At 41.9% G+C, this 72,089-nt stretch overlaps 3 protein-coding genes across 3 annotated transcripts in view; 2 read left to right on the top strand and 1 right to left on the bottom strand.

Annotated features, from left to right (window-relative positions):
• Positions 1 to 5,427, top strand: part of LOC142131531 (olfactory receptor 5P55-like) — an 8,270-nt gene extending 2,843 nt beyond the window's left edge. The window contains exon 2 of the mRNA XM_075194403.1: positions 4,450 to 5,427. Within this exon, the coding sequence (XP_075050504.1) occupies positions 4,450 to 5,427 (978 nt within the window). The remainder of the gene's footprint in view (positions 1 to 4,449) is intronic.
• A 30,240-nt stretch (positions 5,428 to 35,667) lies between these two features.
• On the top strand, positions 35,668 to 39,876 carry LOC142131533 (proteasome subunit alpha type-1-like). Its single transcript, XM_075194404.1, has 8 exons — positions 35,668 to 35,682; positions 36,514 to 36,603; positions 37,543 to 37,644; positions 38,432 to 38,535; positions 38,790 to 38,878; positions 39,007 to 39,077; positions 39,453 to 39,582; positions 39,675 to 39,876. The coding sequence occupies exons 1-8, from the start codon at positions 35,668 to 35,670 to the stop codon at positions 39,776 to 39,778; spliced, it is 705 nt and encodes a 234-aa protein (XP_075050505.1). The 3' UTR covers positions 39,779 to 39,876.
• A 20,429-nt stretch (positions 39,877 to 60,305) lies between these two features.
• Positions 60,306 to 62,051, bottom strand: LOC142131522 (Golgi phosphoprotein 3). Its single transcript, XM_075194395.1, has 2 exons — positions 61,914 to 62,051; positions 60,306 to 61,495 (listed from the first exon to the last, which is right to left on the bottom strand). Exons 1-2 carry the CDS (start codon positions 61,990 to 61,992, stop codon positions 61,071 to 61,073), a joined length of 504 nt encoding a protein of 167 aa, XP_075050496.1. The 5' UTR covers positions 61,993 to 62,051; the 3' UTR covers positions 60,306 to 61,070.
• Between the last annotated feature and the right edge of the window lie 10,038 nt (positions 62,052 to 72,089).

Here is a 72,089-nt window from a genome sequence, read left to right on the forward strand (position 1 = left end):
GATCGTGATTCCACAAGACGACTTGAAGTGTAATAATGAAGTGACTGTACAATATCTTATAAGAATGAGTAGACAGCTAAAACAACAACAACAAAAACTAAAAATGCTGTCACCTGGTATGCCAGAGACGAACTGTCATGATTTTGAACCTGGAGACTATGTTATGATCCGCAATTTCTTACGTTCTTACGTTCAGGTTGTTTAACAGACCGTTGGGAAGGCCCGTACCAAGTGCTGCTGACCAGTACTACATCACTGAAGGTTGCAGAGAGAGACACTTGGGTCCATTCCACCCACTGCAGGAGAGTCCATAATCCGGAGAAAGTGCAAGATAAAACGAAGACCGACGACATAGAGCTGTCACTTGTGAGCCTGTTCCGGGAGACCTAAAGCCTGCAGTCGAGACACCTGAACCAGAGACGTTGCCTCAGAACTATCTTTCCAGCGATGGAGTGGCGGTTTTTGTTTTTCTTTTGTTCCAGGATTTTCCTTGTTTTTACTCTTTCTAGGACATTCTATTTTTGTGAAGGAGGATGGAGGACGGAGGAGAGTTCTGGTAGTGATACGGATGAAATGGAGGCCGAAGAAAAGTTAATAGGATACTCAGAGCAGCCCATTATCAAACTTGGTCCAGGGGTTATGAAAAGGTCTGCTAGCTCAGGAACTCGGAGGCAGTGTGAGGGGCTATTGTCTGATGAGTATTGTATCTGCAAGTTCTGCGACTCCCTAGTTGAAGAGAGATGCATCCAACGATGCCAGTCCCCCAGTACTCTGAATATAGGCGGGCATCCTTTGGAGGATTATCACTCCCTGGTGGGTAAGGTGCTAAACCAAACCGAGTGTTGGGTGTGCTCTCACGTACCTCAAGGGCAGCATAATATAGGACTAGTGCCATTCCCTCTAAACATATCTGAAGTACTTGAATTGAGGGGTGGGAGGCCCATAGACGGGAGGTACAATAACACTAGGTCCCCTAGTCTGACGCTTCGACAATACTCCATAGGCAGATCTTTGCTGTGCATAAACATATCTCATGCAAAGCGCCTGGAGAATTGGGAGGCTGACCTATCAGATCAGACAGTGGCTCGCCACACTCATTTTAGAGGGAGACTCACAAGGTCACTACTAGGCAGGAATGTTGATGGAAGTCACAGATTAGGGTGTATATCCAAACATAAGAAGGTATCCATTGGAAAAGTCTCTACAGATAAATGTAAAAATGTCATTAATGCCGACACGTGTCTAGAACAAATGGAGACACTGGGCATGGGTAGTTTTATCAAAACTCTGTGTGATATAATTCATGGGCATACTGCTCCTTATGTTCTCCCTGATGATGTGTATTTTGTTTGTGGGAGGAAAGCTTATTCCTGGGTGACTCCGAGTTCCAAGGGCTTGTGTTTCTTAGCTAAACTGGTTCCTGAAATCATGACTATTACTCATGAAGAAATGGTAGATATTCACAAGACTACATCACCACCATACATACACACACAGTATGAACACCGTGGCAAAAGAAATATGATTCCTGGTGAGGAACCCATAGCTACAAAATTGATTAGTGAAACTGCTGGTTTCCAAGTTATGGTTGCTCTAGAACTCACCAGGACCGCTCGGGGAACATTAAACTTTAAATATATCCAAGACCTAGCCAAATTAATAGATAATATCACAGAGATGTATGATGACACTTTTAGGTATACTGGAAGGGAGCTACAAGCGTACAAGAAGGAGTTGGTGCAACATAGACTGGTACTAAATTATCATACCTCTATTACTGGTGGGTACTGTGTGACACTGGCCACCCAGTTCGGTGTCAAATGTTGCACGTACATTACTAATAATACGGATGACCCTAAAGAGGTTATAGACCGGAAGATGGATGAAATTTTACAGCTGAAATGGGAATTTCGAAAGAGCCATAATTCTTCGTTATATGAGGTCGGGGAAAAGGTGGCGGGTTGGTTCTCGTGGTTGAACCCTGTGAAATGGTTCTTCGGTCTGGGGGAGTGGGTACAGGAAATGGTTGCTAGTGTAGGTAAGCTCCTCCTCCTTATACTGGGTGTCATCTTAGCAATTGGTTGAGTTGTCAAATGTGTTCCTACTGTGTTGAAGTGTGGAAAACGGTCTCATAGGAGTAACGCTGAGAAAGAGACTGAAAGGGTGGTACCAGATACCGAGATCATGGTCTGTGAAGAAGTATTGTATAATCCTGAACTTGAAACGGTGATTGGGTGATAGTTTATTACACTATCAAAGGGTGGAGCTGTCGAAGTCAGCAAATTGGATAAAGTCATTTCAATTAAAGTCTAGCAAACTTGGTTGTCTTTGTCTGAAAAGATGCGTACGGTACGCATCGACGTACAAGGGCACGCTACGGCGTGAAAGGGCGTACGCATCCAATACAGCAACAGTATATGGTCTTTTACCATACATTCGCACAAACACGCATACTTATAAAATAGTACACATTAATGGTAGTTGCAACACATAGTCAGTTATGTCGAAATATAGTAGTATTTATATGTTATATCAGAGTTACATGCATATTAGTGAAATACACGGAACAGGTTGAAGGAATAACATCATGAGTGGTATCATAATGAACCTTGTTACATATCCTACTGTTTGGTTCACTCTGCGAGGGAATCGCAGAGTGCATACACAAGTTATGAATGATAGGGAATTATGAACTACTTAAGACTGAGGAATCTTGGCGGGAAGAGCAGAGCATACCCCCTGCAGAGATGACCCCCTCCTTTGGATTCCTTAGGATGAACCAGCCAATGATTGACAACCCCTTGGACATTCCTGAGACCTGGACCAATAGATGCAAGCTATAACATCTTCATTGTATTACTGTATTTGATTGTGTATATAAGCAGCAGCTTGTGATCCAGAGTGCAGACATCTTGTCCCCAGACTTTAGGATTGAATGACTGCACTGGATCTAGAGCGCCTGCGATAAGTAACGGCTGTATTTACTATTACTTCGCTTGAGCATATTTATTCTACTTATTGCAAATAAATCTTTGTGCTTTGGAAACACAAATCGAGGTTCGACAATCGTTATTGGTTAACGACAATACGCACATAACAAGCGCTACGGAATATCTTGGCGCTATATAAATAAATGATGATGATGATGATAGATATAGCCCTTACTAATACTAAGTGAGCAGCACACTTAAGGTCTCGATGCCAATTGACAACGTATCTTTAGTTAGGACTTCTTTTATAGAAAATGTTACTCGTCATTTCCAAAATTACTAATTATCATTACTATAACCAAACCCTCCCAGATTTACATCAAGGCTGATATTCATGACCTTTATAGCATAAATCTTCATTTAGTTGACATGTAATTGGATATTAATTTTGGGCCTTATTATTGGAATGATTTAATCCAAAAGGTCCTGGAGATTTGCTAAACATTTGGTTCTTGCCTGCACTCTTAAACATGTTTGTGACTTATTATATAACGTGTTTTTCTGACCTGTTTTTCTCTTTTCTTAAAAGTACAGACACATAAGATTATTAGTTCATCAGTAGTAATATAGGTTTTACAATCGGTAATATAGGTTTTTGGTAATTATTACTTCCACAATTGCACTGCTGTACAGCAATGTTACTAATAAATATCTATTATAACTAATTTTGGGAATACCACAGTGGGAAAGTAAATAAAGATATATGTATAGAGAATGTATAGAGTAAGTATAGGATAAAGGAAGCATTAGAGTTAGTGTAAAAAAGTAACGGTGGTGAATATAGGATTAATTACAATATCTGTTCTGAACAAAGGTTTGGTATTGTTTTCCTGTACTCCTTATATTGAAAAATATTATTGTAGATATATGTATAAACTGTAAGTGCAACATTTTCTGTGTATATATGTACATACATATGTTTAACAATAAAACACTTTTATTTAATACTTAGACATGTGGTGAGTATCGGTTGTTTGTAATGGTATATGTGTATACTGGGAAATATCGCTGAGATACAGTAGGCATTGGATGAGTAATTCTGTAAGGTTTTAATGTTATTTAGTGTGGTGAAAGGACTGAATAAGGAGACGTTATAAGAGGGAAAGTGTACAAGCGTATTGTGATGTAACGAGCGTATCTAGGAACAGAATACGAAGATAACGTTCGAAATGAAAGCTTAAATGTGGGATCTTTTTCAATCTAACAGTTTGAAAAACAGTTAAGCAAATGGTTCCAAGTTTAATTGTCTGGAATACCCTGAGCCGTCAACTTGGGATATCCGTTTCTCCATTTGTTGGAAGTTGGGAGACATATATCTGGATACTAGTGCACTATGTGTGTGGGTGATTGGGATGTTAGCTAAGCTGAAATTAGTCTATTTTTAATTTGTTTTATAAACCTACAGATTCAGAATTCAAATTGTATTGTTGAGAGAGTATACTGTCTTGATTATTTACAGTCTGCATTTATCTCACCAGATGTTATTAAGGGTGAACCAAACAACAATCAATGGATTCATTCTTCTTGGTTCCTGGGTCTTCATAGCTCAAGGATTCCACTCTTCATTGTCCTCCTTTTAACCTATGGAGCCACCTTAGCTGGTAATCTTTTAATCATCATTTTGGTTTCTACCACTAGTAATCTACATTCCCCCATGTACTTCTTTCTCAGTAATTTGTCAATATGTGATGTGGCTTTCACCACAAGCATTGCTCCAATCATGCTTCATGTAATTCTAAATAGTGGTGGCACCATTTCTGTTTCTGGCTGCATCATTCAATTTTATGCCTTTGGTGTAGCTTCAGTTACAGGATGTCTTCTTCTCACTGTGATGTCGTATGACAGATATTTGGCCATCTGTAAACCATTGCATTATTCTACCACAATGAATTCCTCATTATGTTTCCATATAATTGGGTGGTGTTGGGCATTAGGCTTCATGATATCACTAATCATTGTCATCCTGATGTCTAACCTATATTTCTGTGGACCCAATGTTATTGACCACTTTTTCTGTGATTTTGCTCCTATTGTTAAGCTTTCGTGCTCTGATACATCCATTTTGGAAATGGCAGTATTTAGTATTGCCACTCCTGAAACTTTAGTTGAAATACTTTTCATCATATATACTTACGTCTGTATTGCAATTTCTATACATAAAATATCATCTGATAGCGGAAGACAGAAAGCCTTCTCCACCTGTAGCTCCCACCTTGCTGTGGTGTGTACGTATTATGGAACTCTGATTGCTGTCTATGTATCTCCATCCAGAGGACAATCATCCAGCGCTAAAAAGATTTTATCTCTACTATACACAGTGGTTACTCCATTATTTAATCCAATTATCTACAGCCTGAAGAACCAAGAAATGAGAACTTCAATTAGAAAGAGGATGGACAAACACATTTTGGAAATCACAAATCTACTTTCACATTAAAACATAGATATGCCGGCAATTAGCAGTATGTTTATCTGGTTCACCAGGGCCCTTACCCCCTTAAAACCTGTCCAGGATCCAACTGGACCACCTCGCATTGGTTTTATCCGAATTAGTACAGGGGAGTCCGAATGCATAACTGGATAGACAAAAAAAACAAATTCATACAGTGGAGGGCCCAGAACAGGCTCCCTGGGCAAAGTTCTGGACAGCATCCCCCAATGGGAGGTCCGACTGAGATCTACACCCCCTCGTATGTCTTCTAGGATCTTGGTTAAAAGTTTTTTTACATTTTCGTCCAAATCCATCCAGTGGAAGGCTCAGGACAGGTTCCGTGGGTCAAATTTCTGGCTACTGTACACCAACGGGAGGTCTGATTGGGTGCCTAAACCCCTTAATATCTGCCCAGGATACCACTGGACCACCTCGCATTGACTTCATCTGAATTGTTGCAGGGGTGTCGAAGATATTTGCCTACAAACAAACAAACAAATAAACAAACTTCTTCTTTTATATATATATATATATAAATAATACAAAATAACATCATAATATTTGTCTTCTTCACTCAGGTCTACTCTGTAAGTATCATATTGAAGGCTGCATTTTAAGAAATTAATCCCAAATCCAACTCTTAATCTATTTTTAATCATTGTGCTTGGCATAGTGTTTTTGCTACCTACAGAAGAAAAACCAGGATAGTGTGAAAATTAAATAGTTAAAAGCTAAGTTTAAAGAGTGTATCACCCATATTCCAGGCTCCTATGGAACTGGTGTCTGTAATTGGCGTGGGTGTAAGATTTCCTCTCACCGCTCTTTGTCAGAACAGAGCATCCACCCAATATCTTGACATGTGGCTTTTCTTCTGTGGAATGTCCAGGACCACGAACACCAAGAAGAGACTTGAGGGACCTCTTTCCCACTACTAAAACTATGACCACAAACATGAAAACACTTTAGCGGGACATAAGAATGGCGTAGAAGCTATCCCAGCATATTTAGTAGATAAAGACGGGGCAGCAACCACATTTTTGTATTTTATAGCAAAACTATATATTTGCCTTGAAATAATGACATTGCATAACAAAATTCAACATACACTAACAAAGGCAACAATTACTTGAATATAAGAAAACTAACAGTTTGCATAGCAACTCTGAAAGTTTCTCTTGCACTACTACCTTTACCTCTCACTTGGGGCCTGATTCATTAAGGATCTTAACTTGAGAAACTTCTTATTTCAGTCCCCTGGACAAAACCATGTTACAATGCAAGGGGTGCAAATTAGTATTCTGTTTTGCACTTAAGTTAAATACTGACTGTTTTTTCATGTAGCACACAAATACTTGATAGCGTATTTGTACACTGAATTTTAAAGTTCATATTTGTGTGCTAAATGAAAAAACAGTCAGTATTTAACTTATGTGGAAAACAGAATACTAATTTGCACCCCTTGTATTGTAACATGGTTTTGTCCAGGAGACTGAAATAAGAAGTTTCTCAAGTTAAGATCCTTAATGAATCAGTCCCTCAGTGCCTATAGATGCGGTACCTCTTACAGTCTAATTACTCTTGTAGATTTGGGAAAACAAAGTGCCACCCACAAAAAAGTGAAACCAGTTCTAGCGCTGTCAGCATAGGCATAATTGGGGGGACAAAATGTGTGGGGGTTTGATTGTATAGCAGCCTGCAGCAGTATGTCCCTTAGCAATTTAACTTTTTACACATGTTATATAAAAATGTCATAGTATTTATCACAGTTCCCATCACACTGTACTACACCCAAACCCTTTATACATGTAAATGCACAATACTACTTTTAGTTCTCTTGCTGGTACGTACTGGTGACATGTGATCCTTCACAATCTATGCATATGCCTAATATAGGCAAATAATCTTTGAATTGAATACAGTACTTTACACAAGTGGCTTTGAATTAGGGATGTGCACCGGCGACTTTTGAGGTCTCGTGTTTTGTGTTTTGGATCCGGATTTTCATTATTTTTGGGGTTCGGATTTGTCTCGCAAAACACTTGACGAAAGGTCTCGGTTCGGATTTAAGGTTTTGGATTCGGATTTTTTTTGAAAAAAACATAAAAAGTTTAAAAATCAAGTTTTTGGGCTTATTTTCACTCCTACGCTATTATTAACCTCAATAACATTCAATAACAAGCATTTCCACTAATTTACAGTGTATTCTGAACACCTCAAAATATAGTTATTAGTCCAAAACGTTGCAACGAGGTATCTTTCTGGACTGCGTAGAGGAGTGGGTCACCACAATATATATAATAAGAAAACCATCAACTTGTATGATTCGCACCAATAATGTACCTGGACTGCGTAGAGGAGTGGGGTTCCTCCACAGTATTATCTTGTGTGGCCTTCTTGTGAAGAGCATAACATGGCCAAAGTTGACAAGACACATCACTGTTGCAACAAAAAGATTTAGTCACTGTCAGCAAAAAGTTGATTACAAATTTTATTCCAATGTTTGTAGGTGCCTCTGAGTTGATCTTAGATCAACTCAGATGCACCCACTTTACTGGTCAGGTAGCACAATAACTCCTATTTGCCACAGGCTTTAGGTCATGTAGAGACATAGGGCCCGATTCATCAAAGTTCGCAAACGCATACGCATCTGCTAAATGGCTCTGCGCATGCGCGAAACAACACTTAAGCTGCGCAAAACGCCACATACGCTACTCAATCACGGCAGATACAGCTCTCAAAGTCAACTCAATCTCAAACTCCAACGCAAATAGATTTGAGATGACTGCTGACCACTTGAGAACAAAGGGGTGGGAATGGGCGGAGAGTAGGCGCGGACTGGGCGGAGATGAGATAGTATTTGAGTAAGGTAGGCGTTATGCTTTTGAACTTGAGAACAGTAGGCGTTCCCTCTGGCCAGATGAGTGAAAATGACGTCACTCCTGTCTCAAATCTTTCACAAAAGTTAAGGAAGGCCAGGGTCATGTTTAACTCCAATACAGCTAGCTAAAACAACTATTGAACGCCTTTAGGAGCATCTTTTGTGTTTAAAACGCAAAACGAAATATGCACAACATACATACATATCAATACAGACTGCTTTTGCCAATTTTTTTATAAAAAAATAATATTTATTGGGATTTTAGATATCTTACAAATGTTCCATTAGTATGTTTGTGTAAATTAAGCCTTTTTTCTTTACATACACCTTTCTAATCAATGCAATTCGCAAGTGCAACATGTTTGATGTTATTTTGGCCCTTTGGCCTCCATCCGGAACTGCCGGAATGCCGGAATTAGTTTGCTGAATAGAGCGCCCTCTGCTGCTTACTGCCTCTTCATTAAAGAGGACTGGCTTTTATAGGCCTGTACACTGCACTTTGGTATGCTAGCCAAATATCTTCTCAGCATTATGGGGAGAATCCAGTTCACAGTGCATTCCACTGCCGGAATGGTTGCCTCGGTTCATTCCCCATTCATTCCGGCTGCCGGAATGGTTGCCTCAGTGCATTCCCCATTCATTCCACTGCCGGAATGGTTGCCTCAGTGCATTCCACATTCATTCTGGCTGCCGGAATGGTTGCCTCAGTGCATTCCCCATTCATTCCGGCTGCCGGAATGGTTGCCTCAGTGCATTCCACATTCATTCCGGCTGCCGGAATGGTTGCCTCAGTGCATTTCCCATTCATTCCACTGCCGGAATGGTTGCCTCAGTGCATTCCACATTCATTACGGCTGCCGGAATGGAGTGCACACTGCATGGGTAATTATTTCATTTGATTTGAAATGTTGGCCAAACAATAGACTTTGCCATAAATATTTATTATAAAAATCTCTGAAGACATAAAACTGTGACTCTAACATGTGCTTCTACAGCACTGCCACTGGATAATCAACTTGAAAATGTTTGCAAGAGATGTGCTCATGATGGCTTGATCTGAAGCATCATTCATCATTCATCATCATCATCATCATCAACATTTATTTATATAGCGCCAGCAAATTCCGTAGCGCTTTACAATTCGAAACAAACATTAATAAAACAATACTGGGTAATACATACATACAGAGAGGTAAGAGGGCCCTGCTCGCAAGCTTACAATTTTGCTTTGGTTGCAAAAAAACCCAAAATAAAATAAAACTTCTAAGAAATTACTCTTCGTACTTACATATTCTGCCTTGTATAGCCTAGTGTGTTTCTCAACCAGATACATCATATTTATGCCATGAACAAATGTTTACAATTACAGACATCACTTGCCGAAATAACCATAGAATGTGAATAGAGAGTCCCTAAAGACGAAAGCACTGTAATAAATAAAGCTTTTTTATTCACAAAACTTTTTTATAATCAAAACAAAATGGCGTCATTAAACATTCTTGAGGACTTGAGTCTAAGACAAGACAAATGGGGAACAAATGCAGATGGTTTATTCACTAAATCTCAACTCAGAGTCACTGAAAACCAACATTGGTCAGAAAATTTATTAGAATTAAAACATCTGCTAATTAAAGAAATGAAAACTTTTTGGAATAAGACTACCTTTGACAATTATGTTAAGCAAAAACTGGTCCCGAGAGGACTTAGACCAAAACTATTTCCTGCCTATGAATTAGCTAATGACATGTTGAAGAAAGAGTGGGAACAGACCCTACTGAAATGCTCACATGACCTTATGAGTATTCTGATTAAACATGATAAAATTAGATTGGAACAATACACAGTCGAAATTGGGAAATTAGGAGATAAACTTAAAGAGTATGAAGGTCTGGATAAATTTCAAAAAACATATGATAAATATAAAAAAGAGATACAAGAAATTGAGCATATTGTTAAAGATAAAAAAAGACAAAAATTCACCAGAGACAAACAAGATTTCGAAAATCATACTGTATTTAAATGGAATCAATGGAGAGGGAGAGCAAACACACAAACCCATCAGACTGGTTATACCACATCAGAGGTAGAGACATCGTATGGAGAGTTTTGCGATAGTCCCAATGAACGATCTAATTCCACTAGAAGGCATTTTTTAGGAGGCAATTCAAGATCAATTGAACCAGAGAGGGATATAAGAAAACAAGACGGGGGGGGGGGGGGGGGGGCAGAAACATAAGAAAAAGAGAGAGAAGAGATTGGGAGGCTGTTCCTCAGATACAACACAGTAAACGCCGATACTAGAGGAACATGATAAGGCCTTAAGGATTATAAATTTATCTAAAAGAGTACTGACACAAGCCCAAATATCTATTCTAATGAAAGGGCTGTCCTTTTCCCCTTCCACAAATATGGATCAGTTCACCATTGAAAAAGATTTATATCTCTTTGGAAGAAAACTACTTCTAAAAAAAATCTTCAAACAGAGACAAACAATTCATGTGGACATACATAATACCACAGATCTAATACAATCGGATACTCTAGATATGCAAGACCAGAGAATGGTCCAAATTCTTGAGGAACTCCAAGATGAATCAGGGAACTACAGAACAACTCCAGAGATTTACCCTAATTTGAAAAAGAAATCGTCATTTAATCCGAATTTTTCAATATGTCCCCAAATTCAAACATATATTAATCTTGTCTCTAAAGAATTTGATAGCCTAATGAAACAAACCAGATATTCCAGTAATGTGACCATTGAAGAGAGTAAGTCAATAGAAGAAACTAAAGAATGGACAGATATAATAATTAAGCCTTCTGACAAAGGGGGCAATGTTGTCCTGTGGCCGATTACAGATTATAAAACTGAAGTTTATAGACAACTGCACGACACTCATTGCTATTCCATATTACCAACTAATCCCACAGCAATTTTTCTTTCTAGATATCAGATTTTGGTTAAAGATGCTTATGATGAGGGCATCATAAATAAAACCAGCTATGATTTTTTGTGGCTAGAAAAACCAAAAACAGCGACCTTCTATATACTTCCCAAAATTCACAAGAATGAGAAAAACCCCCCCGGGAGACCGATAGTCTCGGGTCAAGATAATCTCACCGAGAAAGCCAGTATATATGTAGATACTTATATGAGAGAATTTGTATTTACTCTTCCTTCCTATGTGCGAGATACTCTAGATGTACTGAGCAAGATACAGAACATAACCATACAAGAGAATATGTGGTTGTGTACATGCGATGTCGAGGCCCTTTACACTAGCATAGAACACACGAAAGGGCTATTGGCTGCAAAATACTTCCTAGAGACCAAAACAAAAAATGAACATAATCGATTCATATTACAACTTTTGGAATTCGTTTTAACAAACAATTATTTCACATATGATAAATTCTTCTTGCAGGTGAGAGGAACGCCATGGGGACAACATGTGCCCGTACATACGCAAATCTGTACATGGGATGGTGGGAAAATCAAGTGGTATTTAATGGAGAAAATGACATATACTCAACATATTGTTATATGGCTACGCTTCATTGACGATATTTTCCTTATCTGGGAAGGGGATAAAGAAATCCTGATAGAATTCATTAATTGTCTGAATAATAACGATTTAAATTTAAGACTTACATATGCTATTAATTCAGCTAAGGTAACTTTCTTGGATTTAACAATCTTTGTGACGGAACAAAAATAATTATCAACGGATATGTATAGAAAGGAGACCGCAACTAATAGCATCTTATATGCATCAAGTTCACATCATCCAAGCACAATTAAAAGTATTCCAAAAGGAGAGTTTCTTCGGACAAAGAGAAATTGTGGGAATTTAGAAATCTTTGACAAAAGAGCTAATGAACTTCGCAATAGACTGTCCAAAAGAGGATATAGCCACAATCTAATTAAAAAAGCATATAGAGAAACCAAAAACTTGTCAAGGGAGTCTTTAATATTTCAAAAACAAAAACAACAACAATCCAAATCTATCGATACCACGATTAGATTTATAAGTACATTTAACAATCAATGGCATGAAATACAGACCATTCTACAAAAATATAATTATATTTTACAGTCAGATTCTGATCTTGAGGAAACATTAGGCGACCGGATATCAATATGTTGGCGTAGGTCAAAAAATCTACGGGACTTGTTTGTACATAGTCATTTTCAGGAAAAATCCAAACAATCGTTAATCCAGACCACACTAACTGGATTTTATCCTTGCGGCACATGTAAAGTCTGCAAGTATACAAAAAAAACTAAATATTTTACAGATAAATTTAATAATCGTCATGAAATCAGAAATTTCATTAATTGCAATTCACAGGGTGTCATATATTGTCTGTCTAGTCCATGTGGATTGAGATATATTGGCATGACTACTAGACTTTTAATCAAAGACTTTTGGAACACATCGGAAATATTCGGAATGCGAAAGAAGATGTGAGTAAAATGAGGACTCTAACATCAGTGGCACGCCACTTTTTACGAGCCCATAATAATGACCCCAAATTGTTAACAGCTTTTGGGATGCTAAAGGTCAGTTTGGATATCAGAGGAGGAGATATAAAACAAATACTGCTAAAACAAGAAGCTAAGATGATTTTTCTCATGGACACAATCGATCCGAAAGGTTTAAATGAGAATAATAACTATACAATCTTCCTATAAGTATCTGTCACGGGCACTAGGAGTCTTTACCCAGTATCACCCGCTGATGGTCTTATCAGAGCAGTAGAGTTGGTATATGATACTCTGGTGGCAGGGTGATAATGGAACTGGAAACAGCAGATGGTTAGAGAATGCTCAGAAAGTCTATGACTAGCAGCACTGGTAAACAATAGGTAACTGAACACAAGGATCTGGATGGACAAGGACACGTGAGGGTAGCCAGTGGTCTGCGCACGGCAAGTTGTACCACTGCTATAGTGAGAAAGAATGTCCAGGAGTAATAAGGAGGTGGAAGTCAGCGGTCTGCGTATAGCAAGTTGTACCGCTGTCTGTAGTGAAGGAATGGAATCCAGGTGAAGGTAACGGGGAAGTCAGTGGTCTGCGTGTAGCAAGTTGTACCACTGCTTATGTGAGAGGATATATGCAACTGGTGACACAGGGAAACAGGAATCAGTGGTCTGCCTCTAGCAAGTTGTACCACTGAATATATATGTGAGGAAGGACACGAGGAGATAAATGCAATGCAGAGTCTACACGGGTACACTGAACTTGATCCCACGTTGAACTGCACACAATAATAATAATGAATGAACAGCACTGCACATATAAACAAAGTCACTAGAATAGTCCAGCAAAAGGAAACACAGTCAATAATAGCAATAGTCTCAGAGGATGGAAACTCCGGAGGAGAACAACTCAGTCCAGATGGATATGCAATACACCAGCACAGTCAATGAGAAGTATGCATACCGTGGTTCAGATGAGCAGGCTGTTAGAGATAACTGCAGGGATACCTGAGCGGCAGGGAACTGATGAGATGAGAAGTCCTTGCAGAATGGAAGCGGCAGGTAGGTGCAGCGCACTGTAGGTAGGCCAGCAAGGACGACAAAATACTCAGGAAGCAGTAGCATATCGAATTGAACAGCAGGAGACCACGGGAGAGCTAAAGCGATGTAGCAGAGCTGGAAGCCGAGGAGCGTAGACTCGATGCTAACAGGCAAGTTGACACAAATGGACACACTGTAGAAGCAGTAGGCAGTGGGTCAGCTGACGGCAGGTAGAATGCAGACTGGAGCGCTGAGACGAGCAGGACTCTGTAGACAGGCTGAAGTAGCTAACAGGAATCAGCTGGAACAGTAGCGATGTAACACAGGAGAGTTGGAGAGATCTGTAACTTGTTAGACACACGGAGGCAGCGGATAGGAATCAGCTGCTGAAGTCACGATGAAACACAGGAGAGTTTGAAGTAATCTGTAACTGTAGATACACGGAGGCAGCGGATAGGAATCAGCTGCTGGAGTCACGATGAAACACAGGAGAGTTTGCAGTAATCTGTAACTGTAGATACACGGAGGCAGCGGATAGGAATCAGCTGCTGGAGTCACGATGAAAAACAGGAGAGTTTGAAGTAATCTGTAACTGTAGATATACGGAGGCAGCGGATAGGAATCAGCTGCTGAAGTCACTAGGAACACGAGGAGTAGAAGTGGTCTGGAAACCACAAACGGCAAACAGGAATCAGCATAAGCTGAACACACGAGGAGGCACTGGAACACCTTCAGAGACTCATGAGGAATGAGACTCCAAGATCAGGCAACGTGGTATTGACCACAGGTGCTTAATATAGGGAGTGTTGCCTAATCAGCCAATTAAGTTAAAGGAGCAGAACTGAAGGTTAGAAGGGACTGCACATGCGCAGTACCTCATTATAATGACCGGACACGGTTCCTAGCTACCTTAGAAGTAGCACTCACAGTCCGGTGAGTGACAGTACCCCCCCTTTTAAAGGTGGGCACAGAACACCTGGAACCGGGTTTGTCCGGAAATTTGGTATAGAACTTTTTCAAGAGGGCTGGAGCATTGAGATCTTCAGCTTTGATCCATGAACGCTCCTCAGGACCAATGCACGAGGAAACGAAGAACTCCTCGCGAAATTTTAGCATCCAAAACCTGAGTAATCTCAAAGTCTTCCTCCTGATGAACTTGAAGTGGCCGAGGTGCTGAAGGAGGGACCGAGATACGGTTGATGATGAGAGGTTTGAGCAAGGAAACATGGAAGGCGTTGGAAATACGAAGACTCTTGGGAAGTAAAAGTTTGAAGCAAACTGGATTTATAACTTGAATGATCCTATATGGACCAATAAAACGGGGAGCAAATTTCATGGATGGAACCTTCAAACGAATATTCTTAGTAGATAGCCACACCCGGTCTCCGACTTTCAATGGTGGAATAGCCCGTCTCTTTTTGTCCGCAAAAGACTTATATCTGGCAGATGTCTTCTTTAAACAGGTTTTTACTTGAGCCCAAATATTTTTGAAGGTTTGACACAAAGTCTCAACAGCAGGAACTTGGGTGGGCGGGAGGGCAGGAAATTCCGGGAAAGACGGATGGTGACCGTAAACCACAAAGAATGGAGTTTTAGACGATGACTCATGGTACATGTTGTTATGAGCGAATTCAGCCCAAGGAAGTAATTCTACCCAGTTGTCTTGATTGGCTGACGAGAACATCCTTAAGAAAGTCTCAAGATCTTGGTTGACTCTTTCAGTTTGTCCGTTCGATTGAGGATGGTAGGAAGATGAGAGTGCTAATCGTATGCCCAAGGTCTTGCAAAGGGCCCGCCAGAATCTGGAAACGAATTGTACTCCTCTATCTGACACGATCTCGGACGGACATCCATGAATACGGAAAATTTCTCTAATGAAATGTTCAGCCAGGGTAGAAGAAGAAGGTAAACCAGACAAGGGAACGAAATGAGCCATCTTCGAAAATCTATCCACCACTACCCAAATGGTGTTGCAATTCTTACTAGGAGGAAGCTCAGTAACAAAGTCCATACTAATATGGGTCCAAGGCTTAGATGGAATGGGTAGTGGCTGAAGCAACCCCGCTGGAGTTCTGCGGGGGGGTCTTGAACTGGGAGCATAAATCGCATGCCGCGATAAACTCTTTGACATCTCTCCTCATAGAAGGCCACCAATAACTTCGAGAGAGGATTTCAAAGGTCTTGCGTTCACCAGCGTGTCCAGAGAAACGAGAAGAGTGAAACCATGAAAGGATTTTTTTCCTAAGAGCAGGAGGCATGAGGGTCTTCCCAAATGGTAGCACTTTAGTGGAGAAACACATTTGGGGTCTAATATAAAGTGGTTAGGAATCTCTTCAACGTCTGAGGATGCCACAAAGGCTCGAGATAGAGCGTCTGCTTTTTTATTCTTTGCAGCTGGTTTGAAGGTTATGATTAGATCAAAATGGGAAAAGAAAAGAGACCATCTTGCCTGACGAAGATTTAAACATTGAGCAGACTGTAGGTATGACAAATTTTTATGATCCGTAAAAATTGTCACCGGATGACGAGCTTTCTTGGGTTCAACCATTTGCTCTATGTAGCACCTCTATTGATCATCTTTCTCGATGCTCAGCTCTCTCCAGAGTTTTGAGATACAATGCATTGGCTCAAAGTAAAAGCCTTAGAGAACTGCTGTGTCAGAACTTCCCAGCTATGGAGCAGCGCCAAAAGGTGACTAGCAGTGGTCTTTGTTGTATGAGCACTGGGATGCTGCTAAACAGAGAGGATAAGGATCCACTAATGCACTATTATTGGGAAGGGATGGAATTCAATACAGGGACTGTTAAAAGTCAAAACCCCTTTAAACCTGTGGCTCTTGAGTGCAAGATACTGCTCAATAACTTAAGAATCTTAATTTTGGTGCATGTATTGTTTAGAGATATAGGGGCTGATGCAGAGTTTGTCTCGTAATGGGAGAATTGATAAATAGCATATTTCCGCCGAGGTGCTGTAGACATGTTGCGATGTACCCTTGTCTGCATCAGCAGCATATGCACATGGTTACAACAAGTCATCGAATATATGCCTCCTGAAAGGCGTATAAGCGTATTTACACAATAACGCCGTTACTGTACTTGGCCAATGTTAGAATGCCCCTACACTGCCCCGCCCCACATGTTCAGGTGCAGGTGGGTGAAAGAGTCAGAATTGTGCCCACTTTCTAGGCATGCATACAGCGATTTCACACAAGACACGCTTCTCAAACTGGCGTATGTCACACTCTGCATCAGTCCTAGAGTGACAAGCTTACTCCTGAATTGTGGTATAAGGAATCAGCCTTCCATTCCAGAAACATTCAAAAATTGGCCTTTTTCCTCGAGCTTCCTTCTCCACTATGAAGCAATCATCATCAAGTTCAGTGTCATCATTGTTTCCTAACAATAACATAACGAGAAATTCAATATGTATTAATCATACAATTTGCTTTGAAAATTGCCAACATTGTATTTTAGTGTACCTTTAATGAAGCAATGAAAAAGGATCACATAACAGTATCTTTTTACTTCAAACTAAAATTATCAGCCATATCATACTTTTAATTCTCATGTATTTTTCAAGTCTTCCTATAATTTTTTTCCTGAGGACACAATATTTTCATACACACTGTTAAAAGTGGTCATTCTAATTAATGTGTTTTTTCCATCAATCCCAGGGAAGCTAGTGCCTTTGGCAGTGTTCATATCCTACTATATAAATATTTTCAACTTCAGCTGATGATTCTCATGCCATGTTATGTCATGAATCTCTTCCTTACATTTTACTATTTATCTATGATTTTCTGATCAGTTGGTACTTTTACTACTCTAATTACATACCCCTAAACTCCAGTATCACTGCCAAGCAGTGCACTTTAGTCTGGGGACTGCAACAGAAGGATGGAGAGCACATTGCCTACCTACCGTGTGCAGAGGAGGTCATGTGACATGGAAGCCAGTTGCTCCCATTCGGTGTTATTCTCAGTTTTGTTATAAACCAGAGAATAAGTCAGATTGAGAGCTGCTGTCCTGTGACTGCAGGTGAAGGCCATCATGCCGCTGGTGGCCTTCAGGTTGTCCACCACTGGTGTACAGGCTTGCCACAGCGACTCTACTGTGGTTATTTAATGTGGGGGTTGTCTGTTATTTTAGGAGTAAAAGACTAGAGTGGGAATGGTCTACATAACACAAGGGAAATAATGGGTGTAAACAGTGGGGTATCCTAGAAAGAGCATAGAAGTAGCGAGCGATACCATTTTAATAGACTCCTATTCCAAGAAGTGTTGCATGGTATATAGATCACATATTGTGCATTGTTATTAGTGATCATGATTACTTATATGCCATACAGTCAACTACAGAAATTTAGTGAGTAGTCCTGTTCCGAGATACAGACACGCACCTACACAGGGTAGTTGAGCAGGGAGAAGGAATGACAGTGAAGATAACACCATAATGAACGAAGCTTTACAGTCCCACAAAAAACACTACCTTTCAGTGATAGCAATATATTGAGAGAACATATGCAGGACAGTCAGAGAATCAGTGTATTATGAACAAAGTAGGAATCAGGAAGGTTTGGCTTCTATTATTTAACTCTCAAGCTGCGAATTGCTGCTTGTCTCCAATCTCCTCTTTGCATTTTAACCTTACCCCTGTTACTTGCCCACTCATGCTCGCCTCCTCACCTGTAATATTCTGTAAACATTCAGTTAATCTATTCAATACAGGTTTATAACCAGTCACTTCAAAACTTGGGACACATTGCTGTGTTAGAAGTCAAGACTGATAACAGGATACGCTGAGAGTAGTCACATGCATTAAAAAAAAAACATTATCCAAGCATATCTGCTCAACTTGGAACATTTCCCAGAAGCTGCTTATATCCCCTATGGATACATTAAGCAAAATATTTGCAAAACATGAGCATGCTTTAGCTAGTAATATATGTGATGTAATAAATAGAAATAACAATGTAACATCAACATAAAACAATGGTCATGACTTAAGTATATATTTATTTTATCTAAATTCATCTGCCTAAGATTAATTTTAACAAAAAGTATTAAAACCCACCTGTCCCAGATTACTAACCCTTCCATATTCTTCCCATCGCAGATAACTTCACAAACAACTTCATTAAAACAAATTTTCATCTACTACCAGTGAACCCATCTTCACCTGCAGTCAGCCATTCAAGCAGCACTCGAGCTGACTATTTTAAACACTAGGCTATTATTATGGGTGTAGTACCTATTTACGGTGCTGACTACCCTGACAGATGACAGCACGACATGAGTCCGACTGCAGAGTAGGCCAACCTGCAAAAAGAAGTACTATTTTTGGGGTTAGTGGTGTTCGGGATATTAGGGTTAATCCTAATCCTAACCCTAATATCCCTAACCCCGAAAATAGTACTTACATGTCATAAATGACAGGTGGCTCGGTCCATCGCCGCCTTAAAGCCAAGTCGCGCTTGTGGACGACGTCATTTTCGTGAACCGACAACACAGCGAGTCGTCATCTGAAGACATCTGCATTCCAGTAAGTACTTCTTTTTGCAGGTCGGCCTACTCTGCAGTCAGACTTCTCATGCCGTGCTGTCATCTGTCGGGGTAGTCGGTATCGTGAAACTGACTACCACCGATTATTATGATACTACAGGAGCAAACCAGAGTCCTGCATTGTCACTGATTGGCTTGCAGGTGCCCCCGTCCTCCACCCTGTATATATAAAGCAATATGGGAATTTGTTTCCTCAGCAGTATTACACTGCGTAGTTCTGCATAATGAGAAAAAAAAGGAAAAGTCTTAAGCTGCTTCTTACGGGTCTGGTCTTCTGTAAATCCTGAAAGAAGTGCTAACGTAATGAGAATGTACATAGTATTGTCACTAGGTGCTAACTTTTCTCTCAACGCTTCACTGTTTTAAAAGCTTAGTACTTTTAGTCTTGTAGTCAATCACTAGATAGTTACTATGTAAGCATTGAAGTCCTTAAATGTATTAATATTTTCATTCAATGCATTGTGAAAAACAAATTTTACATTTTCAGACTTACTTGGAGAGAAGTATGGGTCATCTGGGTAGGTTTCCCGATCATACAAGAATGGATGGTAACGTATGATTCCTTCTACTACACCTTCTCCCTCAACAAGGGCTTTGAATTCAAAGCTTTCGGAGGCTGTTTTGATATACAAAGTCTGCATGTCTTCATCGATCTCTCTAAGGTTAAAAATTCTGGGTTGCTTTCCTTTTTCAACCATATAGATCTGCAAGATATTAAAACATAATATAATATAAAATAATATCCATTTACATTTTATTTTTACAATTTTACAACAGAGATGACACAATTTATAGTGCAGGGTGTCCATTTTAGGTCACAGTTTCTTATTTCATATTTCATCTCCATTATGTATTCTCCCTCAGTCATTTCAGTCAGCTGTCCTTTCTCCTTCAAAACTTGTTTTTAAAGTCTTTTGAAACAAAAACAATTCTTAATACTGTTTTTTGTGTGTGTGTGTGTGTGTGTGTGTGTGTGTGTGTGTTTTTATACTTATGAGTCAATCATAACAGTTGTTGGGGCTGGGAAGGGGCATTTGCATGTGCGCTACGTCAGCTTTCTCCACTCTCACATTGCATCTAGATACATGATCCTGTGAGCTCTAGCCACACTTCCATTGTGGTCAAGAATATCTATCTCTTCTTATGCGACTTCACTGTTGATCACGTTAGCTCTGCCAATCTTCCTGTTCAAATCGAGTGAATTATTAAAATTTATTTATAAAAGGTGCCACAGATTCCGTAGCGCCTGAAACAGAAGCAAGTAACAAATAGATGAGGTAATACATGTCAGTAGCACAGATTAGTGTGAGTAATGCTATGTGGACTCTCACAGAGTGCAGCAAAAGACGTGACAGGATGAACGAGGCACATAAGGTAGAGATGACCCTGCCCGCAAGGGCTTACATTCTAAAGGGAGGGGTGGTGAGAGACAGTAGGACCAACTGGGAGAAACATTTTAGATTTCAGACAAGGAAGAGAAGGTGATGGAGAAAATGGTTAGGAGGTGGTAGGATAGGCGAGCTGGAAAAGGTTAGTTTTGAGTGAGCATTTGAAGGACTGAAGGTTGGGAGGGGGAGGGAGGGAAAGAGTCGAGGGAGAGGGGTAGGGAGTTCCAAAGATATGGGGCAGCACGGCAAAAGTCTTGGAGGTGAGCATGGGAGGAGGTAATGAGAAGTGAATTGAGGTGCAGGTCAGAGGCGGAGTGTAGGTATGTACCGCGAGACTAGATCAGAGATGTAAGGGGGAGAAGTGTTGGTAAGGGCTTGTGAGGGTAAGGAGCTTTTAATTAATTTTGAAACGGATAGGGAGCCAATGAAGGGATTTACGCAGAGGAGAAGCAGAAGAGGTGCGGTGGGAGTGGAAGATGAGAATAGCCGTAACTTTCTGTATGGTTTGAAGGTCAGATGTGCGAGAACGAGGAAGGCCAGTGAGAAGGAGATTGCAATAGTGGAGATGAGAAATGATAAGTGAATGGACCATGATTTTGCTTGGTTCCTGAGAGAGGAAGGGACAGATTTAAGTAATGTTATGAAGGCAGAAGTGCAGGATTTGGTGAGAGACTGGATATGAGGGGTAAAGCTGAGGGCTGAGTCAAGGGTGAATCCAAGGCAGGGGTCTTGGGTGACAGTGGAAAGAGTGACGTTGTCAACCAAGAGGGAGATATTGGGAGGGATAGCAACATTAGCAGGAGGAAAAATGATTTGGAGATGTAGAGTTTGAGGAAGCACTGTAACATCCAGGTAATTACAGCAGAGAAAGAGCTAGATACCTGGGTTAGGGCGGCAGGAGAGGGGTCAGAGGAAGAAAAATTGACCAGCCAAGGTACCAGGGGTAAAAAAAAAACACCTCAGCACAGGCTAGTGACAACATATTGGCTCCTTAGGACACGGCCTGATCACAACACCACACCACTGTTTTTGAGACAGAAACTGGCTGATCACTTAGAAGTCCTACAAACCACATTTACTTCTTGTCTTATTTCACTGGATTTTTACATTTACATTACATCCTTGTCTCTTACACTACTAGAGGAGACCAGGTACCTTGGGGTGTAGTATAGAATCCAGGCATGTGGGCATTTTAAATCTCTAACAGGTGTCCAGAGCTCTAATGACCTCAGTTTATGATTAATCAAACACAACAGAAAAGGAGAGAGCGAGAAATGAATAGAAAAGAAGAGGAAAAAGAACAGTTTCTTGAACAAAAACATAACACAATATTGACACAAAGAGAACCCAGATCATAAAGAGTGGGTGCCCTGTCCCCCAATGGACTAGGAGAAAAGAATTTAATGCAACCATAAAACTCATATTTTCTCAGGTATCCTAATAGGGATCTACATATACCTTGATAGCAGCGTGTTGTACAAACACATCACTGTTACACTACCCTGGCAGTGTTAAAACTGTAAAGAACAGATAAAAGTTGGAAAAAAAAAAACCTTGGGGTCCCCCCGCTATTCATGCTTAACCCTAGTGCTGCCTGACTAGGGCTGGTCCCGTGAAAATCGGGGAAAAATTTTGCGTGTGCTCGCCCCGATTTTCACTTTACCAGCACTAGGCAAACCAGCCAGGATTGGCGGCACTGTAGCGCTCCCTGCGGGGAAACAGGACAGATGCAACACAAAAGAACTTACCCCGTAAACGATGGTCACCTCCAATCCACCTCCGATATCCCAGCTGCGACCCGATCCCAGCAGATCCGCAGCCGCAACCCTTATCACCTCCAACCACGTCCCTCTAGGAAAGAGACAGAGATTACGGCCGTGCCTACCAGGTAAAGGCTGTCCAAGAATACGGCAAAGAACGAGAACACGGTCAGTCCAAGCTCACTTGCCGCCTCCTCACTTTGCTCTTGCCAAGGCACGGTGGACTACAGGCACTTGAGACCAGGACTAGTCCCGCCTCAAATACCTTGCACACCTGCCGGTGAGGGCCGAACCGAAAGGGGAATCGAGCATGATACTCACCGGGACACTCCCACTTATGATCCTGTTCTCCTGCACCTTCCCGACACCTGCAGATGACAAGAACACACAGCCTCCCTCTGCGCTAACGATGAGACTAAAGGTGTGTACCCACAAAACTAAACTGACTGCAACAGCGACCCGACCCTAACAACACTCTAATGGTCGGCAATGCAACGAAGTCAAACAACTATGACTAACTAGGTGTGGTGCACTAACGGAACTGCTCAATACACACTACGGGGAACACCAGCCGGTGTTCACGGACTATACCAGAGGGCGATTCCTAACCCCCTCACCCAGGTCGTACCAAGAAGCTGCCTTCTTGCTATGGGGTCACCCACAAATCCTAAGGACCAGCTGCACGAGGCCCGACTGAGGCTCACTGGAACAGCGAGCTAACCTGCGTACAAACTGCCGCCCGGAACAGCCGATCAAACTGAACCGCCCGACTGCCTGCACCCAGGTATCGAACACGTATCCCACTCCGGAACCGCCAGGTAACCTGCACGGAACTGAGGACTGGGACTCTCAACCTGAACCACGGGACGACCCCTGGAACTGCGTTGAGCTGTGCTGCACTGCCACCGACTCACTCAGTCACCCCCTCTGGAAACCAGTGCGACCCCAGGGACCTAAGGGACGGGAAATCTACGTGTGTTCTCCCCTGACTATGTGTACGCTGGTAACTACACTTGTCCCCCACAGCACGGGTTAACACAGAAAAACACAGGAACAAGAGCCTACCTTTAATGGGGGCCTGACGTCTTGCCCCTGGACACAATTATGTAGCACACCCCAAAATACCGTAATACAAACAATACTCGCCGCACAGACAGAATAAATACAGTATACAGTACTTTACCACGCTACTCACCAGAGCACACCGCCGTTAGCCAACCAGCCATTTGCTACAGCACCACAGGAGCCTCCGCTCTACTGTACCTCCTAACTCCGTGTGCTCACCTCACACAGGACTGCGCCTACACTCACGAGGCTTTCACGCCTCTACCACAGCACCAGGGCCTTATGCCCTACACACCATGGGCCTCTCTGCCCAGCTACATACAGAGCCTTGTGCTCTGAGTATGGGCCTCAGCCCCCTCTCTACCTCAGGGCTCTGAGCCCACTAACTAGGGCCTTGTGCCCTGCTACCTAGGGGCACTAGCCCCTGCCTACTGAGTCCTGTGGCCTCCCTGACTAACTGAGGGCCTTGTGCCCGTAAAAGACTATGGGCAATCAGCCCCTAACCAGGCCCTGTGGCCTTTCCTATGGCCTCTAGGCCACTAACTAACTAAGGGCCTTGTGCCCTTTTATACCTGGGGCCTCGAGCCTCCCCCTCTCTAACTACTAACAGGGCTTGTCCCCTTTATCAACAATATTGTCTATTAGCCCCTACTTGATCGGGGCCTAGTGCCCAAGTCCCTGGGCCTTGTGCCCCTAATACTCTGTCCCCACGGGCCTTGTGCCCGACCGTGGCCACGAATTTACTGTTGAGGCTACTTACCTGCTCCGCGCAGGATACTCAACTTGCCACGCCGTCTTCTGCCTTCTTTCTCCGGGTCTTCTTGACCCTCCAGCCGGCGGCGCCTCTTCTCCTCTTCGGCGCTGTTGAGGGCTGCTTGGCGGGGGCGCTCTCAGCCCTTACAAGGGCTCCCCGCCGGCGATCACTGCTCCGGCGGCTTGATTGTAGTCTTCGGGCGGCAGGGTAGCTCACGGCCCTCACAAGGGCCCCCTGCCGCTGATGCCGCTGATCTTGTTGCTGGACGTCTGGAAGAGACGTCCTCCCTCTTCTCCGCTGACGGACTTCTCCCAAAATGGCGCCACCCAGCGACTTATATAGTCGCTGGCGTGACGTCATTAGCCGGCGCGAGCGCTGATTGGCTCGCGTCGGCGCCAATCTTTTAAATGGCTGGGCGCGAGCCACGATTGGCTCGCGTATCCGGCCACTGATTGGCCAGCGGGGAAAGATGAGCCCTGATTGGCTCATCCTTCCTCCGCGGACGGGACCTGGAAAGAAGAAGCCACGATACTCACCGCTGGATCGATGGACGGGTAAGTACTTCTCCTCTTCTATCTTCCTGCTGGGCACCATCAGGGACCTCTTCAGCCCCTCCAGGGGCACAGCGCTGGCGGACGTCTTCGCCCTCTTCACGAGCACCGGGCATATCTCTACATTTCCGCTGCATTTTTCCATTGTGGTCCCCACAATCGGCGTCTTCTCCTCTACGTCCACCTCCAAGGGTCGCTTACCGGCATCCCTGCCTTGCGTCCGTCGAATCCTCTGCAGTAAGACCCTCTCGCGCAGGATCCACACCATCCTGGCAACCTCCTCGCCCGAAGTCGGTATCCATGGAGTCTCTTCCTCGGCGCCTGCTGGAACCTCCCATTCGTCCGATACCTCCTCGGTTGTGCGGGAAGCTTCTTCGGAAGGTGACAACATCCACCACTCTCCAGCTGCGCTCTCTAAAGTACCGTCTTCTTCAGGCAATACTTCTTCAGCAGCTCTCTCTTCTGGGGTACTGATGGCTTCCATCCTCTCAGGTACCACCGGGCAGACATCTTAACATGTCTCCGGATACGACACTTCCCCGTGGAGGGTCTGCTCAGTTCTCCCTTCGTCTTCAGGGACCAACTCTTCCACAGCCACGGAACAGTCGTCTGATGTATCCGTCGTCTCCAATACCCCGACTCCAGCATCCGTCTGCCGTGGGTATTCCGGTCGCGAATCTTGCTTGGACGGGACGATCACCTGCGATCCAACAGTCAGCAGGCTCTGCCGATCCTTCCCTCCAGACTCCGACTGCTTTTGAGACTATTGATGGAAGGCTTCCTCGTCCTCCCACTCGAAGACTTCTTCGTCTTCCCATTCATCTGAGACTTCGTCGTCCTCCCACTCATCAGAGACCTTCTCGTCTTCTGGGCAGTTGTATGCGAAGTGTCCGGACAAACCACACTTCCAGCACCGCGTTTCTTCCACCTGTTGCAGTTTAGTGCCTCCGGTCTTCTTCTTCTTCGTCTCGCTGCATTCCAGGACTTGCTTAATGAACGCTGCCACTTCATCACAAGAGAGGACACAGCTGGGGCCCTCGTACCGCGGAATGATCCCCCGATGAGCCATCATTGATCCTGCCGACTACGCCAAAAATGTAGCGCTCCCTGCGGGGAAACAGGACAGATGCAACACAAAAGAACTTACCCCGTAAACGATGGTCACCTCCAGTCTGCCTCCGATATCCCAGCTGTGACCCGATCCCAGCAGATCCGCAGCCGCAACCCTTATCACCTCCAACCATGTCCCTCTAGGAAAGAGACAGAGATTACGACCGTGCCTACCAGGTAAGGGCTGTCCGAGAATACGGCAAAGAACGAGGACACGGTCAGTCCAAGCTCATTTGCCGCCTCCTCACTTTGCTCTTGCCAAGGCACGGGGGACTACAGGCACTTGAGACCAGGACTAGTCCCGCCTCAAATACCTCGCACACCTGCCGGTGAGGGCCGAACCGAAAGGGGAATCGAGCGTTATACTCACCGGGACACTCCCTCTTACGATCCTGTTCTCCTGCACCTTCCCAACACCTGCAGATGACAAGAACACACAGCCTCCTCTGCGCTAACGATGAGACTAAAGGTGTGCACCCACAAAACTAAACTGACTGCAACAGCGACCCGACCCTAACAACACTCTAGAGGTCGGCAACGCAACGAAGTCAAACAACTATGACTAACTAGGTGTGGTGCACTAACGGAACTGCTCACTACACACTACGGGGAACACCAGCCAGTGTTCACGGACTATACCGGAGGGCGGTTCCTAACCCCCTCACCCAGGTCGTACCAAAAAGCTGCCTTCTTGCTATGGGGTCACCCACGGATCCTAAGGACCGGCTGCACGAGGCCCGACTGAGGCTCACTGGAACAGCGAGCTAACCTGCGTACAAACTGCCGCCCGGAACAGCCGATCGAACTGAACCGCCCGACTGCCTGCACCCAGGTATCAAACACGTATCCCACTCCGGAACCGCCAGGTAACCTGCACGGAACTGAGGACTGGGACTCTCAACCTGAACCACGGGATGCCCCCTGGAACTGCGGTGAGCTGTGCTGCACTGCCACCGACTCACTCTGTCTCCCCCTCTGGAAACCAGTGCGACCCCAGGGACCTAATGGACGGGAAAACTACGTGTGTTCTCCCCTGACTATGTGTACGCTGGTAACTACACTTGTCCCCCACAGCACGGGTTAACACAGAAAAACACAGGAACAAGAGCCTACCTTTAATGGGGGCCTGACGTCTTGCCCCTGGACACAATTATGTAGCACACCCCAAAACACCGTAATACAAACAATACTCGCCGTACAGACAGAATAAATACAGTATACAGTACTTTACCACGCTACTCACCAGAGCACACTGCCGTTAGCCAACCAGCCGGTTGCTACAGCACCACAGGAGCCTCCGCTCTACTGTACCTCCTAACTCCGTGTGCTCACCTCACACAGGACCGCACCTACACTCACGAGGCTCTCACGCCTCTACCACACCACCAGGGCCTTATGCCCTACACACCATGGGCCTCTCTGCCCAGCTACATACAGAGCCTTGTGCTCTGAGTATGGGCCTCAGCCCCCTCTCTACCTCAGGGCTCTGAGCCCACTAACTAGGGCCTTGTGCCCTGCTACCTAGGGCACTAGCCCCTGCCTGTAAAAGACTATGGGCAATCAGCCCCTAACCAGGCCCTGTGGCCTTTCCTATGGCCTCTAGGCCACTAACTAACTAAGGGCCTTGTGCCCTTTTATACCTGGGGGCTCTGAGCCTCCCCCTCTCTAACTACTTACAGGGGCTTGTCCCCTTTATCAACAATATGGCCTATTGGCCCCTACTTGATCGTGGCCTAGTGCCCAAGTCCCTGGGCCTTGTGCCCCTAATACTCTGTCCCCACGGGCCTTGTGCCCGACCGTGGCCACGGGCCTAGTGCCCAAATTTACTGTTGAGGCTACTTACCTGCTCCGCGCAGGATACTCAACTTGCCACGCCGTCTTCTGCCTTTTTTCTCCGGGTCTTCCAGACCCTTCAGCCGGCGGCGCCTCTTCTCCTCTTCAGCGCTGTTGAGGGCTGCTTGGCGGGGGCACTCTCAGCCCTTACAAGGGCTCCCCGCCGGCGATCACTGCTCCGGCGGCTTGATTGTAGTCTTCGGGCGGCAGGGTAGCTCACGGCCCTCACAAGGGCCCCCTGCCGCTGCTGCCGCTGATCTTGTTGCTGGACGTCTGGAAGAGACGTCCTCCCTCTTCTCCGCCGACGGACTTCTCCCAAAATGGCGCCACCCGGCGACTTATATAGTCGCTGGCGTGACGTCATTAGCCGGCGCGAGCGCTGATTGGCTCGCGTCGGCGTCAATCTTTTAAATGGCTGGGCGCGTGCCGCGATTGGCTTGCGTATCCGGCCACTGATTGACCAGCGGGGAAAGATGAGCCCTGATTGGCTCATCCTTCCTCCGCGGACGGGACCTGGAAAGAAGAAGCCACGATACTCACCGCTGGATCGATGGACGGGTAAGTTCTTCTCCTCTTCTTTCTTCCTGCTGGGCACCATCAGGGACCTCTTCAGCCCCTCCAGGGGCACAGCGCTGGCAGACGTCTTCGCCCTCTTCACGGGCACCGGGCACATCTCTACAGCACTAAAGCAGTGGGACACACGGCAGGGGTCCCCCTGCCATAATGACTAACCAACCCTAGACTGTTCAGCGCTGGGCTGGATTCCCTAGGAAGTGGGGTCCGCAAAAAAACGAGCGGGCCCTTCCCCTAGAAAGAACCAGCCCAGTGCTGATAGCACTAGGGCTCTTCCTACTACCCCTGGGCTGTGAGTAGGAGGGTAATACGGCGATAAAGATTAAAAAAAAATAAGCAGACGCCATTTTGTTTTGTGGAACTACAAGTCCCAGCCAGCCAGGTTGCCAAAAACAGTGTGGCTTGCTGGGACCTGTAGTTCCACAAAAAAAAAGTTAAATAAACAACAGCACTCTAGTAAACACCACAGGTCAGTGTAACAGTGATGTGTTTACAACTCACTGTTACAACACAGGAGAATTTGCCAAACACAGGAGAGTTAGCTGCAGCTGTGATAGGATGTGTGGATTACCAGTTTTAATTTATAAATATGATTGGGTGCGTATATGGTTATTTGGGGTTTATGTTTTTCACTGTATTTATATGGGGAACGGCATTCATTATCAGGATCTATAGCATACTTACCAGCTTTTGAAAGTTGGCTTCCGGGAGCCTGCCGGAGGAGGGGGGCGGGGCTCCAAAATTCGCATCATTTTGGACCCGCCCTTGTGACGTAATGACGCAAACACGTCATTTTACATCAGTGGACGGGGCCAAACTCCGCGATTCCCGGTGAATCGTGGCGTTCTGGACCTAATTCTGCCCACTTCTCTAGGAAGTGGGCAGATCCGGGAGATTGCCACACTCTCCCGGGAGTCCATGCGATTCTTCACCTTATTTTGCTTTCTGGTACCAAAAAGTCCATTGCAATGTGTGGAGCTTAAAAAATAAAATGAAGTTCACTGAATAATATGGTCATATTACCCAAATTGTGTTTGAAACATGAAAGTTCTCTAGGGTTTAAAATAATTAATAATTATTCAGTGGGTATGTGATTCACATCTGTTTTGCTTCTTTTTTCTATGTTCCTAAACAGCCACTACCCTAACTGCTACCTGCTAACTGTATGTGTAAAAGAGGACAAATAGATGGCACCAAGGCACTTGTATGTGATGTGATAGGACACTCTCTCTATTTTAAGATAAGGGGCCTGATTCATTAAGGATCTTAACTTCTTATTTCAGTCTCCTGGACAAAACCATGTTACAATGCAAGGGGTGCAAATTAGTATTCTGTTTTGCACATAAGTTAAATACTGACTGTTTTTTCATATAGCACACAAATATCAACTTTAAATGTCAGTGTAGAAATAAGCTATCAAGTATTTGTGTGCTACATGAAAAAACAGTCAGTATTTAACTTATGTGAAAACAGAATACTAATTTGCACCCCTTGCATTGTAACATGGTTTTGTCCAGGAGACTGAAATAAGAACTTTCTGAAGTTAAGATCCTTAATGAATCAGGCCCAAGATCTTTACAGATTTGCAGGAATGGTATCCCAGCATTTATCTGGGGAGGTGAGACAAAGAGTAAAGGGGCACAGCAGTAGCCATACTATAAAGTACATTAACATTGAAAGAGGATGAGGGCAGAGTGAGGATTATGTATATTTGACCCCAGTTATTTGTGTTCACAGGCCTGCAATAGAGGCACATAGGGGGACCTTTAGGTCATCTCACTAGACCAGCTGGAGATAGGAGAACCTTTAGATAAGGTTACAAAGATCCATTAATATAACCAATAACCATTTTTACTACTAATATTTCTGCTAAGCCTTCAATGAAGTCTGGGCACCCATTATAAAATGGTGCTTAAAAATAACCCGTGATTGGGGCACCCCTTTATCTAGCACTAGGCTGTCTGTAAAAACATCCTAAGATTCTAGTGTAATTTCTGCCTTATATAATTCAATATAAATGCTATGCAACCCAATGTGGACACAGGATTTCCCATTGACTCCATTGTGACAATACTTGGATTTTTTCCAAAGTTATAGGGAGGACTTGGATCAACTGTGTGGGATATAATTATCTAAAAGTAGTTTAGCAAAGAAGCAAGGAAGACTATATTTTTCATATATTTCCTCAGTGTCAGATTTTATTTCAAACACTTTACAATCTCTGTGCACTACCTATGTCCTTTAAGTGAAAAGGTATAAGCTCCACTGTGACATATATAATACTGTTGAGAAGCGGCGATAATGCAGAAATGCACCAAAAAGGACTTTAAATATATAATTTTTGTAAAATATTAGCCCCATGCATTGCGATATGAGAGAAACGGGTGGAAAACCATTTTCAGAATCATTACAGGGGGTAAATTTATCAAGCTGCGGGTCTGAAAAAGTGCAGATGTTGCCTATAGCAACCAATCAGATTCTAGCTGTCATTTTGTAGAATGTACTAAATAAATAACTAGAATCTGATTGGTTGCTATAGACAGCATCTCCACTTTTTAAAAACCGCAGCTTGATAAATTTACCCCCCGGAGTCCACCTCTTAAATAGGGAACGAGAAAATATAAATATGACCAGAGAAAAGTGTTTGGTCTTTTTCCAGCATACATTAAATTGCTTTGTCAAATAACAAAAATAATCTCTTTTTTTGTAATACTCATTCTTAATTTTGTTGCTTGCGCTCGCCATTGTTATGTAAACTGTACTTAGACATGTAAGGTAAATTCTTGTCCGTTCCAGGCGTCGCCAGGAAACCTCACGCAGTTTGAGGAGATTCTATTTGGAAACAACGATATTTCCTCTGCCGTTGGGGTTGTTGGCGTCCGGTTGGTCAGTACTGATGGACAGCGATTGGTTGGTGTTGGTTATGTGGATTCAACGTTCAGGCGGCTTGGAGTTTGCGAATTCCCGGATAATGATCAATTCTCAAATCTAGAAGCCTTGCTTGTTCAGATTGGGCCAAAGGAATGTGTGATGCCTGGGGGAGATGCTGCCGGTGACATGGGGAAAGTGAGACAGGTGAATGTTATGAAAATCACTTGCAGTATTTATGTTTCTCAAGACCACAAGGGACTGACACTGTTAAGCCATCCAGAGTCACCGGCACACCTAAACTTATTTGACTTATTATTTGTCATGGTAGATGAAGAGCAGGAAAGAAGAAACTACAACAAAGAAGCATGATTTAGGGTAGAATGCCCACATATATTAACTTAAGGTACCCATCACTCACTCAGTATTTTCCTGACAATAACAGGCGTGACTGAGAGCAGAGATCCTGACATATAAGTGCCAATGTAATCTGAAGGCTGCATATCTATAGACTATTGCTAGTTTGCAAATAATTTAGTATACACTGCAATTGCTTTTAGAATTTGTCATCAAATGTAACTGATTATATTTTAACAATGGATACAATTAAGACAGAATATTACATTTTGTAATGAAATGCGATCAGCTTGTGTCACAGTATCACAGTGGGGAAGTTGGAGAAGTATTCAGGGGGGGCCAGGCTGATAAAGGGGGTTGGTACAAGTCATTGTTTAATACATAAATATTGAAACTAAAAACAAAAGCTTTTTTAGGAGCGCCAACGATTGCTGGGCTGTATTGTGCAAATGTAATTCAAAACAACAAATTTACTTCAGATAGATTATTTAATAAAAACATGTACAGAGCTTGTTCTAAGTGTGCTGCAGTGCAGTATGATGGCAGAATTAAGGAAAGCTCTTTTTAGATTAAAAAAATCTTCAGACGTAAAAGATTTTGATGACTAAGGGCTAGATTTACTAAACTGCGGGTTTGAAAAAGTGGAGATGTTGCCTATAGCAACCAATCGGATTCTAGTTTATCATGTATTTAGTACATTCTACAAAATGACAGCTAGAATCTGATTGGTTGCTATAGGCAACATCTCCACTTTTTCAAATCCGCAGTTTAGTAAATATACCCCTAAGTCTAAGAAAAGGTTCCATCAATGTGCGCAGTCTGATTTCACATGAAATGTTTCTCCAGGGAAGATTGTCATGTTTGCTATGATAACTGCTGCTGACTATAAAATGATTTTGGCCGTTGGCAATAAACTCTCGTAAATTATATTTACAGTAGAAAAACTCTTTAATGTGTTATTATACTTAAAATTATCTGTGTTCACTAACTATTATGCACAGATTGTCCAGCGAGGTGGGATCCTGATTACTGATAGAAAGAAAGGAGAGTTTACCACGAAGGACTGTGTACAAGATCTGAACCGTTTACTCAAAGCAAAGAAAGGAGAACAAGTTACTAGTGCGGCATTACCGGAGATGGAGAAACAGGTAAGCCTAGAGCTGAGTGACTGAGGGATCCTAGACGTGTATAGTTTTATTTGAGTTCCTTGTAAGCATTCAGCATTTCTTATATCCTTTATCTCAAAGTTACTGGAAGTCTCACTTCAGTGCCTTCTATTGTACGTTCCAGGTGATATGAAAAACGAAATAAAAACCTTTTGTTCTTAGTAAAAAAAATGCTTTTGCTTCCCCCATCTTAGTTAGCATTTAGCTTACGTTACTATGGATGAGGCAAAACCTAAAATTAATCTGCCATTACTAGATTTTTGAGTTAGAATCCAGAAGTGCATGTGTAGCCAAGCTGCACTGATAAGGTTGGGGCTATATCTGTGAAAACTATATGTGAGGGGGCTATATCTGTGATAACTATATGTGAGGAGGCTACATATGGGAAAACTATATGTGAGGAGGCTATATCTGTGATAACTATATGTGTGGGGGCTATATCTGGGAAAACTATATGTGAGGGGGCTATATCTGTGATAACTATATGTGAGGGGGTTAAATGTGTCCAAACTCTTTGTGTGTGTTTCAGAAATTATTTTGTTTTCCCTCACTGACAATGCGACATCCAAGAAGTTAATATCTACAGGATCCTGATGACCTGTAAACCTGATACCAAAATTATTGTGATTTAAATGTGATAAAAATACATGTGTGGACTCCTCATCATCATCCCAAACAAAAAATAAATTATCTATGTATCTGCCATAGAGAACCAGACCGCCCCAAACTGCGTACCCCATATGTACCGCTCCTCAAAGAGGCCCATAAAGAGGTTTGCATACCTTGGGCGAACCAGGTTCCCATGGCAGTCCCACGTGTTTGTAAATAATATCGAGTGTCAAAAACAAATAAATTGTGCCCCAATATAAACTTTATTGACGACAATATGAAATCACACATCTCGACATTTAATTCCCCATAATTTCTTATATAGTAATCAACTGCTTTTAAGCCTCGATCATGAGGAAAATTTAAATATAACGCTTCTACATCGCAGGTCATAAAACGGTATGAGTCTTTCCAGTCCACCGTATGTATGTGATGAAGAAAACTAATCGTGTCCTTAACATATGATCTCAACAAAGGAACAAAACTTTGTAGGTGTGAATTTACAAATAAGGGTAAATTACTTGTGAGGGATTCGGACTGATAAAGGGAAAATGTTAAGGCATGTAGCAGAATTAATTAATCACCCTGCGTATAAATTCAATACCCTAACCGTAAAAGATAGCATAACAATCCCTCAAAAGACCAGAATCTCCCCTGGAGAATTAACCGCCACAAAGTATTAAGGGCAGGGGACTGTCTGTATTACACGTGTCCTGAGAGTGAGAGGACACCAGGACTGTCTGTATTACATGTGGCCTATTTATACCTGCCTGCTTCAAACAGTCTGGGCCAGATCATCAGGTCATTCCGAGGAGCATTCCCTGTGCTCAGCTTCTATCTGCTATCTGGACTCCTGCATCTTTAACCATTATACCTGGTACTTGTAGTTCTACGCTGCCTGTTGAAATCTACTATTTGCTGTTACCTGTGTCCTGGACTCCTGCATCTTTAACCATTATACCTGGTACTTGTAGTTCTACGCTGCCTGTTGAAATCTACTATTTGCTGTTACCTGTGTCCTGGACTCCTGCATCTTCAATCATTATACCTGGTACTTGTAGTTCTACGCTGCCTGTTGAAATCTACTATTTGTTGTTACCTGTGTCCTGGACTCCTGCATCTTCAATCATTATACCTGGTACTTGTAGTTTCATAGTAAATTAATACTAATGCACATGTTCATGATTCAATTCCATAATATGTATCCCTGCCTGTATCTGGGATATGCAATTTCATAAATATATGTGATGTCCACATGTGGACAATTTTTATGTTCCCTGCCCAGTTACCAACATAAATCATCACAGTTGTAATTTATTCAAAATAATTCATTTGAAATATCAGGAAACTTATGGATTTTTTTGTGCATATTTTTAAATGTTTAAGCTAGAAAGAAACCTGAGCATTATCCATCTGCTTCATTACTTTCACTTTTGCTTTGTGACTCATCATGATTTTGCCTTTTCTGTAGTACTTATTATCCTGGTGACATTTTATGCTTCAGATTCCCCAGATATCTGCAGAGTTGTTGTTCTACATCCTGCCCTTCTCTTCATTACCAGTTCTGCATTTTTCTTTATTCTGAAACCAGTTATAAGGATCTTCTTCACAAATACAGCATAAACATATGTTACTTCTTTTGAAAGCAGTGTGTCATTCAGTTTTCCTATTATACTAAAGTTTTTTTCACTGCCTCATCTCGGTAGAGAACATTAATAATGTTAAACATAAAATAAATATTACAAAAATAACTATATAATAATAATAATCATAAGTTTGTATTACAAATGCTGTATTGCAGCGTGAAAGGTGTAAATGTGCCGCTGCACCTTACACAATCCATCTGTAAACCTACATAAGTGAATAACATTTAACATATTAAAAAACATGCTTTATTGGGATTTCAGTAGTGTTATAAGGAAATTTCCATGCAATGTTATATCTTTTTGAAAGCTTTTATAGGGTTTTGTTGACTGTACATAATAAATTTCTCGTCTGGTAGTAGTTGCTTGTTAAATGCAGTTACACTCTCTGTATATACCCGGCCACTAATATTTGAGGTTGCCAGTTTTCAGTAGTTAGTGCAATATATGCTGGGAGGGAGGGGGTTATGTAGAGAGATCCTTAATCCTGTCTTGAAAATTCAGGTCCTGCAACACTATATACCTGTTAGAGCTCTGCTAGAAAGTACATTTAGATGGGATTATATCCTTCAATATGACTGTTAACCAATTGTTCATATATGAATGGGATGGAATGTTTCATAGTGAGAAATGGACCTGCCATACACCTGAATCCATACAATAGTCTTTGAAAACATTTGACAAGGACTTTTCTGTAATTATACCTTCACTCACCGGACAGCTGCAGGACTCGTCTTTCTTTCTAAGTACATTTTAGCCACAACCTTGAATTTTTCATCAACGGGTGAAATACATGTTTTCAGTCTTACACATTCCACTACTTAAAATGTAAATGAAGATTGCTGCAACCTGTAGTGTATCCTGCGACTATAAGCAGTGTTCCAAGTGGCACGGAAAAGGCTCTTCTCTTGGGTCTGATCATAAGGCAGCATGTATAAAATGGACAAATAGCTTGCTGTAAATTCACAGACCTTGCCCTTCTGTGAATCCACCAATCAGTAGTTTGTACTGAGTATTGCCGTTACCTTGGAAGCTAGCCAGCCACAAATACAAAGGCTGTCTCCTATTCCAGAATGATGGATGATAGAGATGCACCACCAGCAGCATCAGTGCTGCTTTCTCTGAAGTACAGGGCAGACATTTTGCTATTTTTAGTTTATATAATATCTCTTTCCTCCTGTTTCCATAAAGACCACTGTCGTTCGGGTTATGGAGTTGCTGCTAGAAGAGAAGATGCCTAGTAAATACCTGTCTGATATATGGTAGTTTATGGGCTTATATTGGAGCACTGCAGTTTATATCCTTTCTCCGCACTTTCAGCACATAGCACTGGCCCCTACTTACCATGTCTTCTATAACTAGGACCTTCATAGTCTGTATTGTGGAGTGTTCCTCTCTGTCAGTGTATATTTGTGTGTGGGATTTGTTTTCTTCATGTAACATGTTTCATACAGTTGCCATTATTGGTAATCATTCTGCGCTGTGTTTCCATTCCGCAGTTTCGCAATCAGTATGATAACGATGTGACGGTGTGGAGCCCCCAGGTAAGAGACGGCTCTATTTATTTGTAGTTCACGGAGCTGAACACATGGAGTTACTTATTAGTTAGTCAGTCAGCCCTTTCTTCTGTTGATGTTCTTTAGAAACCTTATGTAAACTGTTAACAAATATTCCCCTAAAGACATGATATTAAGCAGATTCCCAGTGATCCTTCCAGCGTGAAAGAGATCTGATCGTTGGCTAAACCATTACAAGACGTGTTCCACTACAGCCCTGGATATTGCAGAGAACATACATGTGGGGCCAGGAATCAGCTCATTGTGTACTGTCTGTCCTACATTCCTCCTTCAGTTGTGCAGGAGAAGTGGCCAGTTAGATCAGTGTTACATGTGTCTGCATATGTTAGCCCTGTGGAACCCAACGCTCACAAACTGTAGCTGCAGAATAATAGCTGGAAGTGTAAGCATTACGTCTGAAACAAACTGCTGATACGCTCTGGGAGCGCCTTGGTCATGTGACGATAACCTAAGGGGTCGCCTTTATTTATGATGTGTTATCTTTGAAATAATGGCATCTGTAAGGGAACAACCCCCTGGGTGGAGACACTATTGTGTCTTCCTTGAGATTCTTGTTGGCTCTATTTAGGCTTCTTAGACGCGTAACATAAAATGCAGCAGTTTAATTATTTAAAGAAAGTAAAAACTGCATTTCAGATTCCAAACTGAGGTGCGTCTAACTAATTAACACAACACCCTCGAATGTTTTGATCACTTTTACAGTCTTATTCTGTGCTGCGCAGGTGGAGTAAGATGTGCAGGTCAGAGAAGTCGGCTCTAATTTCATAGATCTTGATGATCTCTTTTATGCAGCTGAATGGGACACGTAATGAAGTAGACACTAATAATGTGAACTTGAGGGGATAATGGGCTTTTAGCACAGAAATACTGACCTCATGTTGCTGGGTTCTGTTCTCTGTCGCCTAGGGCCGGATACATCAGATTGAATATGCCATGGAAGCGGTGAAGCAGGGATCTGCTACGGTGGGACTGAAGTCTAAGACTCATGCAGTGCTGGTAGCGTTAAAGGTAAACTGTCCTTCTGATCGAGAGGGATAGAACAGCTGCTGTTTTGTCCTAGCTCATGACTATTAGAAAAATGTATAGATATCTGTGTGACAAGTCGTAAGCTGAACATAATGTAACCTTTTGACCAAATTTGAAGATTTGGTTGAGTGCAAAATCAACTATATATATATATATATATATATATATATATATATATATATATATATCATTTTTCACTCACATAAATACATTTGAATGGATATAAAAAAAGCATGTGAAGAGAGTCCATGCCTGTAGAGGAGCATACATGCAATTGTGTATAAAGACTTTAAGCTGCCATACACAGGAAAGGCCTGTTGGATTTATCCTTTGTGGGGGCCAAAGCACTGTAATAATCGGGCCCTTATAATCACACACTGTAGCAGGATTTTCCTGCTGTTTTTTTAGTTTGCAACACTTTGCTGTGTGTATATTGGCTGCGGTACAATGAGAGTCACAGGTGGGGGAAGTGCGACATACTCGTATAGGACAGGAAAGGGCCGGATGTGAGGCTGCTCTGCAGTGCGGGGATCCTGTATTGTACTTGTAGCACCCAGATTTTTTGCTTATGAAACACAATGGGTGTGAATGGACGCTCGGGTTGTTATCTCGTGTGTAAGCCACTGATAGCAATTATATGTCTGTGCCAATTATACTTAATAAGACAGAGTTTACAATCCTTGTTTTGCGGCATGAGGGCAGTGATAGGTCAGACATCAGTCTTGTGTGTTGGATGGTTGCTGATGTGTAACACCCCTGTATTATACAGAGAGCGCAGTCAGAGCTGGCCGCCCATCAGAAGAAGATCCTCAACGTGGACAATCACGTCGGCATCTCCATTGCTGGGCTCACTGCGGACGCTCGGCTGCTGTGGTGAGTACATGTCCTTCCTCTGTCCTGGAATATTGGGTCCAACATTATATTGTCCTGGTCGATCCTCGGTCAACTGTGCAGTTGTAGATACTAAGCATTTCTCTACTACATATTGAATAATCATCAATTTGGAACTTCTTAAAATGTAATTCTGAGGAATGGCAGAAAGTTTGCGCTGAGTGTACACCCGTCTTCCCGTCATGTCGTGGCCATATTGATTTGTTAATCATCACTCTATTGGTTTTGCTTTGCAGTAATTTCATGCGTCAGGAATGTCTGGATTCGCGATTCGTGTTTGACCGACCACTTCCAGTGTCCCGTCTCGTCTCCTTGATCGGAAGTAGTATCCTTTCAGCAGATGGCTGCTCATAGAACTTGATATAAAGACGCTCTGCTTGTCATTCACTTGGAGGGAGATTATTGTGTTATATTCTGTCCTTTTTCTTGTCTATATTCCTCAACCGTGTTCAGAAACCCAAGTTCCCACTCAGCGCTATGGGAGACGACCTTATGGAGTAGGACTCCTCATTGCAGGATTCGATGTAAGCGTCGGACACCAAAATGATGGGTTTAGTTTTAGGAGAGAAAGCAATGAAAATACTTCTGGGTTTGGGGTCCTAGGAGGAGGAAAATAAATTCTTATTGAGCCAGTGGGTGAATCGCGGCCAGGCTGCATAGTCCTGGTACATACTGTGCTGATGTGGGCATCAGTATAAACACGTTCATTACTTCTGGGAACTGTGTAACAATTGGCTATAGAAGGCTGTGACTGAAGCACAGTAATGGCTGAAATGTGGGGGATGGGGAGAAATCTTCTAGTAATGTGAAGGCTGCAGGGAGAGAATAGTACTGGGAAGTGTAAAAATTAGTATTAAACCTCAGTAATTTTATTGTCTGAGATCTTGTCCGCTCCCCAGGACAAAGGACCCCACATATTCCAGACTTGTCCTTCTGCAAACTACTTTGACTGCAAAGCGATGTCTATTGGAGCGCGGTCCCAGTCTGCTCGCACGTATCTGGAGAGACGCATGACGGAGTTCAGTGACTGTGAGTCTGTGTACAGTATGTGTCACAGATTGTGTGTGATATCTAGTACACACAGCGGAAGTGCTCATATGTGTATCACGTTCCCCTCGCAGGTAATCTGAATGAATTGGTTAAACATGGACTGCGTGCCTTACGTGAAACTCTTCCTGCAGAACAAGACCTGACCACAAAGGTAACATTACATACTACATGCTAAGCCATACGCTGGTTCCGAGTGACCGTGCAGAATAGTACTGTAAGAATTTGCAGCCAATACCAAGGCTTCATCTGAAACACCGAAGAAAGAAAGTCTATGTGTGATCAGTTATATCACATGTACAATGTCACATCATAGATGCAGCTTTTTGTTTAAGGATTCACACATTTTACAGTATCTGTTCATACTGTCTGTATAGATGGTCTTCTGTGTATTACAGCACATCACTAGATTACATTGACGTTGAAGGTTTATTCATATGAATAAAAGCCTATTGGGACATCTGTAATTGTTTTCAGACCTCTCTCTGACCAGGCTCCCGCTGATTGAACTATATACTTATCTATTATTAGTAACTAATATGTCCAACTTTATTTTCATGTGATGATTTTGGCCCCAGGTTTTTCCACTATTACAACTGCATAGAACCTGACTCATATTAAAGTCCGGAGCCGTCCTGGATATTTTCACTTCTGAAACTCTCATGGCACACATTTTATGAGCACTTTCTAGGCATGTCACTAACCATATATGATCTACATGGGTGTAAAAACACAGTTCATTATTTTTTTATGTCATGCACTGTCTTGTGTGCAAATAGATATGGAGAGGTGTAGATTTGTGAGCCGAGATGACAGTGTCTGTGGTAGTGCAAAAGTTTGCCCAGGTCAATGGAATGAGTTGGATGGATCAGCCATGTTCCTTGCTAAGGGAGGATAAGATGGACATTTGGGAAACAAATTTTGTTATGCAGGTAAAGATGTAAATGAGATAAAGGGATGGAGAGGACACATTTACAGAGGTATCCCCTCCTTTAGTTTTCTGCTAAAGGACTTGGTTGCATTTGGTCTTGTTGTTATACACATTTTCTACCTTTCAGTTGCACCTCTGTAGGAAATTTCTAGGCACACTTCAATAGTGACAAATAATAAAGACAGTTTCAATATCTCCTCATTCTCATTTAAGATATAAATATGGATAAACTGAACAACATTTTAGAAAAAAAGGTAAAACTTAAAGTAAATGAAAGAAAATATCCTGAAGTGGTAACAGATTGGATTTTGATGCAACTATTTATTTTTTCCACAATGCGCAGTTTAATGTTTATTTGCAAACATGCAAACCTAGGTGCAGATTGATTTTTCGGGGGTGTTTAAAAGATCTTTGAAATGTTCTAGGATGATATGCGGGTCCATTCTTTTTAAAGTTTGTAAATGAGCATTAGTGTCTGAGACATTGCATGTGTAACTGGAGTCAAACTTTGTGTGTTCTCTATACTGTATTGACTGTGATAGCCGCAACGTAGGTTTCTCTGCTTGTTCCTGATTGCGGCTTTTGCTGGCGAACCCCAAGCTCTTTGCTCCCCAGCATTAGCAAAATTCAGCCCAGGCTATAAACACATATGGGTTACACATGCAAGGGGACATACGGTACATTATTTTACTATTATTTCTTAATTCATTTTACTTAAATGCAAAGTTTCATGATCAACTTGATAATCATAACTTGCAGTCTTTACTGCAATTACAATTTTCCTTCGAACTTTTACACCTTACTTTAATTCTGGCCCCTTGTGTGAACAGCTGTTTCTTTGATACCACACTCACTGTTCTTAGTAACAGGAAGGTCTCACTATGCATATTTCTGGATATGTGTTTTAGCTTTAGTGACATATTTTATTTTGTGAATAGCTATTATCTGGACAGCCAAATTTGCACAAGTGAAATTATTAGTCTGTATGGAAATGGAAATGTACAGTGCTGCCATTTTGTCTTTGGGAGCCAGTGGGAGTATAAGCAGAACACGAAAGGAGGGAAAAGCGACTGTTAAAGGACCCGTATTTACGCCATAATTGCGCACGCTATCTTCTTCTTTTGTTCCTGGATACACTTGTTATCTTACCATATACATTTACGCTTTACCACGTATGACACGCCTACTTCAGACCTTTAAACCTGATTTACTGTATCACACATTTATATATATATATTATCTCCTATATCAAGACATTATAAATTCATAACCACAACGCAGATATATATGTATGAAATAGAATCTTTACTTGTACAATAATGTAATAATATAATTTCGATAACATAATCTTACACACGGTACATATAATGGATGGCATTCTGTGTGTAGGTACAATAACTTATTAATTATGCATGTGTGTGTGTGTGTGTGCGCATGTAACTGTGTGTGTGTATCTCAGATCATCTTACAATGTAGTCACCATCCAAAATGGCTGACTTGCCATGCTTGTTGCAAACTCATGTCATCTCACAAGGCCTCAACGTCAGGGCAGACCCATAACTCATTACATGCAGTATTAGCTAGTCCACCACATATGTCCACTAACATTTCTTGTCTAGCAGAGGGGGAGGGGGGGGGGGGAAGAGATCTCTACAAAACTTCCCAGCAAGAGTCTTTTCACACATCTGTTTAACTAGTAGCAATTACACACATAGGGGGGGGAGGGGATGAGAGCACAGACCAGCCAGACGATTTACCAAATACAGTCAGTATTAAACTCAACAATCAGAACTTCAAGTGTTATACAATACAGTATGAATATCTAGCAGATATTCACAGAGAAGCCACACTATTGCTACATCAAATACAATACTATTCAAGTATGAAGTCTATTGTATTGTTACAATCAAACTCCTAAGATATTACTAATTTTAAACTCTTAAACGGCATCACTTCTTAAGCAAAATAAACACTTACTACAATGACATCTAATTCTATGACTATCCCATGCAACATTACTTTCTATGCTTACAGTATTACCTTAAACAAAAACCATTCTTAACAGCTAGACCACATGGTCTATGACTCTATAAGAAAGCTTACAACACAGCCTATTGTAGCTCCTATAGTCTATAGATCACTAACAATACACAGAGTACATTTTACTCATATTTACAATGTCAGCAGAGCCCTATTAAAGGGCTCATATATACTTTACTATTTTTCAGTCCATACAGGGAGATAATCCTTGCTGTGTGTATCTGCGTAATCAGTCTGATCCAAAAGGGCAGTTTTGTCTTCAGAAGTTAATTACAAAACTTCTGTGGGATGGGCTGATGTATCTGATTGGAGGCCAATTCCTTTGATATGTAAAAGTACTGAGCCTCAGTTCCTTCAGACAAAAGCTTATGTACTTTGATATAGTGGGGAGAAGAGAAAAGTTATTTAAGGAAGGAAAATGATATATATATAATAATCAATTATATATATCTTCAACAGCGACCAAACACAAATTGGATGTAATTAATCAGAAAAACAGGAATTCTATTAAATTGATGGGATTAGTTTAATAGATGAAGGAGCGTGTGAGAAAAAAAGGACAGAAGATCACACAGGCAGCCAAAAAATGCAACAACATATTGCTTAATTTTAATAGATCAAACAGTGATATTGAACAATTACATTAGTGTGATTAATTACTACATGAATGCTTGAGGACATATGATAAGCAGAAAGGGAAAGAAATATTTTTATGAATTGATGTAACCTGGTGATTGCAAAACAGCTTTCTCAAAACAATATAATCTGGCAGTGGCGGAACCAGATAGGAAATACAAACAAATCAAATTTTTCAGTTTCTCTCCTCCCATTATTATTGTTTTATTTTTGCACAAGTAACTAATACTATCATTTATGGAGTGGACAAAGAACATGCAATTAATTATGTACTACATGTGAAACACATGGTTTGCGAGAAGAAATGTACATTTTAAAACATTGAGTATTTGGTATATAAGTTTCCAATGTCCTTTAAAAATACCATTATGATAGCTATCTATTTAACTAAGGATATGTGGACATGGTAATAGCCAGCTAAAAGACAAGGAGACTACATGACTGTGACAGACAATTTAATTGGTTAATCAGCTTGTGCACCACTAGCATATTTCTCATCCTCTTCTCAGTCAAAAATAATCTGTAATAGATGATTCCAGTGGGGATGAACTTTTATTGGTTGATAATCTTGACATCAGTTTTGACAATGATGAGGATGATAAGAATGGTAATTTATGAATTGAGGAAAATGCTCACTCTGAGCCTAAAACACACACACACGCGCGTCTTGGTTGTGTGCTAAACCCTTTTTTTTTAATATTGTGTCTCGCAGATGCTCATGGTATTTCTGCCTCCACCATCCTAATACAGTACAAATTACTTGACTTTAACTGCTTGTATATTTTATTATTGTGCCATACTACTATCTATCTAGAATTTCTCTTTCCATCTATTTTATTTGCGTCCAATGTCATCTTGTTGTACTAATGGGAAATGATATGTGTTCAATGTAATCTCTTAGTTCTTTTTTTGGAAGCTCACCAGGAAAGAACCACTTGACTGGAGTAGCAATCATAAACGTACCACATCCAGCCAAGTCGCTTAATCTTGAGAGGACTGGTCATGAGATACAATCTTTAGTCACAGGATTGTAAACCATCAAACAGTGATAGAAGAAGCCAAAGTCAAGGAATAGAGAAGATAGAATATTGGTTGATGAAGCCGAGATCAAGGGATAGGATTGTGGTATTCAGTCAAACAAAACAAGTCTTCTCCAAAGCACAAGCAAAGAGATCAAAAACAAAATGTATCTCCTGCAAAAGTTTGGTAGAGCTGGGGGACTTTATAAAGGCTACAAACAGGTAAGGTAAATTGTTCTGGAGTGACCTGATGTGCATCCCTTGAGAAGCCGCCTGTGGACCTACCCTATTGATCCTGGATACCAGTCCTGTGAGTGTCACGGCGTTGTGTTTGCTGGGGGCCTACTTCCGGTACCCAAGCTGCGGTCTATAGTTCCAGCCGTGTCAAGGCCACAATACTTCCAGGGGCGTGTCTGAACGGCTGCATGGAGTGGCATCACACCTAGTAAGCGTTCACAGCATACAAAGCCTTGCATCCCCCGTTCCTCGGCTGCCCTTAGCACTACACATTACCTAAGGAGCAGCCCTTTTAAAGGGCTGAGTATCAGAAGACCTGCCATCTTCCCCTCAGCAGCCGGACCAGCATTTAACAAGGCCAGAAGAATATTCTCACCTGTCATATAAGGGGCTAAACACTGTCACCCCAACTCTCCCTCTCCAACATTGGACAGCACAAGACTTCCCTTGCAGGTGTCTAGCACATTCCATGAGGCTGGTAAAGTGCCTTCCAATTGCCTCACAACACGGCAATGCATCAGTCCAATCAGTAGCTCCATTCCATCAAATCCTGAATGGGTTGATCCGACTGGTGGCCTCAATTGTGTCTGCACTTGACGTGGTCCACGATTTAACATATCCTTCTGTGATGCTGTACTCATCTACAACTGTAAGCACAGTTACCTGTTGTTTTACAATCCACCACTAGAGGGAGCTCCAAGACTAACCTGTAAATCCACCAGTCCATACTTTGTATAACCTATTGGCACCCCCCTACCAGAGCTTGTTATCATCTAGCCAGCAACTCTCCACATGGCTGACCTTGTATACCACAAGAATTCAGGGTCTATGATGATGTGAACCCACACTCACTGCCCGGGTCCTAAAAAGTCCTGCATACATTTATATTCCTCATTGTGCAGCCCTCCCCTCATACCTCTATATTTCAATCTTCTCATTTGTATTGCTCTCTTTTGAGCTAACTACGCCTGCTCTTTTACCATGTCTCAAAAGAATAATAAACCTTCTGGCAACTCTACTGCTAACTTTTTCAAGACAAAAAGTAAAGCATCGTTACCACACTTCAACCTCTCAGACACCTCACCATCATCCCCTTCTTCATCGGCTGACTTGGATCCCCAGATCCAGGCCATCATGACGAATCTTCTTGATGGAGTGAAGGCAATCTTTAACAAGAACTCTCAATATCAGTCAACAACTTTAAAGCTGAAATTGCTTTTTTGGGTTCCCGTACCAATGCTCTTGAAACTAAATTGATGATCTTTGCCGTTCACAAGCTTCCTTTGACAGGGAACTTCCCGCCTACATGAGGAAGTAGAGCCACTTATGGAAAAACAGGATGCCGAAAATCGTTCCTGGCGCAACAACATTCGAGTTCGAAACTTGTTGTAAGATGCCTCTCCATCTGAGATTCCATGCTTTCTTAAAGTCCTCTTCACACAAGTAATTCCATACCTCTTAGATTTGAACTGTCTCTTGGATCGCGTCCATCGGGCTCTCAGAGCCAGACCAACGGCAGACCAACTTCAATGGGACATAATTGTCCGCTTTAACTATTACAACATAAAAGAGCGGATATTAGCTACAAGGAATTCCTCATCAATTTCCTGCAAGGATATGGACATACAACTATTCCAAGATCTGCCCCCCACTGCCATGCAAAAACGTAGAGCCCTCCAGCCTGTCACCAGGATTTTCCGCCAACATAGAATCCGAGCTCATATCGATGGGGTTTTAACTTCCAGCTTCAACCCATTCAACCTACCCATTATGTCAAAACCCTGGACCAAGGGCAAGAAGTCCTGGCAAAACTAGACATCCTCCCTGACTCTGCTCAGCCACACCACAACTCTCCAAAGCAGGGTCGTCCGGCCACTCCGGCACCCATCTGGTGCATGTGCTATCGACGATGATACCGTGATGCCTCTCCTCCCTGAGATAGCCACGAATCCTGGCACACTCTTTTGCCTTTAAATTACAATCAACTAGATGCTTCCTTTACAAGCGTCCTGGAATCTCCAGAACAGAACTCTTGGTTTTAGTTCATAAGCTCCTAAAGTCTTTTGTAATGTTGCTTATACTTTACACAAAATGTTTCTTGTTCTTTATTACTACATTGACATTTTACATATCTCTATATATATCACCCCCTTCTCTCTACCTCCCCAACTCCCTTCCCCTCCCTTCCTCGCCCTCCCTCCCCCCCTCCCTCCCTTATCTTCTCCTTCCCTCCTCCCATTACACAACCTTCTACACATCTGAATGATTGCCTGTTGTAAACGACCAAATTGCCAATTACCACATCCAATATATTTGGCGAGGCCACCGGCCCGGGTAGCATACATAGATGCTGCTTTTCCAGCCCCCATGCTCCCTATACGACTGTTGTTTAGCATTACAATGATTATATGTGTTAAGTTTGGATCCCTTACTGGATCTCTCTGTTAAAAGGTTTTTGCTCAATTGGGCTTCCTTCTTTCTCTCTTCTTCCTCTCTTTGTCTGTTTTCTTTTCTTGTGGCCTCCTCTTTCCTTCCCTTCCTCCCCTTTCCTCCCCCATCCCCCCTCCCCTCCGTCCAAACACCTCTGGACTAATCCTTTCTATCATTACAGTACTCGGACGTTCTCTTTAATAGCGATCATCCTGCCTCAACCTCCATGGCCTTGAAACTCCTCTCAAACAATGTTAACGGTCTCAACCCCCTTCGCAAGAACACAATAGTCCTGAGAGCCTGCAAAAGGGAGAAGTCGGACATAGTCTTCCTCCAGGTGACCCATCTTACAGGTACCAACACACAACTTCAGGGTAAACAGTTCCCCCTGACCTTTATTGCCTCAGCAAATTGTAAGAAACAGTGGGTAGCAATATTTATAGATAACAAGGTCCCCTTTCAACACTGTTCCACCTACTCTTACCCAGAGGGTCGCTTTCTATTAATTATGGGCACATTCCTATCCTTCCCAGTCACACTGGCCTCGATTTATGGTCCAAATCAGGGTCAGGGTCAGTTCTTCTTTACACTGTTCCGACACATTGAGCACTTGGCACAGGGTAATATTATATTAGGTTGCGATTTTTATGTTGTCTTAAACCTACAACTTGATAAGTCCTCCTCCAATATCCATGTGCCTTTAGGTGCGCCTGGATGACTCTCAGTTGTTAAATACTGCTACTTTCACTGACATCAAAACAGCTATCTCTGAATACTTCCAAGAGAACACCTCACAGGAGGTAACTCCGGGTGTTTTCTGGGAAGCTCACAAAGCCACCATCTGTGGTCAACTCATTATTGCTGCCTCACAGGCAAAACGGAAGGTCTCTCTACAGGTATCCTTCTTAAAGCAATGTATTTTTACTCTTCTGACTCAGCACAAGCATGTTCCTGATCACTCCTTGCTATCTCAAATTGACTCTCTCAAGGGCCAGCCTAATACCCTCTTGTCCCGAAGAGCAGCCTCCCTCTTGCAGAAACTCCAACAACACTTCTATGACAAGGTAAATAAGGCGGATAATTTACTTGCCTGGAAACTTCATCAGAACCGTATCTGAGGCTTTACTGATAAACTCCACAGGAAATCTACTAATTCTGTAAAATACAATCCTCTAGACATTGTCAATCATTTTAGAGACTTTTATGCCTCCATATATAACCTTCCTGATTCTCAGACCCCGGGAGGACCTTCTCTCACAAATTGGAGTCGTACCTAGCTAACACCCCTCTTTCACACCTCTCCCAGTCCCAGCTCTCTTGTTTAAATGTGGACATCACTGCAGACGAAGTTAAAATAGCAATAAAATCTCTCAAGCCCTCATCAGCTCCAGGCCCGGATGACCTTTCGGCACAATACAATAAAAAGTTTGCTTCGGACCTTGTCCTAACAACCTTTTATAACCAAATTCTTAAGGGGGCATCCTTTGATTCCACCACTAGTCTTGCCAACATTGCGGTCATTCCAAAACCTTCTCAATGTAGACCTTAAACTCTACGCTAAAATTCTGGCCACTAGACTCAATCTTCTACTTCCAGTCCTAATCCATTCGGACCAGGTTGGCTTCATTCCAGGGAGATAGGCCCCCGATAATACAAGAAGAACCATCTTTAATAATGGTCTTGGAAGCGGAGTAGGCTTTTTACCGCATCTCTTGGCCATTCATGCATGGTGTGCTTGGATCAATGGGCTTCTCTGGTAGGTTTCTGACAGGTATTTCAGCCCTCTACCGGACTCCTTCTGTTACTGATTCAGCTAATGGTCTAATCTCCAAGACCTTCACAATTTCTAACGGCACCCGTCAGGGATGCCCCCTCTCCCCTTTAATGTTCACCCTTATAATTGAGCCTTTAGCAGCCAGAATCTGCTTTAATCAATCCATTTCAGGAACTAAGGATGGTTCCAGTATCTTGCACCCTGGTCCCTACCCATAACCCCCTGGCTTCACTTTAAAGACAATGAATAACAGCCTCACTGCCACATCACCAATATACAATAAATATAATACATATTTACAATGAGCTACAATGTCCCCTTGTCTATATGTAATTAGACACTGCAGTGGCATTCTATTGGGCTGGGGAGCAAAAGGAAGGGCTATAAAAAGTACATGCTATAATCCACATTTTGTGAGAAACGAGGGAAAAACTGTTTAAAGTGATATTAATACCTCGTTTCACCACATGCATTTTTTTCATACATGTACCGTATTTGCCGGCGTATAAGACGACTGGGCGTATAAGACGACCCCCAACATTTCCACTCAAAATTATAGAGTTTGTTATATACTCGCCGTATAAGACTACCCCCTCTTCCGCACACCTTCCACACACACACTGTATTAAATCACTGGCCCCCACACACACTGTATTAAATCACTGGCCCCCACACACGCTGTATTAAATCACTGGCCCCCACACACACTGTATTAAATCACTGGCCCCACACACACTGCATGAAGTCACTGGCCCCCACACACGCTGTATTAAATCACTGGCCCCCACACACACTGTATTAAATCACTGGCCCCCACACACACTGCATGAAGTCACTGGCCCCCACACACGCTGTATTAAATCACTGGCCCCCACACACACTGTATTAAATCACTGGCCCCCACACACACTGCATGAAGTCACTGGCCCCCACACACACACACACTCATATATGCTGATCACACACTCTGCATTGACATGACATAACATAAAACAAACATAACATAACACATACTAATAACACTTACCTTCTTCTGCTGCCACTCTCCTCTGTCCCCCTCCTGTCACTCTCATCTGTCCCTCTCTCCCTCTCTCACTTTGCCCCCTCTGCCGCGCCCCAGCCATAAAAAAAAAACCAGAAACACTTACCAATCCGCGCGGCGCCGGGACCCAGCATCCTCCTCTCTCACACAGCAGCTGTCACTGATATGACAGGCTGCGTGAGAGAGGAGGATGCTGGGTCCCGGCGCCGCGCGGATTGGTGTTTCTGTTTTTTTTTTATGGCTGGCCCGCGGCACCCCTGAGACCCCTGAGTTTGGCACCCAGCATATAAGATGACCCCCCCACTTGGAGGCATGTTTTTCAGGTCAAAAAAGTCGTCTTATACGCCGGCAAATACGGTAAGTTACTGGATGAAAACAATTACATTAAAAACAGACAATATTGTCTCAATCATCAGCTGGTAGGTAACTCCCAAAAAGAGATTAAATCATATCCAACAACCTTTTCATGCACTCCTCAAACCACCCTCAGTTCATTGTCCCCAGTAATCCAATACAAAGTCTTTACACTCATCTCATCATCTCCCTCTTCTATCTGTCCACTTGATCCTATTCGTTCCCAACATCTCTACTCCGTATCCCTCTCTGCATGTCCACTTCTAACTCACCTCTTCAATATGCCTCTCTCCAATGACACTTTATCATTCTCTTCTAAACATGCTAGTGCTACCAAGCCTAGAGAAACCACCTTGCAAAGCAGCCTTTGACTCCAACTACCGCCTATTCATCTTCTCCCCTTTCGCTCCAAAGTAGTTTTATAACGAAAGTTGAGAGAGGCAGAGGTTCAGGCAAAAAGGCCTTGGCATGGCAGGATGGCTTAAACATACATTTGCAAATGTGTGCAACAAAGACTTTTGCATTTTTATCCACAGTAGAAATGGCAGATCTGTTGCTGGCTATAGCAGTGTGCTGGGGGAAAAAATGTTGTGTGTATGTTCCTTGCAGGATAACCCCACCCTTTCAAGCACCTCTTATGGCCTATAAATTGATTTGAGCAGCTTCCACTTTTGTATTTGTCTGAGAGGCATGTTGGTGTCAGTAGCTGAGAGGGGGTACTGGCACTGAATTGCTGTTTGGAGGCTTCTGGGGTACCTCTTTGGTAAGTTGGCTCTCAATTTAAAAACACATATGTATGGCCCAAATATATGGGACTCTCATTGTTTAGAGTAGGACCATCCTATTAGCAAAAGCGCCTTGGCGTGGCAGGATGGCTTAAACATACATTTGCAAATGTGTGCAACAAAGACTTTTGCATTTTTATCCACAGTAGAAATGGCAGATCTGTTGCTGGCTATAGCAGTGTGCTGGGGGAAAAAATGTTGTGTGTATGTTCCTTGCAGGATAACCCCACCCTTTCAAGCACCTCTTATGGCCTATAAATTGATTTGAGCAGCTTCCACTTTTGTATTTGTCTGAGAGGCATGTTGGTGTCAGTAGCTGAGAGGGGGTACTGGCACTGAATTGCTGTTTGGAGGCTTCTGGGGTACCTCTTTGGTAAGTTGGCTCTCAATTTAAAAACACATATGTATGGCCCAAATATATGGGACTCTCATTGTTTAGAGTAGGACCATCCTATTAGCAAAAGCGCCTTGGCGTGGCAGGATGGCTTAAACATACATTTGCAAATGTGTGCAACAAAGACTTTTGCATTTTTATCCACAGTAGAAATGGCAGATCTGTTGCTGGCTATAGCAGTGTGCTGGGGGAAAAAATGTTGTGTGTATGTTCCTTGCAGGATAACCCCACCCTTTCAAGCACCTCTTATGGCCTATAAATTGATTTGAGCAGCTTCCACTTTTGTATTTGTCTGAGAGGCATGTTGGTGTCAGTAGCTGAGAGGGGGTACTGGCACTGAATTGCTGTTTGGAGGCTTCTGGGGTACCTCTTTGGTAAGTTGGCTCTCAATTTAAAAACACATATGTATGGCCCAAATATATGGGACTCTCATTGTTTAGAGTAGGACCATCCTATTAGCAAAAGCGCCTTGGCGTGGCAGGATGGCTTAAACATACATTTGCAAATGTGTGCAACAAAGACTTTTGCATTTTTATCCACAGTAGAAATGGCAGATCTGTTGCTGGCTATAGCAGTGTGCTGGAAAAAATGTTGTGTGAAGTTCTTTGAAGTTGTTGTCTGGTTTGCATTGCGTGAAGAGTAGTTCCATTACATTATAACAGTTTTTCTTGATATTAATGACATGTTTTTTGTATCCTTTTCAGATTGACTATATGGTTTCAGTCTGATTCGGATGATAAAAACAAAGTATCACAATCAATTGGAGGTGTTACACTTGGAGATCCTTTATAAGACCACAATTCTGGATTAAACATTTTTCACATTGTCATCTTGTGATGGCTATTAGCAAGAAAGCTAAATCAGAAATAAACCAATTTGCTATACTTATGTAATTTTGAAATGTATTAGACCTACTAATGACACTGCTATTTGTATTTTTTAATGTAAAAGTTATGTAAAAACTGCGCCCAGTGCTGGTCCTATTTTGGTGGGCCTAGGAGTCTCCCCTCCCATTATGGAGTTGGGTTCTCTATCCATGCTGCCTCTTACCTTTGCAGGCAGGAACAACGGCTCCTCAGTAGACATCATAGCCAAGTACTACATTCCCAAGCCAGCACAGACATGGGAGAGCAGCATCTGGCAGCCACACAGGTAAGAAGCTATGGCTGCTTCTCCTCTATGCCAATGGTTAGCGCTATAGGTGGGGATGCAGCAGGGGTATAAAAATTCTGAATATGTGATAATATGGCAACTACCTAGGTTTTCCTAATGCAATCACCATCCCTGAGATACGGAAGAGAGGTTTTCACCAGGGATCCCCGCAAGGGGATATGGACTAGCGGCTTCCTAACCACAGGTCACAGTCCTCTAGGGGGTCTGAGTGTGACTAAATGGATGGACCGGAGATAAAGGTGGTAATGCAGAGGATATGTCAGAACGCTGAGGTCCTGCTGAGTTGGAAACCCTGGAGCAGGATCAGAGGAAATGCGCAACAATCTGCAAAGTGGCAGCAGTATGCAGGATGGTGAAGCGCTGAGGTCCTGATGAGCTGGAAGTCCTGGAGCAGGATCAAAGGTGATGTGCAACGATCTGCAGCATTGTTGAATCTAACGAATAATGAGGTGGAAGCAATAAACAGGAGCCAGAGGAGAAGACATCCTAACAGGTGAGGAGATCTGAAGATTTGGCACCTTGATAGGAAGGCAGGTGCTTTAAATAGACACGGTGACAGGCAATTAGTCAATCAAGTGAATGCAGAAAGTGTTGAAAAGACCAGGTGGGTGCATGCTCAATTCAGACCAGCAAGTGAATGCAGGGAGTGAAAACCAAGGGAAAAGGTAAGAACAGAGACCAGCATGAATAATTAACTGGTGCGATATGTGACAAAAACACACTTCTGTACTGCGCATGTGCACCAAAAATGCATATGCATACATTCAAATGTAGTTTTTTGTATATTGTTGGTATTGTTGTCTTATATCTATTTACCTCAGGAGAGGTGAATCGGGGGCAGGCAAGGGTGGGCAAACTTAGGCTGAGTACAGTTTACATTTAAGACATGAACACATCAACAGATATGCCTTTTAGAATGAAGGAAGCTTATGACATAATCAGGAGTAAAGAAAAAAATGTATAAATGCGGTCATGATTACTACCAAAATTGAGTATCTGTGAAGTCAGTGGGGCGGATGCAGATTGAGTACTATGCCACTTTGCATACAAACTACTGGAACTCACGAATATATGCCATGCAGGTTGTGTAATTCTGTCACTTATGCCAGCCTGCACCTGTAGAGGCTAGATGGGGCATTCTAAAGGAGCCCAAGTACAGTAAGATCATGATTGAGCAATTGCGAATGGATGCAGACTGGGAAAACATCAATATGCCTGATGATGACTGATTGATGCTTTTATTGCTTTTAAGCAAAACAATGTTTTTTTTTACACGAGACGGGAGCTTTTTCTGCAGTATTAGAGAGGGTTGTGTGCCTAGCCTAATCGGGCTCATATGTTACCGGTGCAGCCCTTCACGGGTCTTAATATATGTATGACTCAGCATATGGGCATAAATACACTATTAGGTGCTGCTTTTGTTGAAAATAAATTGCACAGAATTTGCCTGTGTCCTGTCACATACCTGGGGTGTTTATATTTGGAGAGGCCTGGTTTCTTCCAGCCACAAGAAAAGATCAGCAGGTCACCTACAGTGTATGGCTCAGCCCAGATGCTGTGTATGAATACAAAGATCACTAGCTGCAGTGAGAACATTATGTATTTTACACTAAATTCATATACATAATTGACATACAGAAAATATTAAACTGCATATTGTTGATGCCTCTTTTCTCTACACAACATCCCTCTGACATGTTAAACTTAATTGCTATAAATATAATAAAGACACAACACAAATGTACTTTTGGCAAAATAGGTGACAGTTTGTTAAATAAATTAGTGGTGGAGAAAGCAATCTGTGAGAAGGCAAAGTCAACTAAATACTGAAACCAAATGAGCAGGTTTGCTTCCACTAAACCAAGGATAATTCCCTTGTCGAATGGCTGATGTTAAATCAGGCGCCAGAGTGACTACCGCCCCTCTAGACTCCCACCCAAATGGACCAAGAGCCACCCTTACCTCGAAGGGGTCAGTGACCTGTGGTCAATCAACGATAGCACCTTATGTATTAGTCACTGATCGCAGTGCTTTCCTGTCAATGTTTTGGTCCTTTTAAGACTAACAGCCCGCCACTACAGACCTCAAACAAACTCCAACTCTTCAATACACCTGTTTGGTAAATAGCTATAGTCCTTCCTTGGTTTCTGTAAACTCCATTGCTCTTACATAAATTAATTTGGTACACAATAATTAAAGGATGATTGAATGTGAAAGCCCCAAGGGACGATATCACATAGCCCGGTTCAATGATTTAGTTATTTAATCATGGTTCTCATAATTTGGAAGGGAATATTGCCCAGTCAGCTAAGGCGTGGGATCATATTAGATCAACCTAAGCCCATGGCCGGCCTTTGAGACTTCAATCTACAAAGGCCCTCTCTGATGTCTATCACTAGGTCTAACGACTTTCCCTTTTACCCTAGTCATTGCCTCCCACGGGAAACATAAGAATATTGGGCAGACTCCATGTTTTGATCTCTACAGCCAACAGGGCATAAAAGGGCAGGGCATAAAAGCTGGCCAGCACAGACTCTTCTTACCCAGCCAGTGTATGTCAATAGGATGGGAACAAGTGGACCAATTGCTGGCCATATTTGACCACTGACCCATATTTGAAGCATCTGTGTTAGCAGACCTGCGAAACAGATTTAATCCAGCGACACATGACACCATAATTTGAATGCAATACATAAAATACATTTTGTTGATGTCAGGGAAAGGGGAACAAAGAAGTCAACCATATGAAGGTAAAAAGACATAAAAACCTGGCATGAAACTAATCAGACCGTGTTCCAGATAAAAAAACTGGAAAAAATCCCTTCATGCCCTCACTAAAAGCGACAAACAGCCAAGCCCTGGATTACCAGGGAAGGAGACATGTCCTTCATCAGGCCTGGTATATTTTTTGTATACCATCTGCCCAGGAACTTGATTGAAGCAAATGAAGACCTGGTCAGGGCTGCGGATGTAGCCATCCCAATCCGAAAGGAATGAGTGTCGTAAACCGTCGGATCCAAGCTGAGAAATTCAATGGCCTGTTTAAACAGGGCATTATATTCATGTACGGTAAGAGGGGAACCAGAGATCCCCACCAGGAGGTCTAACCTCAGTGCCTACATAATGCCTGGGGGGACACCCCAAGTTTCTCCTGAGCTGGGATGTTGAACCAACCACTTCTGCCAAATTACAGGATACATGTGTAGAAGTTAGCACTGTGTGTCTAATCAACAGACCTGCTCCGCTGCGCACCTAAAGTGGGCTACCAGCTCGCTTATTTGGAAGGTGCCAAAAATCTATCTATGCGCCCATTCTTTCAGGGCTTTGTATATCAGAAAGCTTTTTGTAAGATCTGGAACCCTTTGTAATTGTGCCATAAATTAAATACCCGCCAACAGTGAACATGGATGTTTTAGATAGTGCCCCTTGGTATTTTGACGAGTGCTGCATTGTAGGCTTGATCATCTGCAAAAGATGAGAAGGACAAGGAGAACTGGAATGGTTAGGGTGCGGGGCCAGAAAACAAAAGTGTTGCAACTGAAAACGCAAGAGTGAGTTGGCTATTCCATTATCAACCTCAGGGACATGGTGCACCTTAAAGTTAATGTCAGATTCTAAGCTGCGCAGATATCTCAAGATGGTATTTGTGGAGTGGAGGGAATGCTCTGCTTGTTTCTTGCCTGAACCACTTCAAGGTTATTGCACCAGAAGACTATGTGGTGACCGCAGAACATAGTCTTTGCCAGGAATCCGGTCAATGGGCGCCACACCCATAGGTAGGTTCCAAAACCTTGAGACCCTGCGGCATCTGTATATAAGTGAAGCTGTCTGTTGGAAATGGGAGGGCTAGGCCAGATATGCAAACCGTTGAAAGTTTGCAGGAAGTGTAACCAAATATGTAGATCAGCTCTGTTACCTCCAGATAAAGGTACAATCACATGGGACTGTGTTAAGTCCACAGTGGCCTGTTGAAGCTTCTGGCAAAAACCATGAGTATAATTTGAAGACCAAAATTAGAGCTGAAAACAAGAGCTGCACCATCTACAATGTGTTGGAGCAACAGGCCGACTTCACAAAGCACACTATTATTCAGGTAGTGGGCCAAACTATGGTGACCTGTTCCCGCCTGGACACACCATTGGAGGAAATAGCTAAAAATCTTGAAGTAAAAGCAGGAAATCAAGCATCCCATAGAAAGGTAGCGATCAATGTAGAAACCATCTTGCAGAAAACCTATATTTTGGAAAGAGTCTGGGTGTAGGGGCAGCAAGTGAAAGGCGGATTTGATTTCCAATTTCATCATAAGAACCCTGGGGCTGACATTTCTAACCAATCCCAGGACAGATTTGAAGCAAAAACACATATGAAAAAAATAAAAACAAAAAATTATAATAGAATATACAAATGGTTCACCAAACAAATAAGAATCCAATTATATCGATATATAAAGCATCTAGATGATAAACATTCAGAGTGTTATAAATATAGATATGCACTTATGTAACCCAAACTCGGGCTGGGGAATATAGAACAAAGCTGAGCAAAAAGTTCTGAATGTAGAGGTAGTTGAATGTATTTGCTTGCTAATAGCAAGCTACTCACAGTTTGTGAAAATAAAATAGAATCCAGAAAACACTGCAGTGAATAAACGTGGAACTAGGAGGATATTACCGATCCTTCGGCTGATTGAAGAATCCTCATTAACAAGAAGTTATCCAGTTGAAATGCTTATTATTACCTGGAAGCGCTGCACTATTTCCTTTAAATATATTTATACCATAAGTTATTTATAAGTCACCCGCCTCTTGAGCATTGACCTCAAGTTCTCAGTGGAATTAAGGTCTGGGAAGTTTCCTGGCCAGGGACCCAAAATTTTGATGATTTGGTCCCCAAGTCACTTAGTTATCACATTTGCCTTATGGCAAGGTGCTCCATCATGCTGTCACCAAACTGTTCTTGGATGGTTGGGAGGAGTTGCTCTTGGAGGATGTTTTGGTACCATTCTTTATTCATGGCTGTGTTCTTAGATCACTGTTTAGGAACTTTGATCTCTTTGGAAAGATGTTACATAATAGAGATGATGAATTTTTGTTCTTTTTGCCCTACTATTCTTAATTTTGTGCCATTAGTTTTATTTTCAGTGAATCAATTTACAAATCTTTCTGAATGAAAAGGAGTTTTCAAGACAAACACCACTCAAAACTCCACCCATTTCTTTATGTATATATGTGTTTGTTTATTTATTGATTACCCTCACAAACCTTTGGGAATCACCGTTATATGTTTTATAAGGAGCATGAGTTTGGGAGGGGACCGTCACTTGAATATTGGGGTCATTTAAGTGAGAAAGAAAGGAAAATCTTTATGTGCAATACTCTCAAGAAAATATCTATAAGAAGTTGTTATTTATTCTTCTGTGTTTCTATGTCTCCTGTATCTTGGAGACTGGGGGCATGCAAAGATCTGTAAGATGAACCATACTTTTTGGTCTTGTTTCAAATTTCAACAAACCTGCTTGGAAGCATAAATACTTATTAGACCTCTTTATGTACAGCCTGAACCTGCTGGCATGGCCAACAATTGTTTAACAACAAACCCAATACAGTTTAGTGCTTAATATCCGTAGCAGCAGGGGATCCATAAATTCTGACCCAGTGATGGGCAATAAGTGGCCCAGAGAGCCCTTGCCTTTGGCCCCAGGTCTATGCCCCTGCCCTGATGTACTCTCTGCTTTAAATATGTGATGGGAGAAGCACAATGCAGTCTGCATAACATTCTTTCCCTCCTTCCTCTATGGTTCCCGTCTGAGTAAAGAGGTAAGTTAGAGGTCTGAGTGGTATGTAGGGTCATTTTGTGGCAAGTAGGGGTTTGAGGACATGTTGGGGTATATTGGAGCAAGTAGGGGGTTTAAGTATCATGTGAAAGGTCTGAGGGGCATGTGGGGGCATCTTGGGTTGAGTGATGTGGGGTATGGAGGTTATGCTGTGGCTGTTTATCTATTACTGAGATTTAATGTATGCCGTTTTTGTACATTCGCCCCTTGAAGGGTAGTTAACACAATGGAGTATGACAACCCATCTTCACAATCATATTGGAGATGTATGTAAACTCACCTTGACCTCACCTAGAACATTTGCTCTTCCCCTTCTTGTCATTGAAAAATTATGGGATCATTTATGAACTGGAAGAAATTCAACTACACTGCACATTACTTTTGTTATTACATTAATTTATGCACTATACATATGCATAGATGCACACACCAGTATTTTGTGGATTTTTGGCCTATGACATAAATTAATTATTTTTATCTTAAAATGCTGCCCATCAGAGCCTCATTTACATATTAAAAATAAATGTTAGTAAGGAGACATCATGGCTACTTTTATTGCATTTACTTTAATATTGTAATTAGTATCATGGAGAGAGAAGAAAGAAAATCTGTTATTGGAGAGCAGAGCAGGTGATACCTTATTGAATGGCCATGACACCTGTCCAATCAGATGCCACCTGCACTGAAACAACTCCCTCAACTTTTAATTTCTTCCTACTCTCTGATGCCAACAAAAGGCATAACTATGGGGGAAAGGAAAGATACAAGTGCCAGAATAGATGTATCAGTGATTGCTTCATTTTTTTTACTAATTTCATGAGTCATTTCTAAAGATTTCTGCAGTTTGTAAACATTTTGAGTCAATGAATCACCTTTACTTAATTGTACAGGTGGTGGCTTATTGAATAATTTTGCAGTTGTCAAGTGATCTTTATTGTGTTCACGCTGCGTTTTGCATAAAGTTTGCTTTTTCACAGAATTTGCAGGAAGAGAGCCATCTTTCTTAGAAGCCTCATAACCCAATATTGAATAATCTGTGAGGCTTCCTATCTTTTTCACTGAACTGTTATATAAAGGTTTACATGACTTATCCATGCTTCGCCCATATGAAACATAAAGGTTGTCTTTTTTGCTTACAAGTCTAGGTGATTCTATCTCCTGTAACTCGGCATCTTGTTTTTTGCCAATATCTGACCTATGATTACTTGTTCGCAGTACCTTACGTATATCAGTTCTAGTTGCAACCTCTTTAACATTGGTTTTATTTTTTCTTTCTCGATTCACCGCTGCTGATGAATTAGGAAGGTCTTTAGAAGGAGAAGAAGTTGATGATTTCTCTTTGTGTAGACTATTGAGGCTTTTTCTCTTCTGGGGACATTTTTTATCTGAATCACCAGCAACAAAACTAATGGTGCTTGCTATAGCAACATCTGACTCAGGGAATATAGAATTATCTTGGGTATAGCTAGGAGTGTTTGGCTCCTCATCAGGCTTACTTTCATCTCGGAGCTTCGCCTCAAGGAAAGCCATGACTGCTTCTGTATCTTTCAAAAGGAAAGTAGTATCCAGGCTAGAGCCAGTGTCTACAGAGTCACTTCTCTCTCTTATATTGTTTGCAGATGTAAGGGGAAAGATAGGTGATACAACATGTTGTTTATTAATGTGTGGAATAAGTTCTATTGGTACATTTGAGCTAGGTTTGTCTAGAGTGAAAGTACCCTGTCCCACTAGTGGCTTTATGTGTTCTTTTTTCTCAGTTTCAGCATTTTTAAGGTTATCATTGCTTGAAACCACTTCATTTTTTTTACTAATTTCATGAGTCATTTCTAAAGATTTCTGCAGTTTGCAAACATTTTGAGTCAATGAATCAACTTTACTTAATTGTACAGGTGGTGGCTTATTGAATAATTTTGCAGTTGCGAAGAACGCGCATGCAACAGTTTTTAGGATTAGCGGTTTGATTGTGTTTAAACCTATACAGAGGACAGCTCTAAGAAAAAGTACCCAAAAATGGCAATGGCCACAAAAAAAATAAAAATAAACAAAATGAACAGGACAATGGTGCTACTGTACACGCAAACATTTAATAATGATACATGTAGCACAGCAAGTGTAGTTCACAGTTCACTATGTTTTCACATGTAGCTCTGAAAGTCAGAGCCTGAAATGTGCTATAGACTGGGCTTTACATGGGGTGTACGAACAAAATACTTAGAAGGGCTTTTATTTTATTTTTTACTATACAACAGCTACTATTTACACTATTTAATGGAATGTTCCCCCATCCCAAAATGGCTTACAAAAAAAACCATGGGACCTCTACACAAATGCTTAAAATTATGATTACACTACGTTTACAGAAAAGCAATGACGGCCAGCGAAGCAGCTTAAGAAAAAAAAACTGTTAAAATGTTTAGTATAAAGTAACATGTGTACAAAGTGAAGAAATGGGACAGAGCTAAATAAACTTTGGTGACTTGAAAAGGCCTTTCTGTGACAACTCTGCAACATTGTAAACCACCATGCAGGAACTAGAGGCAAAGTAAATCCAGTCCAGTTTTCTTTCTACAAACTAACTGAAATAAACCTCCTTGAAACCATGTTTCCGAGACGCACAAGTTTAAGGAGTAGTGGAATGCCAATATGGCAATAGGATCACGTCGCTCTCTCAACGGGAACGTGTCTCGTACCAACCTGGTCCCTGCATAGACACAAACCAACGTCTTTCTGAGGCGAGTCAAAATAAGTAAAGGTAAAATTACTGAGAATGTCAAGCAGAAACAACTGGTTTTAGGTAGAACGAACACTCCCGTCCACTGAGTTTACTTTGTAAAGGTGGCCACAACAGCCCATAGAACTTCGTTAGCATTTGCCTTCGTGGCCTCTACTTCCGGGTCTAGGTCAAGAAGCTGTCGAACTCTCTTCATGGCCAAGTCATACTGGTCATCAAGAAGCGGGGCGAACGCGTTCTCGATGACATCAGAAGAATGGGCTAGATAGATGAGGGCCAACGAACGCTTGTCCATGCGATGAGGATCCTTCACCCATTTGTCAAGAACCGCTTCCTGCACCTTCTTGATGAGACGCTGCTTGATGTTGTTGTTGGTGAGTGGGTGCGTGGTCATGTCAAACAGGAGGAAGTTTTGTTTTTCGGTTGTCAGGACGCCTTTTTCGACAAGATTTTTAGCTAAGCGTTCGCGCACATTTCGTAACTGGAAGTGAAGCTTCAGCGGGTTCCAGGTCTCACCTGAAATTTATAATAAATATTTTTAATGCTGTTGTGCAACTCAAATATGTTCATATTTATTGTAAGTAACCAAAACTAACTAAGCCTCACGTCTCAATGATATAACTAGCACCGACTTGAATGAACAGGATGAAGATTGGTTCACCCAGGTATAAGCAATGGATACAGTGCTTCATAGCATAACAGCTAGATAAATATATCCAAACAGATATATACAGTACACAGTATATGCTTTTCTAGATGGAAATAGAGGAGGCAACTTCTTAGAGGGACAAGTGGCGTTCAGCCACACGAGATCGAGCTCTGCCATAAGTCATTGAGCAGCTAAAGTTCTCACTGTTACAGGTAAAGAGGTTATAATGTAACTGTGCCTCCACTATTAAATACGTGTCCAACAGGAAAACAAGTGTTTACGTACCGCTGAGGAGTTCAATCCAGCTTTGCACAGTCTCTGGAGCTGGGGTTTCCTTAATGTGTTTTAAGGCTTCATCGAGCATGACATCGCCTGTTGGAGCATCAGATTTGCAGATAACCTTTATTAAAAAAAAAAAAAGTGAATAAATAGTGACAACAGGCTTAAGCAGCCTCTAAATCTAAGCAAAAGATCCTGTATAAAAGGCTTATCTGTGATATCCTAAAACTTGCTGTGATTTCCTGCAACCTGTTTTAGAGACAGAGGAAATCTAACAGCAAGTCTACTTAAACCTTCCTGTGCTTTCAGATGTGTTGCACACTCACACGTCTAATTAACATGAGATTAACATGGAGGGTCCTTTCTTCAGACAGTTGCAGAATACACATTTCCTCCCCTGGCATATGCCTCAGAAATAAATACATTTGCTCCACTCTATTGCTAACTTGGGAATTCCCAAAGAAAAGTTACAAAACCCCAAACAAGTCATTTCCAACCATAACACATTGGTGCCTGCACCTCTGATTGAAATACATTTCTACAATAAATAATTTTTACATGATCCAGCCACAAATAAGTTATTTATAAGCCACACTACTCACTTTTGCTCATGCCCCATAGAGATGTGACCAAAAGTCAGCGGTTTTTACCATATAAATGGTGAAAAGGCGCAGCAACAATGTTCCTCGTAACATCGCGGCTAATTGAATCTGCCACTTAGAATGCATATCTTTGCTCATCTCATAGGCCTGGTATCATTTTCATGTTGGTGATGATCACGATGTCAGCATATTTGCTATGGATAAATCTGTATGTTAGAAGCTGCACGTATCTTATCATACAGTCATTAAAACGTAAAAGTACAAGCCCAATTTTGCATGTACTTAACAGTTGTATTTTTACATTAAACTGTGAATGGCCCCAGAGTGCAGAGAAAGCACAGAGAAAAACATATATATATATATATTTTATTGTACCCAGCTAGGAGGTAATGTGCTTTAGCTGGTATTGGATGTTATATATCAACTGACCAAACAGTAATAAGTTACCTGTCCTCTTAAGCTGCGTTATATTGAACAAGCATTGGACAAAACAGAATCTATCTCAGACTAGACTTTAAAAAGGGAGAATTAATCCCAATGAAGAAGTTCCTTTCACACAGCCACATTAGGGAGACTCTCAGCTCAGCATAGATGGAAAAATATTCCGTGCCTCCCCTAAAAAATAAAAATAAAAGTAAACAGGTAAATTTATAAATATGCATTTCCCTTAGTCAACACTTATAGTGATTAGTTGTTTTGGATATGTCTCTGATAACTTTACGCAATATTTGCCCATTGCTCCTCTACAGTTTATTTGGGGATCAGCGAGGGCCAGTACGTTTGCAGGTTTGGCACAGATTTTTTTATGCAATTAAGGTCAAGACTCTGAATGGGCTTCTCAAGGGCATTTTATGCTAAGTAACTCATGCACTGGTGAGGCACGGCACAGCAATGTGTAGAATATCCGCTCTGGAGTCGTCTGTTGTGATCTTCTGAGCATGTGCAGTATCACGGTGGCTCAGTGGTTAGCACTTCTGCCTCACAGCACTGGAGTCATGAGTTCATTTCCCAACCATGGCCTTATCTGTGTGGAGTTTGTATGTTCTCCCCGTGTTTGCGTGGGTTTCCTCCAGGTGCTCCGGTTTCCTCCCACACTCCAAAAACATACTGGTAGGTTAATTGACTGCTGTCAAATTGACCCTAGTGTGTGTTTCTGTATGTCTGTGTATGTTAGGGGAATTTAGACTGTACACTCTATTGGGGTAGGGACTGATGTGAGTGACAAATATTCTCTGTACAGTGCTGCGGAATTAGTGGCGCCATATAAATAAATATATAAATAAAGATGATGATAATAAATTCGTAAAAGTGTTGTTTCAATAAAAGTTATTTTTAACCCTGTGTGTGCCACTTTTTTTTTTCTGTTTAAGCTATTATGGAACTTCATATTCCACAGTAGCCACTGGTAGCCATGGATGTTCTGACGTTTGTAGTTCCACAAGCACCAGCATGCACAGACAATGTCTGTCTGGGCTTGCTGGGCAAAGAATTCAACAATAGCTGGGACTATTACCATTACCACTGTATTCACCATCCCAAGGGTGATGAAAAGAGCCCTAGTGCAATTCAGCACTAGGCTGGATGACTCTAGGTTGGGGGCTCCCTCTCTCATTTTTTGCAGGCCCTACTGCTTAGAGACTCCATCCCAATGCTGAACTAAGGCACAGTTGCATACTCTCCCGGAATGTCCGGGAGACTCCTGAATTTTTGGGAGTTCTCCTGGTCTCCTGGGAGAGCAGGGCAACCTGCCACAACCTGCCCTCTTAGTCGGTTAAGTGGATAGGGGTGGGGCTAAACGCGTCATCCTGGCTCCGCGCCCTGTTGCAATAGACCGATATTTGTAACGTTTGACAGAGGCGGGGCCTAACAATGCGATCTGTGTGGCCACACCCCCACAACAGAGCCCCCTCCCGGACATTGTGACGCCAAAGTTGGCAAGTATGAGATAAGGCTGTGGTCAGGAATTGAACTCATGACCCCAGTGCTGAGAGGCTGGAACAACTCCAAGTATAGCTGCGGAAACCTTGTGGCGCCTAACAAATAAATGATAATAATAATAATAATTGTGCATGAAGAGAGCAAAACAGAGATACATTGTTTCATGTACCAGAGGGAGGATGACCATTTTCTTAAAATGTACACTATACATTTTTCTCAACATACACTACCCCCTGAGTAATGTTTGGGTTTTCAGCAATTCTCTTTACAGTTGTCTATATCTCTGATTCCATCTTTTTTACATTTTATTTTTTTATAAGTTTTTTCTTCTGTCTGACCACTTGTAAGGAAATCTCAAATGCATCAATTGGTGCTTCTGGCCAGATGTTTAGAAAGGACAGTAAACATAGGGAAATTTGGTTACTTTCAAAACAATGATAAGCTAACATTTTGCTATCCCACCGGTGATGTCTGTACATGCGCACTTAGCCACCACTATCATCATCATCATTTCTTTGTAAGCTACCACAAAACTCTGCCACGCAAGTACATACAAGATTAATGAAGAACGTTTAGACATGCGTGAGAGGGAAGAGGGGGCCCTGATTACAATCTAGAGGGAGAAGGCAATGCTGAGGCAATAGTAGCTAGTAGCTCTTAGCTATTGTCCAATGAAGAATAAGTAATCAGAAAGGAATGCCCCCCTTTTATTTTCAGGGCCTCATAAGATAAAATAACAAAAGATGAAGGGAAAAGCTTAGGGTAGGTTAACAGGTAGTGAATAAAAAATAAGAGGGGGAAGAAAACAGAGAGCCAGCTGTGAGGAAAAGTTAGAGAGACAAAGCCCTAAGGTGAAAAGGAACATTTTTTAAAGGGGAACAGAAAGAGAGCTGGAAGAAAGAAGAGAAAGCAAGGAAATAATAGAGGGGAGATAACAGGTCTGGTGGGGTATGGAAAGAATCTGGGGGGAGGGATGCCCTGGTAAAGAAAACAGGAAGCTGTGTACAGAAAAATGATGGGTGACAGGTAAAAGTGGTGGAGAGAAGACATAAGTATTTATTATGGAATAATCTGCCACAGTGATTATGTTGTGAGATGACTACACACAGTATATCTGTTTCACTAACTTTTATTCTGTAGATAAAAATGTTGTTGATTTATGCAAACTCATACATTCCAGCTCAGCAATGAAATACTATACTTTAAAAGTATATACAAGAACATCTTATACTAAAATATTGTCAAGGACATTTTCATAGGACACAAGTTGTCTTTTTTTGTTTAGTTATCTCTGTGAATCAAGGTTAACATTACAGCAAGTAGAGGACATTGACAATCCTTAAAATGCAAACCAATGTTTATAAATAAATAATTATTTGATTTAATTCTACAACAATAAATGCAAGTGTAAACATAAATATAATTCATCCTGCCCCCTCTCCTTCATCACACTGTGCCATCCTGACCCCCCTCTCTTTCATCACTGTGTCATGCTGCGTCCTCTCCTTGATCACTATGCCATCCTACCCCCCTCTCCATCACTGTGCCATGCTGCCCCCCTTCATCACACTGTGGCATCCTGCCACCCCTCTCCTTCATCACTGTGCCATCCTGCCCCCCCCCCTCATTTCCATCACTGTGTCATGCTGCTCCCTCCTCTCCTTCATCACTGTGCCATCCTAACCCCCCTCCATCACTGTGCCATGCTGCTCCCCCCCCCTCATCACACTGTGCCGTCCTGCCACCCCTCTCCTTCATCACTGTGCCATCCTGCTCCCCCCCTCATTTTCATCACTGTGTCATGCTGCTCCCTCCTTTCCTTCATCACTGTGCCATCCTAACCCCCCTCCATCACTGTGCCATGCTGCTCCCCCCCTCATCACACTGTGCCATCCTGCCACCCCTCTCCTTCATCACTGTGCCATCCTGCCCCCCCCCCTCATTTCCATCACTGTGTCATGCTGCTCCCTCCTCTCCTTCATCACTGTGCCATCCTAACCCCCCTCCATCACTGTGCCATGCTGCTCCCCCCCCCCTCATCACACTGTGCCGTCCTGCCACCCCTCTCCTTCATCACTGTGCCATGCTGCTCCCCCCTCTCCTTTATCACTGTGCCATCCTGCTCCCCCCCTCATTTTCATCACTGTGTCATGCTGCTCCCTCCTTTCCTTCATCACTGTGCCATCCTAACCCCCCTCCATCACTGTGCCATGCTGCTCCCCCCCTCATCACACTGTGCCATCCTGCCACCCCTCTCCTTCATCACTGTGCCATCCTACCCCCCCCTCCATCACTGTGCCATCCTGTCTCCCCCTCTCCATACCTGTGCCATGCTGTTTCCCCCCCTCTCCTTCATCACTGTGCCATACTGCCCCCCCCCCCCCCCTCGTCTCCTTCATCACTCAGTGCCTTTGTTTTCCTCCCCTTGCCTCCATTCCATTTACTTACCTTTGTATTGGCTTCTTTCATCTCCTCTCTTCTCTCTTCTGTCTTCTTGCTTTCTCTTCTCTGCGCCGCTCCTCACTGAACATCATCATGCCCGACAATCAGTGCAAACAAGCAGAGAGGAGGGAAGAGGGACGCGTGAGTATTTTTTTTTTCAGTATGTATAAATTGCAATAAAATAATCACAGCTATTGTTTTCTATGTAAATTCTCTCTTTCACCCCAACACTCTAGTCACTGCATGCAATTTTCGTAGCACAACCTTGCAACTAGCGTCCTCTTCACACGCTCTCTCTTCTAAAATGGCAGATGAGAACATGAGGGAGAACTCTTATGAAGATATTGGTCCAAAACCTGCGAGATCTGACATTTTCCTGGAAATCACGTTTTTCGTCGTTTTCAGATCCGATTTTGGCGAGAGAAACAAATTCATGACTCTGTTTCACTCAGAACCCCAAAACTCTAATCTGTTGGATTTTACTTAATCCGAACCGCTCATCTCTAATTATTAGAATCTAATAGAGATAAAGATATCTCTATCATGTAAGACAAATTGGTTTTCCCACATTAGCTTCTTCTGATTGGCTGTTAACAAAATGACCACACCAGGATATTTTAAGACATTCATTTGCGTCATGGCTACATTAGAAATAAGTTGTGTCAGTCTATTAGTGCTTTATTAAAAATTTCCCTGTGGACTTCTTCAAAAAAGAAAACTGCAATTGGATTTAGGAGCTTTCTCTTGCTACGCCCTATACAAGAAAAGGGTTACAATCTTTAATAACACTTTTAGCCCATGTAACAAATATTGAGACCATACCTGTAGCACCACAATACCTATGCAGTTATCGCAATCTCAGGATGATGATATTAGATGAAAATCATAAAAAAAATGATAAAACATCATTTTATATCTCTGGTTTTAATTTTGTTTTTAGGTTTTCTGAAATATTTTTTATGCATGAGTTAATGTTTATTAATTGATTTTTTTATTTGTGAAATTGAAAGTCCAAAGCTCACATCTGAGCATATCTGCAGTGACTATTCTGGTGAAGCGGTAAGTCAACCATTACAGCAGTATTACTCGGCTGCTCCAGCAACTTTTTTTGTTAGCTGTGGCAGTAATGAAAGGTCTGTTTTGTCTTTGGGGTGGGGGACACACAGAATTCATGAAGAACAAAAACATTTTGGCCCGATTCAGAGTGGAACTCAAGCATCAGCGTAACTTGTGATTGGAAAACTTGTACTGAAGTATATGCATATGTATGCCGCATTCAGAGTTAAAGATGTGTCCAGGTCTGAATGAGTAGCAGATGCAGACACACCCCTCGGATATTTCTGCCCAACTTGCGTCAAAAGACGTTTATGTTATATATTACAAAACGCCATTGCTATGAAGCGTCATTTAAATCTGAATAACCTAGCTAATACAGCAGTAACAACTTCCTGCCACGCGTATTTTTTTAATCTTTGCCACAATACGCTCTGCAAATCCTAATCGTCTGATCATTTGCACACCTATAATTACAAGTGGTTCGCTATTTCAGCTGTTTGCCACCATTATCAATTACTTACATCTGCCACTGACCACCTGCGAATTAAGCCATTTTTCAGTTATATCTGCAACTAAGTCCCAGTCTGAATCCATATGCAATTGCTTGAACACGCATTGCCTACGTTTGAATACCCATTCATGCGTAAGGAGTTGCAAGTGTCAAAAGCCGTAGTTGTACATTGACTTTCTGAGCATGCACAGTGTGAAAAAATCGCAAAGATATGCTACGCAAACAGATGCACATCTGTCAGAATCAGACCCTTTATGCAGATAATACCTGGGTAAGAACCGAACCCAAGGCCCCAGCACTCCAATGTAACCACTTCGCCACCGATGCCAGTTTCAGGTGTAAGTTTTAAAACATTTCAAAGGTACTGGTGTCTGCCTTTTATTTTTCCCTCTTTATTATTCCTAGTTTTTCCTCATATTTTATCCCAGTATTAAAAAGCTGTCAATGGATGTTTTGATCCTTCATTGTGCTGTTGATTCCTGGTTTTGCTCAAGGATAACATCAGTCTCTAAAAAACAAATAAAACAATCATGGAAATAAGCATTATTTTTCCATTTGTCCTTTTGTTCCTTTTAATGGCGAGGCATTTTTCTTATACCTGGAATATTAGGCACATATACTGTGTATATATATAAAGTTTATAATGTTATTTACTGTATAGTATATACAAGTTCAAATCATTCCATTAGTTTCCAAGTGTTTGATAACAATGTAGTTGTGAATAATGTACAATAAGTAGTTTAACGTTCTGTTTCCTTTTTAATCCTACATCAAAATGGGTTGGTCTCTTCTAGATTTAGGTGGAGCCAGGAAAATAGAAATGTTCCCAGGTAATATATAGTGCAACTCCTCTTTTTCCCCTGTGTATTTTTTCCTTTCGCTAGCTAATGATATATAGGACAGGTAGTGAGTTTTTAATTTTCTGGATGTAGGGGCATATCTGCTTCTCTGGTCCTAACAATGCACCTCTGATGCTGTAAGTCATGGATCAGAGCTGGCTACTCAGGGACCGCTAGTTGCTACCTTGCAATGTGGTGCAAAGACTGGAACTTTGAAAACTCAAGCTTAAAATGTGGGCTCACATGCAACATCCAGGGTTAAAGTATGCTAACATAAATAGGACCAGACATAGGAAGCCCTCAGAACCTATGTATCAGTGTTCCTTGTTCCTTAGAAAGGGCTGCTGGCCACTTGCAGTGAGAAACAGCACAGAGCGACCGGATATTTGACAGAAGTATGAAATCTGAGTCTGCTGAGCGATGCTTTGTTTTCTGGATTTTTAATTTGTTAGCTATTTAGTTATACTCTTCCATCTCAGTGTAACAGATACTGGATTACTATTACTAATCTTGATTAGCGCTGGCTTACCTGAGGTGCGGAGTCTAACGATCTCCCCGGTGTTCACCAAGAACCTTCACGAACTTCAGTGAGAGATATGATCTTCCGAACAATCTATATTTTCATTATATGCGAACAAAAAGTTTTATACAAGCTCCGTCACAATCATCTAAGCTCTGTCCACCAACGCCTTTTGAACATTATTGCATTTATAGCCCGGGTGGTCGTGGCTACATATCAATCCTGTACAGTTCTCTCGTGTCCTCCTCATTGCCTTCCACAGAACCTTTTGAGCAGACTTGGGAACAGGATCTTGGAGTAACTTTGGAGGAGGAGGGATGGTCGCTCATACGACAAAGGATCTCAGGATATTCCATTAATACAGCCATTCGAGAAAATACTTACAAAATTTATACTAGATGGTACATGGTCCCTGCGAGATTGCATTCTATCTACCCTCACACCTCCGACTTATGTTGGCGTAATTGTAGTTCAGTGTGTACTTTCCTCCACATATGTTGGAATTGCCCACTAATATCACAATTTTGGGATGATGTATTGTTACTGGTTAAACAGATTACTTCTATTAATATGCATAAGGACCCGTTATCTGTGCTCCTGTATCAACCTACCAAAGGGATCTGTAAGTCATCAAACAAACTTGTTTGACACATATATAATGCAGCTCAGCGGCAGATAGCTAGTGACTGGAAGATAGCTCTACAGCCCTCTAGAGAGGCTGTTATAAATAGAATCTGGCACACTGCCTCTATGGAATATGTGACAGGTCTCCTTTATGATACAGTTCCCGCTTTTCACAAAGTGTGGGACCCTTGGTATAGCTTTAATAATAGCAATGTACTAGGCTATCTGTAAGCCCTCCATGTTATCTTTTCTATTTCTGATTGTACCTTCTGTCTCTTACTTGGTTTTGAGGTTTTTTCTTTATGCCAAGGAGACTCTCCTTTTTCTCTACTCTCTCTTTACCTCCTCCCCCTCTCTTCTCTCTTCTTCATTTTACATGAGTAAGAGGGACACACACTGAATATAGAGAGTCTTTCCCTCCCCCTCTTCCCCCCTTTCTAGTCCCTTTCCCCCTAACAAAAAATAAATAAAAAAATCCAGCAGTCTGTTCCATTCTTTTTATATCCCTATACTTACATGGTCTCTTTATGGGGCTGGTTTGTCTTTCACTTGTATCTATGTATGCTAGTTCTTCAAATGTTAGCTTATGTGTGGTACATGTCGGTCTATGTAAGATATACTTATTTATGTTATTTTGCAACTCAAACCCCGGATATTTAATAACATTTATTGACCAGTAATGTTTTTACCTGCTGTCATAAATAAAAAGTTAAAAAAAAAAGTGATTATCCTGTTTCTAAGTGTAATATGCTTAAAATATAGATGTGAAACTCATAAATACAGTGAATAAGAATTTAAAAAGAATAATTAATATCTTATGCATTAGAACACCTAGTTAGAGACATTCCTTAAATGATGTATTTCATAATAAATCTATTATACAGGGAAAAAATCTGTCAGTATTCTTACTGTTAATTAGACACACATCTTTTACATTCTCATTTCCCATATGTGTGGATATTTCTTGATTCATTATCTATTGAATTGAAATGTTGTCATTTCAAAACTAAGTATTTACAGTTCATAGGGGGGTATTCAATTGTCAGCAAGTTTGTTTTTTTTGACCGCGTTTTTAACACAGTTTTTGTCATTTTCAAGCGATTAACTTTACCCGCGATTCAATTCCATTTTTACGGCCAGTTTTTTTTTCATGAAACGGTCCTCTCGCGCTCCAGTAGACGGTCTATTGAAAGTATAGGGTGTGCGAGAGGCAGCCGCAATAAAAGCTATTCAATTGTTTTTTAATGCAGCGTGTTAAACAGGAAAATATGCTGTTTTATCTCGCACCTCTTTGGGGTGTGTTAAAAATAAAAAACCTCTGAAAAGTATTTGAAGTCATGTAATAATGTGGAAAAAAAGTTAATCGTATGTTTATCACTAATGCCTAACTTGTGTAAGTTGATTTTCTTGTGAAAAAATAGTGAAATACAATAAAAATAAAATAAATAAATAAAATCACTAATTATATATAATATGATCTGTCCTAAATGCCTTAATTAATTATAGAAGCTAAAGTTCAGAGACCAGACTTTCTTATGTGATTTGAATGTTGAAAAATTGGGTTATCTTATGTCAATTGATTGTCATAACAATCACTCAAACCTTTTATAGCTCTACATGTATCATCAAATATATTTTATCCAGGAAATG

This window comes from Mixophyes fleayi, unplaced genomic scaffold (assembly GCF_038048845.1).
Source record: "Mixophyes fleayi isolate aMixFle1 unplaced genomic scaffold, aMixFle1.hap1 Scaffold_35, whole genome shotgun sequence".
Classification (NCBI taxonomy): Eukaryota; Metazoa; Chordata; class Amphibia; order Anura; family Limnodynastidae; genus Mixophyes; species Mixophyes fleayi.

Coding starts and splice junctions, on each gene's coding strand:
- LOC142131522 (XM_075194395.1), bottom strand. CDS start 61,992: ATGCTCGATGAAGCCTTAAAACACATTAAGGAAACCCCAGCTCCAGAG. Junction 61,496..61,913: donor CTGGATTGAACTCCTCAGCG/GTACGTAAACAC, acceptor TATAAATTTCAG/GTGAGACCTGGAACCCGCTG.
- LOC142131533 (XM_075194404.1), top strand. Junction 36,604..37,542: donor TGACGGTGTGGAGCCCCCAG/GTAAGAGACGGC, acceptor TCTGTCGCCTAG/GGCCGGATACATCAGATTGA. Junction 37,645..38,431: donor CAGTGCTGGTAGCGTTAAAG/GTAAACTGTCCT, acceptor TGTATTATACAG/AGAGCGCAGTCAGAGCTGGC.